This window comes from Orcinus orca, chromosome 5 (assembly GCF_937001465.1).
Source record: "Orcinus orca chromosome 5, mOrcOrc1.1, whole genome shotgun sequence".
NCBI classification, from domain to species: Eukaryota; Metazoa; Chordata; class Mammalia; order Artiodactyla; family Delphinidae; genus Orcinus; species Orcinus orca.
In genome coordinates, this window is record NC_064563.1 from 41,569,606 (window position 1) to 41,633,802 (window position 64,197).

The window sequence follows — 64,197 nt, forward strand, 5'->3', positions numbered from 1 at the left end:
CCATGATTAACAGGTTTTAGTGCTTTAAATAAAAAGCAACACCTTTTTGACCTCTCTGTCCTCCGAGGTGTTCCAAGTGTGTCACCTGCCCAGTGTGACTGCACAGGAACGAGACAGACTTCCAGGTCTGGCTTGCGAAGATAAGTCTCATCACTTTGTGGTCACAGCACATTGTTTCGGGGGATTATCAACTCCTAGGGAGGGAGTCAGGCAGGCAGACAGGCAGGCTAGTGACCCCGCAGGAATGCGAGCTCTGGTGAGTTTTACAATAAGCCAGCTTCCACCATGGGAAAGCCGTCCCTTCTAGAAGGCCCGGCAGGCACGCAGTGGGATCAGGTGCCTTGCAGCCTTCTTTGGGCCAGGTGTCTGACTGTATGTGTTCGTGAGGTGGGCAGGGCAAGAAAAAAACAAAACAACCAAAGCGAACACACCGCTGCCCTCACCTTGAGTCCCTGCACCCTCTCTTCATGGGTCCCAGATCCCCTGATTTCAAGGCCCCTGCAACACGTCCTTCCCGACACCCCAGGAGTTGTCCTCTGCCCTGGGTTCATAGAATGAGACCTAGATGATGCCGAATTATGATTTCTACTCTGAACAGTCAGCAGAGCTGAGTTCTGAACAGCGTTGTTTGTTTGTTTGGGGTACGGTCTCTCTTTACAGGTTGGTCTGTTTTCCATTCAGTGGTTAATTTTTTAATAAATAGACATTAGGAGCTGTGAGTTCTCACTGGGGGTATTAGTACATCAGACTGGTGATTCAAGAACTCTGAGCCTTAGAAACTAATGACAAGCGACACAGGTCACCTTGTAAACGTGCTCACGTCCCGGGGTCTGTCGTGAACAGCCTCACATTCTGGAATAACAGACCTTCTTCCCAGCACGCCGGGCCCAGGCTTCCAGTCTCATAGCGCTTTCTCTACCCCAAGGAGAAGCTGCTCTGACATAGTGTTCTGCATAAAACATGCAGTCCAGCTGGAGGGATGGGTAGACATGATCCCACTTTATAATTTTTCCAGTTATCGCACTTCCTGTGCTCAGAGCAGCGAGTCTCTCTGTGCTTTTTGGAAACACGTCTCAGTTGGAGTTAACGCTACAATGCCACCGACGGGGTTAACTATGGTCCAGGCAGTCAGCTTGTTTGTGGACATACCTTGTGGACTCAGGGGCTGGTCAAGATGATGAATTTTATACAGTCAAAAGGAGAGTCACTATGTTCATCTGTCATCAGGGTGCTGACATAACACTGGGTTTTTCTAGCGTGCTTTTTTCACCTTCCCAAAAAAGGTAGCATCGGCTCTCAGAATGTTTAAAAAATACCAAGCATAGGTTACCATAGGAATTGTTACATTTCTTATCATTGAAAAAATTGAACAAAATTACAAAAAGGCAAGGCAATATGTTGATCCTTATAGAAGCTAGGTAATACATACAGGGAGAGTTATTATACCATTTTCTATACTTTTATGTGTGTTTGAAAGCATTTAAATAATTTTTTAAAATAGACTCTGAACACCCATTTGAAACGATACAAGGACAGCTGACGTGCAAATTCTTACTCAAGAACTATTAAGAGCTGTCATTTAGGGAACACTCAGCCTTAGATCTGAGGATCTTCTATGTGCCAAGCCTTCACATGTGTGATTTCCAAACCTCACGACAACCCTGCAAAAACAGGATAATTAATCCAATTTATAGGTGAGACTCACAGAGGCTAAATGATTAGCTCAAGCCACTTGTCAAGTAACAGAGTCAGGACTGGAACACAGACTTGTGCCCTAAGAAGAACTTTCCACAACTCCACCCAAACTTCAGCTTTCTGTGGGTGCAGAGTGCAGGATTCCCTAGACCCGTGATTCCAAGGTCAGGAGTAAGGCAGGGGAAAGCCATGTTTACCTCCAGCTGATTCTCATGGAAACAGAATTTAGGGAATTCTCCAATTCTCCTTGATTTGAGGCTCTCGGATTCCCCCCCTCCCCCCGCCAAAAAAAGGGAAACTTGTTCCTCAAAGTGTCCCCTCTTCAGAGGCTGTCTTTTAAAAATGTATTGCTTCTGGGTGGCATAAAACATTTCAACACATTCCTAATTCTTTCCCTTTGAGTTAAGTTATTCCGCAGCTTCATTTTTTTTCCCTGTTGGGAGAGAATGTCCTAAGAGCAGGGACATCTGGGGCAGCGGAGTCACTAAGAGGTGATAGAAGGTACAAAAAAGGAAAGTGGGGAAATCCAGCGTCCTTTCCTTTGTGATTTCGCCTAAGCAGCAGCCAACACCACACCCTTATGGGTGTATATTTGGTCTTTATACACTGTAAAGTCTAAAAATAAAAGAACGGTCTTTGAAAGGGAACACTGTGCCCTCCGTTTTTGTGGAGGATTTGAATCCAGTAATTAATTCTATCTTTCAAAGGCCAATTTTGATATCTGGATTTTCTTCCCCGACGCCTCTTCCTTGCCCAAAGCAGCGAGTGTTTGTCGAATGGATGCAAGGGTCAATTCCAGGCCAGAAAGAACAATGGGCGCATTAGAATTGCCAAGGGTCAGAAACTGAAGCATTTCACATCATAGGTCTGAGTTCCAGGAAACCATGACATTCCTGAGCTCTTTGGAGATACTGGCATTCAGAGGCATGGATGATTTCAACTTAATTTCAGACCTCGGGGGACTACATCAGGTTGTGAAGATCTTCAAGAACTAACACCAAAAATAGATGGCTAGTGGGAAGCAGCCGCAAAGCACAGGGAGATCAGCTCGGTGCTTTGTGACCACCTAGAGGGGTGGGATAGGGAGGGTGGGAGGGACGCAAGAGGGAAGAGATATGGGAACATATGTATATGTATCGCTGATTCACTTTGTTATAAAGCAGAAACTAACACACCATTGTAAAGCAATTATACTCCAATAAAGATGTTAAAAATATTTATCCTTCCCAATACCATATCCACCCTCACTGTGAGGGATCCAGAAGGGCCTCATAATATGCCACTGTGAGAGAAGGAAACCAACACTGGATTTTTCCCCCACGTGCTTGCTTGCCAAGGCTAAGAAAACATTCAAGCCCATGGCTTCTTCTTTCAACCAGCTGAACCAAGGGTAGGGGAGCGAATGAGAGCGGGAGCCTCAGTAATTCCTACATCTGACCTCAAGTCCAAAGATGACATCCTCCTTCAAAGAAAGAATTCTTTGAATGTGTCCATGTAATCTTGAGACAGGGGGTGCAGGTGGCTGAGGCCTACAGGCACCCAGAGTAGCAGTGGCTCTCGTGTCCTTCCAGCCTAGGATGCCGGGTTGGCTGGACAAATGTAGCTGTAGGAATCGGACACACCACGGAGACACGGGGTGGATTAGTATCAGTCGCTCTGAGGAGAGACTGCATGGTCAGCTGCTGTCCCAGAATTCCCCTCTTGGGCCCTGACGGGGGACTCTGAAGGCATCCAACAGGGACACTGGCAGTGCCCCAAGACAACCTCCTCAGAACCATTTATAGAGTTCTATGACCTTAGAGGCCCAGGCCTCCGAGAATACAGACTCTCAGACCCAGAAGGCATCACAGGACCATCCTGTCATGCCCAGTCAGGGAATACGATAGAGCCTGTAACTGAACTTTCTTCTTATCCCTTTGAGCCCTACAAAATCTCTGGTAAGCCACTTTTGAAGGAAGCATTTCTAAATGATGTTATCTACTAACCTGTTTTATAAAACAGGTGTTAACGAACATACAACCTTTTCATAATAACTTGACATCACCCTTAAACTTCAGTTTTCCCATCTATAAAATGTAGAAAACAATAGCCCTGACTTAATAGGGGTATTGTCATGATTGAATGAGACATGACATATGGAGTGCCTAGTACAGCCCCTTACCCATTATCAGTGTTAAATAAATGACAGCAAGAATCGGGATACCACTCAGTCCTAGCAGCTCCAACCGTCAGATATCTCCTTGACTAGCAACACTGTGACTGTCCAGCAGCTCCCTGCCACACCCCTGCTAAGTCTGCTGTTTCTTATCTACTGTGGACTGGGAAACTAGAAAAATCAAACACGTCCAGAATTATATGTGTATATGCTCAATTAGAATCAATAAATCTCCAAATAGATCAGCTCGGTGCTTTGTGACCGCCTGGAGGGGTGGGATAGGGAGGGTGGGAGGGACGCAAGAGGGAAGAGATATGGGAACATATGTATATGTATAACTGATTCACTTTGTTATGAAGCAGAAACTAAGACACCATTGTAAAGCAATTATACCCCAATAAAGATGTTAAAAAATAAATAAATAAAAAATAAATCTCCAAATGAGTGGTTAAATGTATAGCTGTGTGAATGCTTTCCTCCACCCAGGAATACAGTTTGTGTTTTGAAGGGTTGAATATATCATATATCAGCTTTCCAGGGTCTAGATGAGTAAGCTGTTACTGTATTTATTATTCCCTACATATACAAGCACATATTTCTTTTTATAAAGTAGGTTTGTTTTTTTTTTTTTGGTTGCGTTGGGTCTTTATTGCTGTGTGGGCTTTCTCTAGTTGCGGCGAACGGGGGCTACTCTTCTTTGCGGTGCGTGGGCTTCTCATTGCAGTGGTTTCTTTTGTTGCGGAGCATGGGCTCCAGGCATGTGGGCTTCAGTAGTTGCAGCATGTGGACTCAGTAGTTGCAGCACTCAGGCCCTAGAGTGTGTGGGCTTCAGTAGTTGTGGCTCGAGGGCTCTAGAACGCACTCAGTAGTTGTGGTGCATGGGCTTAGTTGCTCTGCGGCATGTGGGATCTTCCCAGACCAGGGATCAAACCCATGTCCCCTGCATCGGCAGGCAGATTCCTAACCACTGCGCAACCAGGGATATCCCTATAAAGTAGTTTTAATCACATATCTTTAAGGTCTTGCTAAGAAGTTCCTCTTTTTCCACCTCCTGGCAAAGAGACACACCAGAGCACGCAGAAGTGATGTATCGTGATTAATGGAAACCAAAGCCATGGCTCCTCCAAGGACCATCCAGCTTTAGAGATATCAGATGCTTGTCAACCCAGGAGAAATCTCTAGTCTTGACTGTGCAAAACAAATCTCACAGAGGAATGTCCACCTCTGGCTCTGTAAGAAGGGGTAACGGAAAACAATGCTGTGTTTCTGGGTTGGCAGTTTGGCATTGTCTGTCTTCATCATAGGCAGGTGAGTGTAATCGTCTGTTATGAAATCAGACAGATACAGATGTGCTTTTGTAGTGAACTGTGGTTGATTTTACGAGCTCAGCACCATTCAGCCTTCTTTTGGTAACAGCACTTCAGTCCAGGGATGGGTATGGGACTTGGGTCTGGCCAACCAGAGCACCATATCTGAAAAGGATCCAGTGATTGGTTCTGAGATAAATATTTTAGCCGATGGAAGCCCCACTGGCATTTTTGTTGGTGCCAACTGGAAAGAGGCAGTTTCTTTCTTTTAAACTGGAGATGCAAGCCTGGAGCAATGGGTGGTCATCTTGCTACCACAAGAGGAAATCTTATCTGAGAAAGAGACAGACCTTGGGGACATCATTTAAGTACCTGTATTCAATCGTAGCAAGACTTTTCAGTTATATGTGCTAGTAGACACATTCTCTTTTATCATTTTTCCCCCCTTGGGACAATTTGAGTTGGATTTTGATCACTTGCAACTGAGGGAGTTCTGATCATGCATCCTGGTAATAGGCAGTTCTTGCCTCTGTGTGACTTCATGGTAGCCAGCCTCCAAGATGGCCACCAGTGAACTTCACTTCCTAGTAGTCACATCCTTGAGTAGTCTGAATTAGGGCTGGTCTGTGTGACTAGAGGATGCAGCAGAAGCAATGGTGTATGACTTCCAAGGCTAGGTCAGAAAAATGCATTGCAGCTTGTGCCTTGGCTATTTGAGTCTCTCATTCTGGGGGCAAACCAGCCACAGTGTTGGGAGAACACTCAGGAAGCTCATGTGAAGAAGTCCACACTAAGAGCACTTAGGCCTCCTGCAAAAAGCCAGCACCAGTTAGCCAGGCATGTGCACGAGACACCTTGGAAGTGGACCCTCCCGCCCCACTTAAGCCCAGCTGACATCTTAATGGCAACCTCATAAGAGATCCTGAGCTGCAACTACCCTACCAGCTTGATCCCAAATTCCTGACCCACTTTGGGAAACTGAGAGATAATAAATAATTATTGTTGTGTTAAGTCACTAAGTTTTGGACTAATTTAGAGTAACACAGCATTAGGTAACTACCAGACCTCTTCTGCTATTTCTCACGTCCTGACCGTGATGAGAAAAACAGGATACTGTAACACATACGTCCCAGGTTCTCATCCCTCAAAGTCTCACTCTGTTTCTGAGAGTTGGCAGAAGGGAAGTGATTATCATAGTGGAGTCCCTCCCACCATGGGCCCTCAAGTGCCACGCGCCACCATCACCTCTGCCAGGCAGCACCATCACTATCCCAGCGGTCGGTGTCTCTGCCAAGTGACCGGCCCTGAGGCCTCCTCTACGGCAGCCCTCAATTCCCCATAGAGGAACTCAGGCCTCCTGGACGTTTGTGAGCTCAGGGCTCACCGTGTCCCCTGCAGGAATGACATTGCCTCTTGTCCTCTCTCTATGTCACTTTAACCTTTGACTTGCCCATGAAGTTTGGAATGTGTAATTTTGTACACACCATACGATATCTCAGAGGTCCAGCTTGACCATTTTCTCTTCAGTCATTGGAACAAATAACTTTTTCTTTGAAGCAGAGTAGCCGAATAGAATTTTCTGTGAAGATGAAAATGTTCTATATCTTCACCACCCAATACAGTAACCACTAGGCACACGTCATCACCGATCCCTTGAAATGTGACTGAGTGGGATGATATGAGTGGGATTTTTGATTATATTAAAATAGTCACATACGATGAGTGGCTTCTGAATTGGACAGTACAGCTTTAGATGCAGTGGTTGTCAAACAAAAACTTTTCATCTTGAGCAGAGAGTCTGCACTAAGATCAATGTGACTTTAGAGAAATGCTTTAACTCCAATGTCTTAACCTAATTTTAATGGAAGTGGTTCCTTTGGGTTTTACTTTCAGAATTTCCTCCTGCCTTCCCCTCAGGACTCAGGAGCCCAGGACTGACTAACCCCTCTGTCCTCCAGACATGCCAACACACAACTGAATCCCAGTGATGGATGTGGCCCGCTTTCAAATGAATACCCTGCTACCATCAAATTTGGCATCTCGGGGTGGGAAAGGATCTGGAAGCTTATCTAGGCCACACTTCCATGGGCCCCTCACTGCTTATGATTGCATAACCTTTCACTGAGCAGTCCCAACTCTGTTGGGTCTAAACACGAAGTGTTTTTTTTTTTTTTGCAGTACACGGGCCTCTCACTGCTGTGGCCTCTCCCATTGCGGAGCACAGGCTCCCGACGTGCAGGCCCAGTGGCTATGGCTCACGGGCCCAGCTGCTCCGCGGCATGTGGGATCTTCCCGGACTGGGGCACGAACCCGTGTCCCCTGCATCGGCAGGTGGACTCTCAACCACTGCGCCACCAGGGAAGCCCACGAAGTGGTTTTAATTTTTCCAATGACTACCTTCAAATTTGATTTGCTCTGAACCAAACAAAACAAACTAACAAAAGAAAAACAAAAAGCTTTTCCCTTAGCACATCTTGGGCAGATTCCATTACTCTATTGTCACTTTCAGCCCATTAAAAATCCCCTTCTCATAATCTAATTCAGAATCCTATGCCAGCCTACTTCTCTGTTAGTTTTAAGATCCTCCAGCCTGTTGGAGTGGAAAGGGGTCAGGAAGAAGGGACCACATTGTTCCCTGATCTAGGACATCCGATCGATCGGTGAGGCCTCCTCGCCACCTCTCAGCTCTGCCCTGGGTGGCCGACCACAAAACCTCTTGCTGCTGGGTTTCTTTACCAGAGGGCAGCCCTCTGGAATGGATCCTGGCGAGAAAGCTCGAGACCAGCAATTTCTCTGGGTACTGACGCCCTGCCACCATCTCTAACTCAGGCAGGCAAAGGAGGAGATCTGCAAGTCCACAGCCCAAGCTGTTGTCCACCTGGGGAGGGAGATGCTCTCTCCCCTCTTTCAGCAGTGGTACCCTCCCATTTCTCTTGCCTGGGGCAGGGGTGGACTGGGGCATAGGGAGGGAATCACTTCCTATTGTGAACCCTGCCCACCGCTGTTGACTTAGATGCCTCCTGCTCTTTTCCATGTAAAAAGAAGTAGGAAGGTGGTAGGGTGGATGTTGACTATGGAAGCCTAATATGTAGCCTCTTAGAAAGGGCAAGGGGGAGGGGAAAGGGTTGTAGTGTGGCTTTTGGTTTCTACTAATTCCCTTTTTATTTTCCCAGGGTAGAGATAATATTTTATTTCATACATAAATGCACACAATATGACTAAACTATGAAGGGCTTGCTCTGGGGTAGTAGTCACATTCAATTCTCACAAGCCAGGCCAGTGGAAACAGTATGTTTTGGGGGCTTAGGGGTGGAGGGGCACCTGGCGCAATGAAATATATTAAAAAATATTCTTGTGGCGGCATTTTTGAGGGACTCCTCTGCTTAAACATGCTAAAAGCATATTGCTTAATTTATGCATTTATTCATAGTGTATTGACCCCTGAATCCATCCTCAGAGTGTGAAGCATTGAGCACCTTTTTTCAGGTGGGACTCTAAATGCCAGTTCCAGAGCCCCAGGAACACCCTCACTTCACCCTCCCCCTTCCTGATTTGGTTTGGTTTAAGTGGTCTTGAGCAGGAAGAGTGGATGTGCAGGGATCTTGGTGAGCCACTGGATGGTCTCAGGTGAGCTGCCGGCAGAAGGGCTGTAGACAGAGACTGGCCTGGATGCTCGGAGGCTGGACAGAGACCCCAGCATGAGGCAGCAGCTGTCCTGGTGTCCTCACAGTGGGCAGGGGCTGTCCTGCCCCATGAAAGGCCAGGCAGAAGGGCTCCCAGTATGCCGGCCCAGGCCAGAGGGTTAAGCTCTTTGCTAGAATCTGCTGACTCACAGATGCATAGTAGAAGTTCCAGCCTAAGTGACAGAAACCTCTGGGATCAATATGCCATTTATGGGGCATAGGGTGGCTTAGTGACCAGTGGTGGCTAAATTTCCCTGGAAGCAAACCCTGAAGGGCATGTCTAGGGGCAGAGGTGGAGGCTGGGCAGGATGGAGCTGGTCAGTTCACAGTGCTTCTTGGGAGTGGACGTTGCTCCAGCACTGGGGCGGCCTGCACTCGTTATCAGGGAGAGCCCAGCTATGGCCATTCTTAGTGACCTGCACATCGGTTCATGTACACAGACACCTGCAGAGGCCAGGAAGCTGGGAGTGATGGCTCAGGCCTGGCACCAGCATCGACCTGCCTCTTCCGTACCCAAACCACCATTGCGTCCCAGACACGTGAACCCTGCCCCCACCCCACCCAGGAGAAAACTCTCCTCTGCCTTTCTTTCCTTTTCTCTCTCTCCCTCTTCCTTCTTCCTTTCTGTTTTAAACCCAGCGTAAAAGGACAACTTACTCTATACCCACCATTCACAGGGAGGCTTGCTTCGTGGATTTCAAGGTGGTTTTCTGAGCTTATATTTTGAACTATCTGGCACTTCTCTCACTAAAGAAGAGAAAAGAGAAGAAAAAAAAAACCAAATTAAGTCTCCAGGACTTGGCTCCAACAGAGTACCTGCTCCCCATGCACATTTGAGTAAGAGAAAGGAAAAAACACCATCGCTCTTAAAGTATTCATCTCCAGCTGGCTTTTGGCAGTCTTTTCTCAGCCTGAATATGTCCCTGTTCTCAATACCATCTGTTCTCACACACCTGCAGCATTTAAATAGGCCAAATGTTCCTGTGACAGGTAATAGGAATGAATTCTATAAGCAACATACCCTGTAAAGGAAATGTGGTTTCTTTAAACTCACTGGGTTCTGAAATTTATTTAGAATATATAGGGAGACCATCCCAAATGAATTCTTAGTAAAAGATATAAAGCATGATTGTCTTGTCTCTTTATTAAAAAGAGGATATAGAGCTGAAAGCTGGGTCAGCCATTTTTTTTCTCTTACAACTGTTTTTTCCTTGTGGTTTGGCTAACTTTCGAAAGACTTTTTTTTTTCTAAAAACAATATTCTATTGATTCTTAAAAGATGAGAAGGTTTCACTCACTGCACTCAAGTTTACATTTTCATTAGAATTATGGTGGCATTGTTCATCGTTCGTTTTCTCACAACAGAGACACAACACAGGATGGTCCCATTTTATTTATGAGAACACTGAGGCATGGAAATTTTCTCCAAGGTTATAGAACAATTGACTGACCTAAGATTTTTAAGTCATCATGCTGTCCCCAATATTTAAGCAGTTGTGCCACTGTTGACTTTCTGACTGGCTGAGATATTTTCCTTTAGTTCTTGATGTCAACCCCTTGACCAATGTTATCAATTTAAATTCTCTTACAGTAGGTTCAGATTGATAAGTATATTAACTGGAAGTGTCTTGTCTTTTACAGACGCCTAAGGAAATAAGTAAGTAGATGTGGTCAGATTTTTGTCCCAATTTTAAATATATTGTATCAGCATGGATCTCACCGGCAAATCATATTTCTAATGCTTCTGTTTTAAATGAGAGGCCTTTCTAGCCTCCTGGAGTAAACATGAAAGGGAATAATCATTTCAAGTCGCTCCCCTTCTCGTTGCTTACCTTCTATATGAATGGATCTTCTTTGATGTTGTTTTTTCATGTGTATCATTAACATCTTGTCTGTGTGTTCCTGCGTTCTTTTCCTATTTGGTTGTCTTTGATTCTCCTAAAGCCACTCAGATTTTCCCTCTTTTTCTACAGATGCATAGCCAACTGGCCTTCTCTCCTTCTCTCTCCCTCTCTCTGTTTGCTTTTATTTTTTTTACTTTTCTTTTTCTTTAATCTGTAGTGTGTGCCCTATAACATGATCAGGAGATTTAGGAAACTGCATTTTTGGCCTTGGTCACATGGGCACCAACACAACACCTCCAGAGAGTAAAAGTTTGTGCACCCCGACTGCTCCAAGTCCTCAAATATTCAGGCCAGCAGTGTAGGTGTGAGCTGGTCATTCTTGGTCATAGCAGTAAGAAGCTAAGTCCTAGGTGCCTTTGCTGGGGATGGGGGGAGGGGATAGAGTGGGGTGAACAGCTCCAGGCAGCTCTCCTAGGCCATCTGCTCCCCTGGAAACTGGTAAGAATCTCTTCTTTCCAGAAACTTTTTGTGTGGCTACTACGTCGTGGCACCTGAGGAATGTGGGGCTTTGCCTCAGTTATTTGCCTAGTAGCTGTCCTTTGACCCAACCTGGGAATGTTCTGACCCAATCTTGACTTCTGTGAGCCTCCATTTCACTCTTTTAAATAAAAAAGATACTTTAAAAATCACCAAATTGCTCATCTCTTAATTTAGGCTGTGGAAGATTAAGACCACAGCCTGGCGAAATAAGGAGTGGCCTGAAGCCACGTGGACCACTTGGAAGGCACAGACACGATGGCAAATTAAGTGCAAGCTAGTGCGGGGTGAGGGGGAATACTCAGCACTTGGAGAGACAGAGAGAGAGAGAGAGAGAGAGAGAGAGGGAGAGAGAGAGAGAGAGAGAGAGAGAAAACACGTTAAGATTGAAAAGCATCTGCAACCCATCAAGTCCAGTAGTCCCAAAAGCTTATCTTAGCACAGGGGAGGACTTTGCTCTCTTAAAATGACCAATAGAAGGAGGTGCTGGAAAAGAAGACTTTGCAAAAAAATGTATTTCTGGTCTCCAGGTTTATGAGCCACTAGAAATTTCACCTTCTCCCAATCCCCCGTTTACAGGTGATGCCCAGGACAGGATGTGAGTTTTCCAATATCTATGATCATTTAGGGCAGAACTAGAATACAAATTCCCCCAGCTTATTGGTTCATTTCTCCTTCTAGTACAACACAGAAATAATGTACCAGGACTGTGCTTGGGGGTTTGAGAGTGAGGGAAGAAAGCATTCTGCCAACAAAATAATAAGAGCTAAAGTACTAAGCAAAATCCCACTGTGTACACACTACTAAATATAAAATCAATAACCAACAAAGACCTACTGTACAGCACAGGGAACTATACTCAATACTCTGTAATAACCCATAAGGGAAAAGAATCTGAAAAAGAATATATATATATAACTGAATCACTTTGCTGTACACATGAAACTAACACAACATTGAAAACCAACTATACTTCAATTTTTTAAAAAAAGATAAATATTTTTTTAAAACGCTCACTGTGAAAGGGGCAGTGGGAGATGAGGAGGTGAAGGCAGATTACCCAGAATACTGTTTGTTCCCAAACTCAAAAGCATTCAGAGGCCAGGCATGTCGCACAGATAAAACTAACTTGATCCAGATCTGGGAAATTATTGCCCCAAGTATGTTTATAGCCCCTCTTCCTCCTCCTTCCCTTTCAAGACTTGGGCTGGCTTTGATGCATGGAGGTTAGATGGATTCCCTGGGAAGATTTAGAGACCCAGAGCCCAGGAGATCACTACAGCTCTTGTGTTCCTAGCACAGAAGTGAGGGTAGGAATGTATGATGCAGCTGTCTTTTGTGTTTAAGGAAAAAAAAAAGGCCTGGGAAACCCTTAAAGAAAGAATATTTTAGGTCAAATATTAGGAAAAACTTGCTAAAACTCAGAGCCATTCCTCTGATGATCTGGGAGCTTCCTTCTCTGCCATATTCAGATCACTATTTTTTTTTTTACAGCAGTGCAGCAGCAAGGCAGAAACTACCATTCTGCCGAACAAATTCAGGTCTATCTTTCGGGTTGTCTGTCTTGTTTCTGCACTTTAAGAAATCCATTCAGTACATATAGCAGGCCAGTAGCATGACTGGCCCTTTCCCAGTTTGAGTCAGCCCCAAGCACCGCTGCTTATAAGGAACAGGATCCTTTTTTAACCCTTCAGATGGTGCCAGGGCAAATTCCTCAGTGTATTCATGAGTCAAGGGACAGTATATCTGGCATGGAGATGTCTAGCAGGCTGAAATTTCTGGGTGGCTTTTCCCACTGTAGGGATTCAAGCAAACCATTGTCATTCTTCCCTCTCTAACAAGGGAAAGGAAAATCCCAGCTCTTAGAGCATTAGTTCTGGCTCAAGAACATGGGTTTTCTTTCCTGGAAACAGGGTCTGGCTCAGTGCGATGCCCTCGGAGTTAATGCTTTGCGTTGCCAAGATGCCTGTTTCTGGCAAGCTACCGGGGAAAGAGCCTGCTTGAGAGAGAGGGTCTTGATGCCCCTCAGAATTACACAAAACCTCCATTATTTCATAGTTATTTAGCACGAAAGAACTTTTATCCCAAGAGAAAGCCTTAGACAACTTCACGAATAGGAATATTTTAAGAATTATAAACAGAAATCAGATCACGTTAAATAGTGGATTTCTAAGTAGAGTACCAGTTAAATTGCCTAGTGGGCTGAGTAGGGAAACAAAGAAGTTAGTTGTGGATTTGCAGTGTTGTGAGTGTGTCTATAACTGGCAGCACATGGACTGGGTAAGCCAATTTCCTGTGCCCTCCAGCCAAGGCCTCACAAACACCTCAGCACCTGGACACTCCTAAGACTCTTCTGTTAATGGCCCCATGTGATGCAGCCACTGGGTCAATAGTGAAGTTGACCCAGATGCAGGGGCCAGACTGTGATGTAACACAGAACTGAGTCTCTTCCAGGCCTTTGCAATAATCACTTTGTATCCAGAACTTTTCCTAAGAGGTTTCATTTACCAAATTATCACCCACTGTAGCAGTTCTCCAAGTGTGGTCTGCAGACCCCTGGGGAGTCCAAAACCATTTCAGGTGGCCCACAAAGTCAAAACTAGTTTCAGGATAATATTGGGTGGGCCAAAAAGTGCGTTCGGTTTTTTAAGTAAAAATAAAAGACACATTTTTCATTTTCACCAAGAACTTTATTGAACAACATATTCACCCTTTTTTTGCACTACCTCCTGCTATTTTTCAGGCAACTTCATAATTCCATCTTCCCAAAACTTTTTATCCTTTTGAGCAAAGAACTGCTCCAGATGCCTTTTATAGTCTTCCAGGGAATCGAATTTTTTTCCATTAAGAGAATTTTGTAAAGACCAAAATCAATGGAAATCCAAAGTTGCCATGTCTGGTGAATATGGCAGATGAATCAGAACTTCCCAGCCAAGCTGCGACAGTTTTTACCTGGTCATCAAAGAAACATGCGGTCTTGCGTTATCCTGATGGAAGATTATGCGTTTTCTGTTGACTAATTCTGAACACTTTTCATCGAGTGCCACTTTCAGTTGGTCTAATTGGGAGCAGTACTTGTTAGAATTAATCATTTGGTTTTCTGGAAGGAGCTCAAAATAGAGGACTCCTTTCCAATCCCACCTTATACACAACATCACCTTTGGATGAAGACCAGCCTTTGGTGTGGTCGGTGGTGGTTCATTTCGCTTGCCCCACGATCTCTTCCTTTCCACATTACTGTACTGTATCCACTTTTCATCACCCGTCACAATTTGTTTTAAAAATGGAATGTTTCATTATGTTTCAGTAGAGAATCGCGTGCGGAAATATGGTCAAGAAGGTTTTCTTCACTTATGTGGAACCCAAACATCAAAGTGATGAACAGAACCAAGCTGGTGCAAATGATTTTCAACACTTGGTTTGGATATTTTGAGTATGTCGGCTATCTCCCACGTGGTATAACGTTGATTGATCTCAATTAATGTCTCAGTTTGATTGTTGTCAACTTCAATTGGTCTACTCGACCGTGGAGGATCATCTAGCAAGAAATCTCCAGCACGAAACTTCGCAAACCACTTTTGACATGTTTGATCAGTCACAGCACCTTCTCCATACACTGCACAAATCTTTTTATGCATTTCAGTTGCGTTTTTACCTTTCTTGAAATAATAAACATAATATGCCGAAAATGATGCTTTTTTCTTCCATCTTCAATATTAAAATTAAAACACAAAAATTCACCAATTTAGATAGGTCTTTTTTTAAATGCACATTGATATGACAGCTGTCACATACAATCTAATGAAATTGTTTCAAATGAAGTTAAAGACAACTAGGTGGTACCAGTGCCATCTCACGGAAAAAAACTGAACAAACATTTTGGCCCACCCAATAAGATGCCATTTATCTTTTTCACCGTGTTGACATTTACACTGATGATACACAAGCCATGTTGGAGAAAACCACTGGCATTTTAGCTCAAGTCCAGGCAGTGGTACCAAACTATACTAGCAGTTATTGCATTCACTGCCACACACTCGAAGTGCCAAAAAAAAAACCCTACCGGTTTCATTTAAGAATGTCCTTAAAAAAAAAAAAAAAAGAATGTCCTTGACAAAGCCATTAACATTATTCATTGTATTAAATCTTGACCTTTAGGTTCACATCTTTTTAATATTCTATGTGAAGTGGGAAATAAAGAACAAGCATAAACAACAAATCTCTCTGAAGAAGAGAGATTTTTTTTTCCCCATTTTTGGCTTTCTCTTAGGAAACTGAAAACTTTTTCTAGATTGCTCCAGCCTACTTACTCTCATATTTCATTGACCTGAATCTAGTCTCATGTCCATTCCTGAACCCATCCCTGGCCAGAAGGATGGGCTGTGCCTTTGACCAATCATGTCCACTTCTCAGGTGGGGTCAAGCTTCCCTGAGGCACAGGCTTGACAGGTGAAGGGCTGATAACTGAACGAAATCAGGGCTTTGTTAGGAAGGGAAAAGGGAGAATAGAGGCAACCAGTAGGCCAGGGTTCACTACATTCAGTACATGGAAGTCTAGAACAGTGGGTCCCAATGCTGGCTGGCAGACTGGCTACGCAGAAATCACCTGGGAGCTTGTTTAAAAATATAGCTCAAACTGTGCTGTGCATATGAATTACCCTGGGATCTTATTAAAATGCAAATTCTACATTTGTAACAAGTGCTCAGATAATGTAGCCAACCACTGGTCAAAGAACCCCACTTTGATTGGCAAAAATATAGATTGCCCACTTCCAAATTATTTAGTCTCCAGGTGACCATGGTTAGAGAATTGGGTTCAATGTGATCAAACATCAACAATATCAAGATTGGCATTCATTCATTCACTCACTCACTCATTCATTCAATAAACATTCATAGAAATAGAAACCTCTACCCTGCCAAGTCCGGTGCTTATTATTGCAATTACAGTCCACATTCCGCTGCGGAGGGAGAGCGGGCAGATCTACAAGCAGATGCTGTTAATATAATGTGAGAAATGCTCTAATAAAGCTATGTACTGTGATCGAGGGACAAGGGACAAGGTGTGACTCACTGGTGAAGGTGAGGTGATAGGTAGGGAAGGTTGCACAGAGAAGGACATTTAGCTGGGCTTTCTTTGGTGCCCAGAGTGAGAAAATGTGGGTGCATAAAAGCATGGAAATATGAATGGACAAAGTACATTCGGGCACAGTGAGAAGGTCTCTCTGTGTCTCACGTACAGGCTGAGGCAGAGGTGGAGAAAGCAAAGAAAAGGTCAAAAAGTTTGGCTGGGGCCAGATTATGGAGAGGCCTCAAGTGCCATCCTAAATCACTCTATAGCTGTTCCCACGCTGGCTCCTTAGAATCACCTGGAGAGCTTTAAAAACTCCTGATGCCCAGGCCACACCTGAGGTCAGTTAAATCGTACCCTAGGAGTGGGGGAGGGTGGCAGGGAGGCAGCATCGGTACATTTCAGAGCAGGTGGTGCAACGTGCGGCCAAGTTGAGAGCCACGGCGCCTGCTCAACCTGTTTGCATAGAACACGCTCTTCAGCGTGGATGCAGCCCATCCTTCCTAAACGCACTTTTCATTTCAATTTGATATTCAAAATCAGAATTATTAAAAGGCTTTTATGCCACAGAGGCCATGTGATGGGCATTGGAATGACGCTCCCCCTGCACAGGGGCCTGTGGGGCGCGGGCAGATGAAGCCTGCCCTTTGTTCTCCTGCCTGCATCTGCGAAAGCTGATCCCTGCGAAGCTGCAGCCAGGCGGAGGGCACCCCTTTCTCTCACTAGCCTAGACCACGGGGATCTTTGGATGGGTGTGCAGAGCGTTTGCGGAATGAGAACACCTCCCCCGCTCCCTCGTATGAACTGAATACCTACTCGGGAATTGGGGCATATTTTTATTTGATGAGATGAAAAGATGAACTCTCCATATTGTGCAAGCTGACAGAAGAATCTTTTGGTAGGCGCTTCACAGTGTGAACTTGGAATGCCTGCCCTTGGTTTTGATCTCTGTATACAGCTGCTAAAATGTTTTCGTTAATGAAAGTTTTCCCTTCTCGTTTCTCACCGTTAAAGTCCCTGAAGTAATCTTGAAAGTGTCCAAATGTTGCTCTGAAACTTTTGTAGTGGTTGTCCCCTCAAGCTGCAGAATTTCTGGAATGTTTTGAATTAAAAAAAAATATTTAAAACTGTTCCATGTATAAAACATAAACACAATTCAAAAACAGCACTCCAAACTTGTTTACCATCCGGCTCAGGCCTTGTTTTTAGTCAATAAAATATTCAGGCATCTTTAATGGAATGGAACAAGTTCTTCCTGTGGGAGACAATGGAGACTGGAGACTGATGTATGCAAATAACACAGCCCAGCAGGTTCCTGGGAATGCACGCCTGGCTTTGGGCTGACTTCGGTTTGGCCTTAACGCCTATTTTGACTGTGTCCTGTTTTACAATTCCCCGCCCAGCACACGGGAGGTGAAGTGCTGCTTTATTTTCCGAATTAAACTGTCTTCCAACAAGCCTCCTGGGGTCCCCTCTGCTTTTCCTCAGAGAGGCCCCCAGATGAGGGAGGCACTCCATCCCTCCTCCACAGCGATGCGCAGGCCTTCGCTGCATACTTTTAAAATAATTCACCCAGCCTCTTCCCTTCGTGATAGCCCAGGCTTCCCCACAACCAAAGGATGTGTAATCACCTTGAAAAGAAAAATAAAACAAACACTTATCTGCAGCTCTGACTCAAAAGAACTGGATTCTATGGAAATTACAGGCTTTCACTCTGGCTGTGCAGATGTGACCAGGAATCCACGCCGTAGCTAATGCAGGAGGGGAGCTGGCCTCCATGTGCATAGAGTGCCAGTTTGTGGGTGGCCCGGGCCGGCGGGAGCAGCCAGCTCCGCCTGGATAGGCCTGGGATGGGTTGAGTCCCTGAGCAGGAAGCCCGGCTGATGCCTGACCACTTACAGGGAGAATATGTAATTAGTAAACAAAACCTCAACAGCCTCCACCTGGAGTCTGCATTGCCAGAGCCTCAGTGGTGCATGGCCTCCCATTCCTGTGGCTGCAGCTGCTCCGACCCAGCGCCTGGCTCTCCCAAGGCCCCGCTCGGATACAAACAAGCTGGCCTTTGATGACAGGAAGGGAGTGGAGTTTTAATCTTGGTTCGAGGAGATGTTACCTCCCTCTTTGTGGATCAGCGATTGCTTTCAAAATACCGGGAATCATTATTTTACCTTACAGTAAGGGTTATTCTGTGCCATGATTAATTTAGCTAAGGCTCTTAGAAAACAAAGCTGAGTGGCCTTATTAGTCCCCATTTTAAAAAGCACTTTAACATCCCTGGACAGCAGGTCTGATGAGAAGTTCTACTTATCGTGACACTCCTGCACCTTCCTTCTTCTGAGCTGATTCTCATGGGGCTTCTTAGTTGCTCTGATGAAAATGCACTGGTTCCAAATGAAATTTTTATCTTTAAAGAAGATCAATTTCTGTTTCTAATGAAGGAAAAAGAAGAATTCATTTCATGCTAACTAGGAGGGAGACATCTCGCATTTTGGAGAAAGGTGGAACAAGGGTTTGGGTTTAAAGTTTAATTAGAAAATGTCTACTGAAAAGAAAACCTCAATTTGAAGCTTGCTCACAGCCTGGGGCCCCAGATTCAAGCTATTCTCATCTCTTCTCACTGTCCCTTGCCCTTCCCTTCTTCATTCCCTCTCTCTCTCTCTCTCTCTCTCTTTCTCTCTCTCTGTCTCTCTCTCTGTCTCTCCCCCACCCCCAGTGAGGAATAGCACAGGGAAGGAATGAGTCTTTACAAAACACAGCAGGACATCTTGGGTGGTGCAGAAAGGCAGGGATTACAAACGCAGGGGATGGGTTGGCAGAGAGAGGCACCTCTCCCCAGCTCTGTGGATTCCACATTCTTCGCTGAGGGGAGCGGCCCCTTTGCCTGCAAACCTATACCACCAGCAGCCAGGGAGTCAGCAAGTGCCCTGAGAGCTGAGTTTCCAGAGTTTTCTGGAAACCGGTCCGAGCTGTACCTCTGTCACCAAGGATGTACCAGGATGTGTGAAACGCTTATTCCACTTGACAGTTTTGAAATTGCCATTTATATGTGCTTTTAACTTTTATTTAATAAAGGAACAATGCTTTATAATAAAGGCCCACTTGGTGATTAAAATCAGTTTATTGATGGCTAACAAACACAAGGAAAAGCTGATATAAATCTTTATGAGGCCCACAGCTGCTTGTCGACAATCACTCCGCTCCCAACCATGTTTCCTCTGAAGCATCGTGTCTCTCACTTTCCCCCAACTTTGTTTTGGCCTAGTAATTCTATCCTGTTGCACAATTGCTCATCCTTTATCCTCCTGTTTTTGATTACCAACTGTTCTTTATTTTAAATGTAGTTACTGGCTAATTAAATAGAAATTAACTACATTTAGAGACAGGGTTCCCAATTATTGGATTATTGCTTCTTCCTGTGGCAAATATTCATTCTTCTTTAGGCAGTTCTGACAGCAGAAATCCCAAAGGCAAAGTCCGACACCCTTTGTCAAGGCCCCTTAGGACAACTACCTGCTATACCCAGAGTTTCAGGAAGTAGGGATGGGATGCTCTCTTCACCCATTAGGACCTAAGCAAGCTGGGCTGTAACCAGAGCTGTTTCCTGTCGTGATTCGGTTAAACCATTTCCGATTTAAGACTCTCCTACCAGAAGGTCAGGTTTATTTCACTGAAGAAGGGGGAAAAAACCATCTTCTGATTTTCTTCATTTTTGGAGACAGCTGGAATGCATCTTCCTTTCCACCCAAACACTGAACACTGTTTGGTTGAGTGAAGCAGAGGCTGGCTCCCTTCCTGGGTTGGGTGGAGCATGCGGACTAAATCAGTCAGATTCAGGGAACAGCTGAGCTGAAGGCTTCCTACTTTCAGGTCAGATCCATTGTGCTAATCACCTAGATAATCTGATATGGATATCATTTATTCTAAAATGAGAACAAAAAACACATCGGTGACAGAATTCAATAGTCCAAGCCTTTTTCAATCTTAACATGTGCTTCTGTAGATTGCACAGCTGTATGTAAATTTTGCAGGGGTGTGTCTCCTCATTAACACTGCCTTCTCATCAGAGGTCTTCTCCTGTCTCTGACTATTGTTAAGCTACCCATCTATCAAGGTTCAGTTCAGGCCCATCTCCTCTTTCATGAAGACTTTCTCTAAGATACTGAGTCAAGTCCCAGCTCCATTAATTAACAGCTGTGTAGCCCTGAGTTAACCCTCTGAAGTTCTCTAGTTCTTATTTTCCTAATAAGGAAAATGGGGCATTATTGTTAAGATCAAAATGTTTAATAATTGTTAAGTTCTACACAGATGTGAGACACCATTATAATTCCATTATAACTCCTTATTATTGCATCCTAGAATGCTATTTTGGGCATTCATTTTATCATACCTTACATCCTTACTTAATTGTTCCTGATATGCCTATCTGTTCTCTCTTTAGGTTGTAAATGACTAGAAAGTAAATAATCAAAGATAGATTTACCTAGAAGGGGGACACAACCTTGTTTACAATAGCAAAAAAATGGAAAATTGCCTAAAAGTACAATATAAGGGACTGGGATTGGTTTTAAAAAGTAGGTTACATATTCATTTAATGGAATACAGTTTGGTCATTAAAATGAAAGGGAAGGATGTAGAGAGCTAGAAGGAGCATCGCTCTTACTCTTACAATGAGCGTAACTAGGTTATCTTCAAAATCACAACTTTTCTATGTTAATTTATCAAAGAGCTGAGGTTGCAAAGCAAACAACAGATCTAAATCCTAAGAAGGGATAATGTCTGCAGAGAGAAAGGGAATGCAAAGTACTCACTTGGGGTAGATGCCACCAGACACCAGTAAGTGAGTTCAAATAAAATAGCTGATAAGTTGGTGAAGATGGAATACAGGCTGACAGACAAGTGTGAAACCCCTAAGGGTCACAGAATTTATGGGATTCTATACTCCTTTCAGGCTCTTTCTCCACAACATTTACAGATGCTCACAGAAAAGATCAGAAAGAGCCCTAAGTTGGATCCATCATGTTGAAGACCTAGGAGAGTGGTAGAGCCATTTTGTGGGAGGGGCAAGAAATACTTGCTGCATCCATCTCTCCTACTTCCAACAAGGAAAAAAAAAGCCTTAATCTGCAGAAGGAAAGTGCACCAAGCACTGCTGCCCTTAGGGCATTGGAGAAAACTCATTGCGAATGGGTGAAAGGAGATAAAGGAAAAAATCAGGGAGGGATAGGATTACACACTGGGCCCACAAACACAGCCCGGGTAGGGTAGGAGAACTGAAAGGCCATATCCCATATGGTGCAGGCCTAAGACTAAGGCTTATTCAGAACACAGAGAATAGATTCCCACACCACACTTCCCCCACTGCAAGCTAGCAATAACAAGTTACTTGCCCTAATACCAAGGCCAAAACAACATCGCAAAAGAAGAAAACTACAGAGCAACATCCCTCATGAATACAGATGAAAAGTAATTCTTACCAAAATGTTAGCAAATTTAATGCAGAGAATATAAAAAAGATAATACATCATGGCCAAGTAGCGTTGCTCACAGGAATGTAACACTGGCTTGATATCTGAAAATCAGTCAATGTAAGGCACCGTAATAACAGACTAAAGAAGAAAATAGATGCAAGAAAAGCATTTGACAAAATTCTACCCCCATTCATGATTAAAACTCTCAGCAAACTAGTTAGAGAAACTTCTGAAACCTAATAAAAGACATCTACAAAAAGTCTTTGCCTAACATCATACTAAATAGTTAAAGACTCAATACTTTACCTCTAAGATAGAGAAAAAGGCAAAAGATATCCACTTTCACTACACCTATTTAACATCATACGGGGACTCCTAGCCATTACAATAAGACAAGACATGGAAATAAAAGGCATGTCATCTATTCATAGCCTACCACAACAAAGAATTATCCAGTTCAAAATGTCCATGTAGAAATTTCCAAATAATCTACACAAAAGCTCTTAGAACAACTAAATGAGTTTAATAAAGTCTACAGGATACAAAGTCAGTGAAAACAAAACCGTGGTATTTCTATACACTAGCACTGAACAACTGAAATTCAAAATTAAAATAACAATACCATTTACAATTGCGCCAAAAAACCCAACTTAGGTATAAATATAAAAAAATTATGTGGGTTCTGCATGATGCAAAGAACAAAATACTAAAGGAAAAAAAAGTAAGAAGACCCAAACTAATGGAGAAACAGATCATGTCCTTGGATTAGAAGATTTAGTATTATTAAGATGTTACATCTCCCCAATTCATTATATAGATTAAATGCAATTCCAATGAAAAAATCCAGCAGGCTTGTACATAGGTATTGACATGGTGGTTTTAAAGTTTATATGGAAAGGCAAAGGAACGAGAATTGCCAAAAAAATTTGAAAAGAATAACAAAGTTGGAAGACTCACACTATGTAATTCTGTGTTACTGTAATGCTATAGTAATCAATACAGTGGTTATGGAGAAAGGATAGACACATAGATCAATGGAACAGAAGAGAGAGACCAGAAATAAAACCACATAAATACAGTCAACTGAGTTTTGACAGTAAGGCAACTACAATTCAATAGAGAAGACAGTCTCTTGAAACAAATGGTTCTAGAACAACTGAATGTCCATATGCAAAGGGAAAAAAAACTCCTCAGCCTGTATCTCATACCTCACACAAAAATTAACTTAAAATGAATCATAGACCTAAAATATAAAACATAAAGCCAAAAGCCTTCTCAAAGAAAACACAGGAGAAAATGATGTGCATGGCCTTGGATTAGGCCAGTGATTCTGAACAAAGTCACCTTTATATGCCAGGGGACATTTGGCAATGTCTAGAACGTTTTTGATCATCATGAATAGGTGGCAGGTGTGGGGGAGGAGGGAGTTCTACAGGCATCTAATGGGTAGAGGCCAGGGATGCTGCTAAACATTCTACAGTGCACAGAACAGCCCCTCACAGCAAAGAATTATCCAGTCCAAAATGTTAATAGTGCCACCATTGAGGAAGCCTGAGTTAGGCAAAGAGTTTTTTTTTTTTTTTTATTTGCGGTACGCGGGCCTCTCACTGTTGTGGCCTCTCCCGTTGCAGAGCACATGCTCCGGACGCACCAGGGAAGCCCAGGCAAAGAGTTTTTAAGATACAACAACAGAGTCATGATCCATGAAAGAAAAAAAGTTAATAAACTGGATTGTATTAAAATAAAAAAATTTTCTCTGTAAAAACTTCTGCTTTTGATTAAGAGAATGAAAAGGTAAGTCAAACTGGGAGAAAATATTTTAAAATCATATTTGTAAAAGGACTTATATCCAGAATATATAAAGAACTCATAAATCGTAACAATCAGAAAACAACCCAATGTTTTAAAACAGGAAAAGAGCTGAACGTATACTTTACCTAAGAACATATTCAGATGAAAAACAAGCATAAGAAAAACCCTCACCATTATTAATCATTAGGGAAATATAAATTAAAACCACAATAAGGTACCACAATATGCCTGTTAGAATATTTAAAATGTAAAAAACCTGGCAATACCAAGTGCTGATGAGGATGCAACATGGCACAGCCACTTTGTGAAACAGTTTGGCTGTTTCTTATAAAGGTAAACATATACCTACCCCGTGACCCAGCAATCCCACTCCCAGCCATGCATCCAAAAGAAAAGAAAAGAAAACGTTCGTACCAAAACCTGTGAGTGAATATTCATAGCTGCTTTAAAATTGGAAACAACCTAGATGTTCTACAAACTGTGGTACATAATAGAATACTTTCAGCAATAGAATAGAATGAACTACTGACTCACAAAACAGCATGCACGAATCTTACCTGCATTTTACAAGGTGAAAGAAGCCAGACCCAGAATTGTTGGGTTCTATTCACATGGCACTCTGGAAGGGCAAGATCATAAGGAGGAAAACCAATGAGTAGCTGATGGATCAGGGGCTGTGGGAGTTGTCTCTACGGGAATAGCAGGAGAAACTTTGGGGTGATGCAATTGTGTATGGAATGATGGTTGATAATACTACTCTATGCATTTGCCAAACCTGATAGAAACATACAGCACAGAAAGTGAATTTTACTACAGGTTAAAAAAAAAAAAAAATCTACCAGGCTGTGGGAGAAAAGATGGAATGCAGATTGTGACAAATGCATTTAACTTATTTTAAATGGATCACATAAGCACACTGAAGGGGGATGGGGAGAAGAGGAGCCAACCTAAGTAACTTTAGATAAACAGTGTTTTGATTTGATGCAAGGCTAAAGTACACAAACACTGCACTTCAGTTGTTTCTCACAGGGGGATGGGCTAGGAATTCTGACACAACTTATTTTGTATAGTTGGATTAAACAAACAGCTAAATATATTGTAGATAATCAGAGTCAGGTCTCTCACTATTGGAGAAAGAAGTTAACACATAAGAAAACAGGGAAGGCTGTGATGACTCCTGTGGTGCTCAACTGGATTCAAAGGTATCAATATGCACCCATGTTTTAAATGTTAAATTTGCAAAAGTTTTAAATATATACAGATAAATTAGTACAGAAATATAGATATATGTGTATGCATGAGTTAATGTACACTTACACACACACACACACACACACACACACACACACACATTCTTGGCTCTATCTACTGAGAGGGGTTAGAAACAGCGAAACCTCAGTAAACAAGGTGAACACCTAACTCCTGATGGTATTGGTTTCTAAATACCACCCTCCAATATAAGAGATCAGGGATCTTTGGAGAACTGTTTGATTCCAGGGGCTGGGGTAGTTGATGATCCTGGAGCATCTGTGGTGTTTGAATGTAGGCAGTACAAAAAGTGCATAGGAACCAATCTGAAAGAGCTCCCAATAATCAAAGCTGGAACAATTTGAACAACAAAATAAAAAGCAATGGTACAATATTAGATTTTAACAAAGAGAATAAAATAAATGTTCATGAGTCCACATGGATATAAATGATTAAGTAAATATATGGGAGAGAAGGAACAGCTCTTCCTCAGAGAAGAATACCAATAAATAAATACAGAAGGGACATGAGGGAAATAGAAAATCACCATTAAAATACCACAGTAATCGTTGCTGATGGCAAGTTCCACCAAAGTATGCTAAAAAGAGTAGACAAATATTTAAGTAGAAATAGCTCTGCACTATTTTTATCATTCTTCTTTAGATCCGAAACTTTCAAAAAAAATTTTTTTAATAATAATGAAAAAAGAATATTTAGTAACATGGAAAGATGTTTATGATTTATTAAATTTTTAAAAGCAGTATGATTCTAATTTTGTGTACACCTACACACACACACACACAAACCAAAATAATTTAAACAAAAGTGTGAGAAATATCTACCTCTTGGTGGTGACAATATAGGTGATTTAGATTTCATTTTATTACTATTGTTATAATAATAATTATTACTATTGCTTATCAGTATTTTCTAAAATTTTCTACAATGACCATGCATTAATATTAGAATAATAAAAATATATTTAAAACACTCCTTGAAGGATGTGTTACATGTCTTCTGTACTTCAAATTGTGTTGAAAACAATAGTGGGTACTGTCAAAGTGAATTCTTGAATTGAAGCACTGCCTTGCTATTCCCCCCCCCCTTTTTTTTTTAACATCTTTATTGGAGTATAACTGCTTTACAATGGTGTGTTAGTTTCTGCTTTATAACAAAGTGAATCAGCTATACATATACATATATGCCCATATCTCCTCCCTCTTGCATCTCCCTCCAACCCTCCCTATCCCACCCCTCTAGGTGGTCACAAAGCACCGAGCTGACCTCCCTGTGCTATGCGGCTGCTTCCCACTAGCTAGCTATTTCACATTTGGTAGAGTATATAAGTCCATGCCACTCTCTCACTTCGTCCCAGCTTACCCTTCCCCCTCCCCGTGTCCTCAAGTCCATTGCTATTCCCTTTTGCAACACAAATAACTATCCCCCTAATTTATATTCATATACAGCACTTATCTTAGTGCTCTGCACAAAATACTCAGTAATAATAGAATTATAAATATAGATTCTGCTGTATTTAAATTAGTATAAAGTGAAATACACCTGAAAAAATAAGTAACATATCTATATCACCTGATAAATAGAAATAATGGAAAACATTTAGAGCTAAGTATGTAGTAGCATACTGTATACTAGGCACTATTCTAAGCACTTTATATGTATTAACTTATGTAATCCTCACCACAACTCAGGGGTTTATCCCCATTTCATAGATGACAAAATCTAGGCATAGAGATTAAGTAATTTGCACGAAGTCACACAGCTAGCAAGTAGCAGGCAGCAATATAAAGCACTTCTATATTCATTATCATTTTACCTCTCACAGCAATTCATTGAGTTAAGTATCATTGCCCGAATTATCAGATTTATAACCTGAAGCGCAGAGAAATAGGTGACTAGCCTAGCTGAAAGTGACAGGAGTGGGACACCTGACCTCAAAACACATGATTTTTCAGCTATATCATGCTGCCTCATGCATTAACATGAAGTGGGCAAACCAAAACAGGAAACCACCAGAGAACTGTCAAAACACATCTCCAGTGGAGAATTCTAAACATGGATTAGTTCTTTCCCAAGTCTGCTTAAATTTCACACCATCCACCTGCATGTTTTTTTCTTCTCTACCAGCTGAGAAGGTGACATTTCCTGTTCTCTGGTTTAAATCAGAGAAGCTTGCAGTACTATAATCACCAATGAAACTACATATTAGCTTACAGAGATTTTTTTTCTCCTTTAAATTAAAGAGGCAGTGAAAGGTACAATCTTGCTTCTGTTCCCAGACCTCTGAGAAAGTCATTGTGGGCATTCTCCGGCAAAAAGAAAGTAACTTCGTTTGTAGAGAATAATGCCCTGTTGACAAGTTGGCAGGGCTGCCTTGTTTAGAAAAGAATGTGCAGAGAACCTGAAAGATAATTAACGTGTGGTGACCTAACAGCATGCATCAGGGCCGTAGTACGCCTGGCAGAGGCAGATGTGGCCACACAGTTCATTAACACTGTATAGTTTGTTTAATTCCAGTTGGACAATTAGAGAATGGTCTAGAACCTAGATAGAACCCCAAATAGACTCTCTGATCTCAGCTGCAGTGGGATGGTTCTAAGCCACCACCTTGGGCCCCAGGAGATTAGACCAGAATTCCTCAAAAACCTATTTGCTTTTCTTTAACAATCATCTCTACATTGCCCATCATGATGGAGGAGAGCCATTGCATAGATGGTCAAAACAAAGGAGAATTTTACAACTGACCTTACGGTGTACTACACAATGATTCCAGTATTAAGCTTACGTTTTAACTTACATTTTGTGTCAATTAAAATCACAGGTGCTTCCAATTTTACAGAATGAATAAATTTTAGTAAAATTGTTTATGAAGTGATTTTCTATTAATGTAATTCTGTTCTGCTTATGATTTAAGAAGACTGAAGATACGTTTCACTGGAGGAAAAAATTAGCTAGGTAGCACTGATTTTTTTTCTATTTTGAAATGCTTTATAACCATATGAGAACGTTCATTACTCTCCTGAGATTTCTCCTATCCCCACCTGTTTTTTTTCTCCCTTCCCTTTCTCAGACCATGAAAATCCTCACTTGGGCCCAAAGATGTTCTGTCTCCCCCCCTTGCAACTCTTGAAATTCAGAGATCTCTTTCTGCCTCTGTGTATTTAGTGCCCAACAGAGCTAGAATGGACTATCACATACAGTCAATAGGTGCTGCTCTAAAATATGAGGGACCCCAACCTGATATACCCACTTACGAATTCTCTCATGCAAACAGGTGCTGCATTCAATAAGTTCACTGACCTTGAAAGTCTATCAGACGAATCTGTTTACAATGCTACACTTGCAGTGTGTTTTCTCTGAGCCTGGAAACTGATGGTGAGGGAAGCAATCCAGCATTATGCTGAGAAAACAGGGAAAGCTAAGCTGCCGCTAAATATTTTCCAAAAGTCATCCTCTGTGAGGTTAATCTGCCAACAGATAAACAAGTGTCTTTGAGTCATTTTCAAAAATTAAATAAGGACAGAATTTTTTTCTAGGCCACATATACAGCCTGTCAGAGCAACACGAACTACTTGCCAAATGCCTGGACCACCCCCGCCCCGCCTGCCTTTAGCTGAAGAAAGAGAACATGTGCAGATTGTGTTTATAGCTGTGGGTCAGTGTGGGGTGTCACTGATCTGATCAATGCCACCGTGTGCCCTGGGCAGAACTCCAGCCTCCCCAGCAAAGGATTGCTAGATCTCGCCAGGATTTCTGTTGAGCCATTATGTTCTCTTTCTCTCTTTCTACCTGCCTTTTCCTGACTGCTGGGAAGGAGTAAGGTGGCTTTGGCAACTCCTTTACACTCCCACATCTATTTTTCTATGGAGTAAGGTAAAAAAACATTGTGAGACCTCACTCTCACCCCTTCCAAGGAGAGGGGACCAGGATCTCCAACATAAAGCTTACTGCTGGTACTATGCCCAGCATGGCTTCTTGCGCCTAGTGAGCCTGAGCAGCTCAGTGAGAACGAGACTTTACCCAAAGCTAGCTCCATTCGGCAAATGGCGTAGGCTTCCTGGCTTTATTTCCTCAGCTCTGGAGCTCATCATGCCATAAACCACAGGGACTTTGTAGGCATGTTATTGTATTAGCACCATATGGAGAATACTCATGGAACTCACATGCAGAATGTGTGATGTCAGACCAGTTTACATGAGTCCAAATTTTGTGCAGCTGTTACAATCAGATGTTTCATTTCATTTTTTATGTCAGCACCAGCCCAATAAATCCACTAATTCTGAGACTGAAAAGTAAAGAGAGTTCTGTGTGCTCGCACGTGTTTCGGAGCTGGGAAGCTCTGTACCACATCTGTGCGGACCTGCTCTCGCTACCAGGGGTCACATCAGAGCCTTGGCTCCTGTACTCCTCACAGAAGGGCAAGAATGATTTCTATGGAAATCAGTAGAAAAAGCAAATACGAAAGACAGCAACTTTCATACAAATGAGAAACTATTACCTAAGATTGAATGTGCTCTTAGAAATAGGCTCTTGCAAAGAAAAAATTCAGGAAAGACATTGCAGTTTCTTTAGAAGGTATTTGATAAAAACCACACATCAAAAATAATTAGCCTCTGACAAGTTAGAAAAGTGTTTGCTAACAAGTGTCGCTGACTCTACCGCTTAAAGAATCATCAAGCCTGTCTTGGGTTTGCCTTAGTGAGGGCAAGATGAATCACTGTCTTTCACTAGTAAAGTAAAACCCCAAAGGTTGCCACCAAAATAATGCTGATCTTCAAAAATAAATAACTCTTAACATTTCCTTGGAATTAAGGATAGAAGGCTACACATTTTTTTAATGTCTGAATTTTTAGATTTATATATGCAATTTATGACTCTCCATAATATGACAACACACGTTATTTAAAAATAAATGCTGATAGCACAGGGAGATCAGCTCGGTGCTTTGTGACCACCTGGAGGGGTGGGGTAGGGAGGCTGGGAGGGAGGGAGACGCAAGAGGGAAGAGATATGGGAACATATGTATATATGTAACTGATTCACTTTGTTATAAAGCAGAAACTAACACACCATTGTAAAGCAATTATACTCCAATAAAGATGTAAAAAAAAAATGCTGAGAACCATGGATCTTCTGTGATTCATTTGGGAAAGATTGTGGTTCTTTGTGGTTTGGTTAAGAAAAAAAAAACACAGAAATTTAGAGGTAAAAAAAAAAAAAGATGGCATTCTCTGCTGTTCTGGACTGGTGCAGGCACAGTTTCTGGGCCTAAGTTAAGACGTGATAAAAGGTTATTTCCTCTCTGCCCCATTCTCATCACTCTACTTCAGGGATTTTCACAGGCTCATCTCCATGCCTTGTGATGCAGCAGAGTAAATCTCTGCAAACACAACAGCCTGTCAGAAAGTGGCTCCCACATAAGAAGCATTATGGAATTGCTTGCCTGACTTGTCTCCCCTCCCTGTATGGATTTTTGAAATTCAAAGAAAACAAATCAAAACTTCTGAAGAAGAGAGTTTATCTTCTGAAGAAGAGAGAAAACATTCGGCTGCAGCATGCTGTGAACATTTCAGGGCCTGCTTCTCCTTCCAGATGCATGGCGTGCCTTGTTACTTAAGACAGAAAATCCCCTGCCTTGTTCCATAAGCAGGCACATAGAGCAGATTTCATGAGCTCCTGGGCACAGTTTAGACTCTGGTTCTTAATGCTCAGTCATTAAAATTGCTATAGGAGATGTAACTCTGTTGGGTGTTATTTGGGAAGATTCCCCCCCGAACGGCATCTTTCCAGATATGGTGGGGAGAAGGAATGGAGCTCAATTTAGCAACAAGGAAAGGGTGCACTTGGAATGAGGCTTAATCAGCTTGCTTTGGAAGATGCTGCCCTTTGAACAGAAAGCTTTGCTCCACTGCACCATCAACTTCAAAGATTCCTGAAACTCTCTGGACCTGAGGAAGGATGCTAACAGGCTTAACAGTCCTTTCTGAGTATGCTGCTGAGATGTTGTATATAATTCAGACTAGATAAGTCATGTAGCAGTACATGACTGACAAGCAACTGCTGGCAATTCTCATTTAGGAATATCAGAAGATTTGCATGAGGGCCTGGTGGCAATTGTAGCAATTATACAAATCGCTAAAGTGTGAAAGTTAAATCTTGTGAAAGATTCAGCTCTTGGTGAATGAAACCCTTCTGGGTGTTTTTTACTCTTCTGTTTTTCATGACTCATCCTACTGAAGACTAAGCTTTCATCATTCTCTTAACAGTCATATTGTTTTCCCTGTGACAAATGTATATCCATTTAATGAGGACATGTAAGAATTTGCAGCTTAAAATAAGTCTTATAGTAAAAATATTTTGTACTGTAAGCCTGATTTCTGGAGGTGGTTTTATTCTTACATTATTGCTGTTTTTTGTATCTCTTACTCTCAACCCCTCATCCCTTAAGAGATACGCACTTTTGAGTTGAATTAACTCTCACTGCAGAAAATCCTCTGGGTTGTTCCTTCCAAGGGAATGCGAGACTTAATGTCAGATATTCAAACACATGTGATGCGAACACATCAAACCAACCTCCTTTCAAAAGCCACCATTGACTAAATGTGCAGCTTATGTGTCTGATAATCTAACTTATCAGGACAATACTCACTTCGAATATTTGATATATATATTTTTAATTACACTCACTTCATATTTTGTTTATATTGGTTAAAAATGCACTGTGGAACCAAGAGGGGACACTTAAGATAGAAAAACAGTTGACTGATTTTGCCATTCAAGACACATAAGAAGCCATGGCTGGGTTTGCTAAAATGGAGAACAAAACAAAACTCTTCCCCAAGGGTAGAATGTGTGAAATCAAGTGGGTCTTCTTGAGAGGCAATATCCAAAGATGAGTCCCAAGTCCAGCAGACAGATTGACTTTTATGAGTTCAGGAAGAAGTACACCAGAATAAATCAAAGACGAAGAGGTGGCCCAGGTTCAGATTGTTCACTGGCAAGTCCTAGCAAGCCTTCAAGATACAGATAATTTCTCTATTATTTGATCTGTTTGAGAGTATACAAAAAGATAGAAAGCCTTGCAGGATGATTGACCAAATACCCTACCCAAAATCTCATTGAAATAACACAAGAAGTATAAAAAGTCAGAATAATCAACAACAGAGCTAAGAAACCAGAAGGGGTACCGTTAGCAGGCCCAGAACAGTGAGAAAGTCTTGAAAATTACACAAGAAAAAATTGGTATAAGTATATGTAAGTATATCAGTTCCCCAGAGACTGTTTCCTCAAGGAGCAGATAATTCCTTAGTTATTTAAATTGTTATAGAGCAAACACAAAGAGAGAAAACATCCCATGTAATGAATAAGGACAATGTAACCCTGATACTTAAGCTTAGTACAAAACACATACAAGTTAAAAAAAAAAAGAAAGAAAGATACAGTGAAGTATCACCTCACACAGGTCAGAATGCCCATCATCAAAAAGTCTACAAATAATAAATGCCAAAGAGGGTGTGGAGAAAAAGGAACGCTCCTACACTCTTGGTGGGAATGTAAATTGGTACAGCCACTATGGAGAACAGTATGGAGGTTTCTTAAAAATTTAAAATAAACCTACCATATGATCCAGCAATCCCACTCCTAGGCATCTAGGAATAACCATAATTCAAAAAGACACATGCACCCCAATGTTCATTGCAGCACTATTTACAATAACCAAGACACAGAAGCAGCCTAAATGTCCATTGACAGAGGAATGGATAAAGAAGATGTGGTACATATATACAATGGAATATTACTCAGCCATAAGAAAGAATGAAATAATGTCATTTTCAGCAACACGGATGGACCTAGAGATGATCATACTAAGTGAAGTCAGACAGAGAGAGGCAAATGTCACATGATATCGCTTATATGTGGAATCTAAAAAAAAAAAAAAATGAACTTATATATAAAACAGAAATAGACCCACAGACATAGAAAACAAACTAATGGTTACCAAAGAGGAAGGCAGGGGAGGGATAAATTAGGAATTTGGGATTAACATATATACACTACTATATATAAAATATATAACCAACAAGGACCTACTGTATAGCACAGAGAACTATACTCAGTATTTTGTAATAACCTATAAGGGAAAAGAATCTGAAAAATTTTATATATATATATATATATATATATAATAACTGAATCACTTTCCTGTACACCTGAAAGTGACACAACATTGTAAATCAACTATACTTCAGTTTAAAAAAGTAACTTAAAAAAGGAAAGAAAGAAGAAAAAAAAATGACTACATCAATACAACTCATGAATCAGATATTTAAGAAGTCTTAAATAAAATAATAGCAAACCAAAATGCATTAGAAGAATAAAATACTGTAACCAACTAGTGTTTACATAAGAATGCAAGAATGGTTTAAACATGTTAGGAAATCTGTTAAAGTAATCCATTACATGTATAGATTAAAAGAAAAAATCCACATGATCATCTTAATAGATGCTTCAAAGCATATTAAAAATGAATGCTTGTATCTTTTGAACATTATTAGCAAGCTAAGACTAGAAGGAAAAGTTTCTTATCAGAAACTGCAATAAATATTATTCATAATAGTGAAATACTAAAAGCAATCCTATTAATTTTTTTAAAAAGATGTGCATAATTATCATTACTAGTTAATAATGTGTTGGGTAAATGTAATAAGGCAGGAAAAAGATATTAGATGTAAATCATAGAAATAAATAGAAAAGTTATCATTTGTGGTTATTGTAAAAATCTACTTAGGAAACCCAAGACAATTAATTGGAAAAAAACTTAGAACTAATAAGAGTTAAAATTTACTAATGTGACCAGATATTATATCAATATACAAAAAACAAAAAGCTTTACTATAATTAGAAGAATTACAATTACAATAGCAACAAAACAACAGATTATCTGTTATAGAAAGAATAAACCTAAAAGAAGTACACAAGACCCATATGAAGAAAACTATAAAACCTTACCCAAGAGGATATAAAGGAAGAGCTAACTAATGGCAAAAAAGCCTGTGTTATTGGATGGAGAGACTGAAGGTTATAAAGCTGTTGATTTTTTCCTAAATTAATATCTAAATTTAATCAACTCCAATCAAAACCCCATTAGCATTTAAAAAAATAAAATTTGACTTGCTCATTCTAAATGGAAAATGGGTAAAAATAACAAAGATAGAGTTGAAAAAGCAGAACAAGAAAAATGACCTACCTCACCAAATAGAGCATTTAAACATAATATAAAGCTATAGTAATTATAAAAAGCGATTTTTAGCACAGAAATAAATCAATAGTTCACTAAAGTGGAATTGAAGGTCCAAAAATAGTTTGTTGTAAATAGGTAGATGAAGGATAGGATTTTCAACATGTATCTTTCAATAATAAAGGTGGCATTTTAATGGAGGGAAAAGTAGACTATTTGCTAATTGGTATTAGAAAATTGTTATTAATTAGAAAATAGTAAAGTATATCTTTACCTCATAACATACACAATAATGAATTCCATATACATTAAAGAGCTATATGTTGAATATAAAAAAGTATTCAAAGAAAAAAAGAATCTTTTTAGAATTTGGGGAAGTTAAAGATCATCTCTAAGCAAATAAAAACCAGAAATTAAGAAAGAAAAAGAAGGGACTTCCCTGGTGGTGCAGTGGTTAAGAATCTGCCTGCCAGTGCAGGGGACATGGGTTCGAGCCCTGGTCTGGGAAGATTCCACATGCCGCAGAGCAACTAAGCTTGTGTGCCACAACTACTGAGCCTGTGCTCTAGAGTCCGCGAGCCACAACTACTGAACACACATGCTGCAACTACTGAAGCCCGCTCACCTAGAGCCTGTGCTCAGCAACAAGAAAAGACACTGCAATGAGAAGGCTGTGCACCACAACAAAGAGTAGCCCCCGCTCACTGCAACTAGGGACAGCCCACGCGCATCAATGAAGACCCAACCAGCCAAAACTAAATAATAAATAAAAATAATTTTAAAATAAATAGCTAAATAAACAGAAATTATTTTTTAAAAAAGAAAAAGATTGACAAAATTGATCAAAAATATATTTTTTTTAAAAATTAAAAATATTTTAAATATTTGAGTATAGTTAAAGGCTCCACAGACAAAGTTATGGGAGAAAATACCTGCCATGTACATAACAGACAAAGGATTACTACACGTAATATATAAAATATTCCTGTAAATCTATAAGAAAAATAGTCAAACAATATGAACAGTTAATTTAGAGAAAAAATACAAATTGCCAGGATTCCAAGCTTCACTGGTATAAAAGAGGTGGGAAATAAAATGCCTAGGTTTTGATTTTTCTTTTTTCTTTTTTATCTTGCTTGGTGTCTGTGGGGGTTTGTTGTCTATAACTGATTTTGGAAAATTCTGACATTATTATTTCAAATCTTGTTTATGCCCTGTTCCCTTCTCCTTCCAGTATTCCAATCACACACGTTAGCCCTTTTGATATTGTCCCACGGTTTTTTATTTTTTGCGGTACGCGGGCCTCTCCCGTTGCGGAGCACAGGCTCCAGATGCGCAGGCTCAGCGGCCATGGCTCACGGGTGTCCCACAGTTTTTGAATGTTCTGTTTTTTAAAATTGTTTTTTCTCTTTGAGTTTCAATTTGGGAAGTTTCTATTGGGCTACTTCAAATTCACTGTTTCTTTCCTCACCTTGTCCAGTAGATGAGCCCACTGAAAACATTCTTCATCTCCATTACAGTTTTTCATTTCTAGTATTTCCTTCTGATTCTCATAGTTTCCATCTTTCTGCTGACATTACTGAATTGGTTTTACATGCTGTTTATCTTTGTATTAGTGCTTTTTGTTTTAATGTGTGGGGTGTTTATTTATTTATTTTTGGCTGCGTTGGGTCTTTGTTGCTGCGCATGGGCTTTCTCTAGTTGGGGCGAGCAGGGGCTACTCTTTGCTGTGGTTCACAGGCTTCTCATTGCAGTGGCTTCTCTTGTTGCAGAGCATGGGCTCTAGGCACATGGGCTTCAGTAGTTGTGGCATGAGGGCTCAGTAGTTGTGGCACATGGGCTTAGTTGCTCTGCGGCATGTGGAATCTTCCCAGACCAGGGCTCGAACCTGTGTCCCCTGCGTTGGCAGCTGTATTCTTAACCACTGTGCCACCAGGCAAGTCCTGTATTAGTGCTTTAAAACATATTAATCATAGTTATTTTGAATTCATTGTCTGATAATTCCAACATCTGTATTATATCTGAATCTGGTTCTGATGCTTGCTTTGTGTCTTCAGACTGTGTTTTTTCTTGTCTTTTAGCATGCCTTGTAATTTTTTGGTTGAAAGCCAGATATGTTGTATCAGTAATAGGTAGTGAGGTAAATAGACCTTTAGTGTAAGGAGTTATGTTAATCTGGCTTGGAGTCAGGCTATGTTTAATGTTTGTTGTAGTTATAAGTTCCACAGCCTTCAAATTCCTCTGGTGTCCTTACTTTTGTATCCTCTCTTGGCTTTAGGCTTCCCTTTGTACTCCCACTCAGAGAGCCTTGGGCTTTTCAGATCTTACAGATGTAATCCATTGGAAGCTTATTGGAATGGCAGTAACGTGTGGGGAAGGGAAGTGTTCTATAATCTGATTAAGTCCATCTTTGGTGGGCCTGTGTCTTAAAAGTGTTTCTCTCCCTCCTCACTAAGTATATAAGACAATCCCCCCACGCCATACTCCATTCCCAATGTCCTGTTAACTGCATTCTGGGGTTTTTTTAGTTGAGACCGGAAGGCTAGGGGCTGGAGTAGGGTGGAAATCCCTGCCTCCAAGTGGGATAAGGATTCAGTGTGGTCCCTGGAGAGTGGGCCTTCATTATGGAGAAGAATCCAGGAGGGTTATACCTTTGCTACTCTTCCCATCTCCACCCCCCCCGCCCCTACCCCAGGGTGAGGAGGGGATTTTTCTCAGATCCTCACCATGAGAACCTAGTGGGGTTCCTGGGGGAAAAAGACCTCGAAACTGTGGGGCCCTCCTATGATTGGGGCCCCAGGTGTTTCTCACTCACACTAATCCACACTCAGCCTCCAGCAATTCGTCACAATTATTAGTTAAATTAAGTGGTCCCACCCTTACTGCTCCAGTGGCTTCTGTTGTATCTCTCTGAATGCACCTGTCTCTCCAGATTTCAGTGTGTGGTTTACCTTGAAACTTCAATTCTGTGATGTATCTAAGAAAAGTCATTGATTTTCAGTTTGTCCAGCTTTTTCTTGTAAGTATGGGAATGGTGTTTTCCAAGCTTTTTACGTGTCAGAGTGGAAACCAGAAGTTTGCAAACTAAAATGAAATTCCATTTTTCCTATCAGACTGGCAAATTTAAGAATGATAATATTCAGAGAGGGAGGAAGTGAGTATTCTCATATAGTGTTGACAGGAAACTAAATTGGGTGTCATCTTTCTTGAAGGCAATTTCACATTATCAAAGTTTAAAATGCACAAGCCCTTTGACTGAGCAATTCCACTTAGAGGAATTCTAGTCTATAGATAAGCACACACAAATGAGAAAATATGTATGTACAAGCACATTTACTAAATAATTGTCTCTAATATCAATAAATTGGAAACAAAGTTCTATTGGTAGAAGAATGGTTAAAAAAACAATAACCATGACTGAGTAATTCCATGACTATTGTGTAGCATGCTAAAAGCGCAGGTGGATTAATATGCTGAAATGATATGTCCATGACATACTGCTAAGTGAAAAAAAATCAAGTTACAGAACAGTATGATATTATCTTTGTATAAGCAAAACATTGTGTGTCTATGGGACATGGGGGTGGGTATGCACAGATATGCATTTGTATCTGCTTAGAAGAAACGTCTGGGAAGTGTAGACACCAAATTTTAGCAGTTAATAGCTTCTCTTCTGGCAAGGAAGAGAAGCTTCCCATTTTAGGGGCGATTAACACATTTTAAAGCAAGCATGTGTTATTTTTATAATTAAAAATACACACGCAAAGGAAGCAGATCCTATTCCTCAATTAAAGAGAAAGCTGTCTGGGAAAAGATGGCAATCACCTTTAGTTCATATTTCCAAACAATTCCAGGAACTTTAAACAAGTTGCATTTTCGTCTAAGTAGATGACCTCTTAGGAATGGAGCAGAGGAGAAAAGCCACTTCTCTGCCAGTGGAGCAGGTTGGTTAACGTTGGCCTGTGCAAGAGTAAGTTCAGGGACTGTGTCCATCCTGCTTATCATGGTCACTCCCGTGTCTACATTGTGTTGGGCACAATGTGTTGGGCACCTAGTAGGGCCTCCCTATATACTGGTTGAATTAACAAATGAAATGAGAAAAAAATGGCAGTGGTTCTGCCACAGATTTATTGAACTGTGTACAATAGGGAAATCTGGCAAGCAATTGATCGGAAGTTTCTCTGTTCTTACTGAGTTTAGATACTAGACTCAAACTCTAGAATTTAAATAGGAAGTTACGAGCACCGTACCAATGCTGAGGTAATTACCCAGACCGAGAAAGAATGCTGCTCACTGACTGAGAATCTTTCTCATACTGAAATAGCAGTAGAAGTTGCCTAGGCAATTTTCCCTCTGCCAGCTCACAAAAAGGATCACTGATTCAGGAAGTGACCTATAACTATAACATTTTAGTTTTAATTTTTACATTCAAAAAGTAACATAGTGAATGGGGCCAGAATCAGAATTACCCGGGGTTTTAGTGGGTTACAGTGTGTTACTGGGATGAAAAGAGAGAGAAGAGACTAAGATTTATTGAGCATCTCCTAACGACTCATTGAGGCACTGGCTTAGTCACTCAGCACATGGTATCTCATTCAAGCTCATCACAAGCTTGTGAAGTATTGTCATCATTTATAAATGAGGAAACTGAGACTTGAAGAGCTTGGGTAACTCGTCTCAGGACATATAGCCAGAAAGTGGCAGAGCTGGCTTATCATACTAACATGAGAGCAGTCCCTGTAGAAGACTTCTATGGGCTTGGTTCCTAAGAACTGACTAGACTGAACCATCACTTCTGTAGAACTAATCCAGAGATTGTACACATAGACATAAGATTCCCACCCCATCTTTGGGGAAATGACTCAGTATTAACAAACAGGACTCTCCAAATCTTGAATAAGCAAAGGTGTGCTGTATATCCCCCCAAACTCATCCCAGAGCACCCCTATGCTTAGACAAATCATAGCACCTGAAGAACTGCTTATGAGGGCAGCAGTGATGTGGAGACAGTCATGTGTTATAAATACCCTCATGGAATAAAGATCTTCATTTATTTTTCCATGGTATTTGCTAACTCAGACGAAATGGTTTTCATCTTTATTTTCACCACAGCAGAAAGTTAACATAGCAGAGTGCTACAGCTTTCAGCATGTTTATGTCATCTTTGATTCCTCCTCTAATGCATTTCATACCCAGGCCATTTTCATACTGTAAATGGCCTCCATTTACAGTATATTAAGTACTAGGACAATTTCCTTGTCACGCTATCCTGAACCTCTAATGTTAGAGCGCCTTGTGGCCCGGTCCTGGGCTTCCCACTTTTCTCTCCTGCCATAGCTTTACGTTATCTTTTACAAACCAATTTCACCTACTTTTATTTCTCCACTCTTCGGATCTCCAGTCAGGTGTCCAACAGAAATCTCCCATGTAACAGAGCTGCAAAGGATTCTCTATTCTTACCTTCACCTCAAACCTTTTCCTCCCCTCCACCCTGAATTCCACTCTCCATCTCATGACACTGTCATTCACCTTTTTGAACAAAAAGGTTGTTCAAACCTTAACCTTTTCCCTGGTTTCCTACATTTCCCTCACCTTTGTATCTAATTCTTCAGCAAGTTTGGAGGTTCTTGCTTCTAAAACATCTCAAATCCATCCACTTTACTTCCTGTCTCTGCCAATATTAAGCTACTAATCGCTTACCTCAATTACTCTAAGCTAGACTTCTTGCTTCCATCTGTCTCCCATAAAGCAGCCAGAATGATAACTTTAAAACATAAATAATACTGATAGCCTGCAGTCTTTCAGTGTTTTCCAGTTGCACTTTACTGTGGTCTACAGAACTTGCATTATCTAGCCCCTTCCTACCTCTACAACCTCATCTCCCAGATCTCTTTTAACTCACAGCGTGCAGGCACCTTGTCCTTCTTCCTATTCCTTGACCACGACAAGGTTATCCCCTTTGGGCTTTCCCTGGATGCTCCCTAGGTTCTTCCTCCAGATTTTCCATGGCTGGGGCCTTCCTCATTATTCAGGTCTAAGATCATATGTTACCTCCTGAATGATTCTTCCATAACCACCTTAGAGCAGTTATCCCTTTCTTTGCCAGTCAGTCTCTATCAAAACTTCCTGTTTTAGTTTTTTAATTGTAGCACTTATAATCATCTATAATTATTTTTCAATTATTTATTTACCTATTTATTTATTGTCTGCTTCCCCCTGGAGAAAGACACCTCCTCATGGGCAGGGAACTTTTCTTTCTTGTTCAGGGCTGTATCTTCAAACTTAAGACTCATCTCTCACTGAAATAGTAGTAGAAGTTGCCTGGGCAATTTTCTCTCTGCCAGCCTACAGAATAATAGGAAAAGACCTTAAAGTATAACATTTTCGTTTTAATTTTTGCATTAAAAATAATGTAGTGAATGAGACCAGAATTAAGGTTCTAAATCAGAATTAGACTAGCACACAGTAGGTGTTTAAGAAAAGTTTTGTCGACTATTTGAATGCACAATTGCTTGATAATGAAGACAAAGAAGTGAAATGCTGCCTTTTACTAAACTGAGGCTATTATTATTATTATTATTATTATTTTTGGCCGTGCCATGAGGCATGCAGGATCGTAGTTCCCCGACCAGGGATCGAACCCATGCCCCTGCATTGGGAGCATGGAGTCTTAACCACTGGACTGCCAGGGAAGTCCCAAGACTATAATTATGATAAAAGAACATTGTTCTCGTTTTAAGCAACATTCTAATTAAATAACAAATTCTGGCTTGTATTTAAAATATACATTGCATTGCGTCATGACTTACTGGATTATTTATCATATCATTCGGACTTTGTGAAACGTTCACTGCTTGAATTCAAACAAAGAAGAATAGTACAGGGGAAATCTGCTTTCCTAATAGTGACCAACTGCCCTTACTGAACATTCCTATTTGATTTTCATCACTTTCCGTGTCTAACATCACTTCAGAACGCTGAGACAGCTAAATACGGGCTGCCCTGATTAATGACCTCCATCTCCCCTTGAAAACAATCCCTCCCAGTTAGTTAAACTGGATCATGGCAGTCCTGGCTCCCAGCCCAATGAGCCAGCAGTAAAGAGGGCTGGTTGCCTTTGAACGCCACCTTTCCTAAGCAGAGGTCCATGGTGCGGACACTGAGCTCTCTTGGTAGGGGTGGCAGCATTGATTTTTCTCCTTACAAATAGGAATATATTTTTTATTCTCAGCCTCACTCGCAAAACGTTATCTGAAAGAAGCCTAAGATTTCCTTTTGCCTCCTAAGGAGGACTTCTAAATAGAAGCATTTTATAAACAGCTGCATGTGCTTTTGGAGAGGAAATTGAAGGAACTGGCTGGCTGAATCAAATGAAACATGGAGCTGTATGAATGCCTTTTCTTCTGATAAATTGTGGGTAAACCTGAAGGAGCAAGAGGAGACAGCAGTCCTTTCGTTATCTGCAAACTAAGCCCAGGGCATGTGGCATGGCCCAGAGTGACTTCTCCAAATTGAAGTGAATATTCTTGAACTCTGGGCTAAAAACAACAATAACAACAGCAATATAAAATCCAAAACAATCTTGATAAATTGCAAGGAAGAGCCATTTATTTCCATTAGATTTCTCCTGATTAGGTTCAGCTAAAGTGGGCAACAATGTCTTTTGCAGCTTTTAAGGGATTTATTTCAGGATTCTCTGTCAACAAAGAATGTAAAATGAGTTCAAGTCAGACTCCACATAGATCGGGAAGAAGAAGAACATACAAATCATAATGAATGAAGTAGACAAAGATTTCCTGAGAAGTCACAGCAGTTAATTCTTTGGTCTTTTTTGTTTTTAATCTGGAAAGGGGATGTAAGATGACTTACACCTCCAAGGGAGTTAGGCTGCACTATTAGTTCTTAAAACTCAGGGAAGCCAAAAGATAATTTGAGCTTCGTTGAGGTCTCTGCACATATCAGGACTAAAATATCTGAGGTCATGGAAATTCAGAGTTAGGAAGGGCTTTGGGGACCTTCTACTCAATTCATGGATGAGGCCACAGGTCCAGGAAGGTTTCTGTCCCAAAGCTAGAAGTCAAGTCAGTTTCAGGCTTGTACCACTTTCCTGTCTATCTACCTCTCTCTTCTTCTTTAATTTGGAAATTCTAAACCTGTTTGAAACTATAGTGGTCAGAAAACAGCTTAGGAAAGGATGCCGGCTGGACTTCATGTCATGTTGGAAACACATCTCCAATTACAAAATGAAAACCAGGAAAACAAATTTCAATAGAGGGGACTTCTATTTAGACAAATTTGCATGAGTGTTTCTGTTTTGTGTATTAAGGAATTCCTTTATTTTTTGGAGGTTTCTAAATAAAGAGTGAAAACGAAATTTGGTATGATTTGAAGATAGTGGTTTCAGTTGATTTTAATTTCTATTGACCAGCTAATTATATTCAGTATATTATCCTTTTCCTCAAACTCCAACCACCCCATCTCCAAGGTCTGCCTCTGTGTACTCCAGAGAAGATGGAGACAATGAGGATTCAGGCATGTACATATACTTGGTCTAGAATACTTGGACATTGGCAACTTGAAAATACTAGGAAAATATTTCAACTTCTGAAACAAAGTATTTCACTGGTCTTCTAGACATAATGACCCCCAAAACATCCTCTAGCCTACCATCAATGGTCTATCACCATTGATACCAACTGAGAAAAATGAAACTCCTTTTTTTTTACCAAATCATACTCTACCCTTCTCTTAAGAAAAAGAAAAAAATAATAACTCTCTTTATGAGAAAACAAGCTCTTTGCACAAAAAGGTACTCTACTGCATTGATTATAATAGTGGACCTGGAAACTATCTTAATATTCAATACTAAAGTAGTGATTAAGTAAATTGTGGCACATAACCTGCATAAAGTATTGCACAAGTATCAAAATTATGATGGAAACTGCAGCAGTATGGAAATGCTTATTTAATAATTATACACTGAGTATCTACTGTATCCCAGGACTCTCCTAGGCAGTGGAAATAAAGGAATAGCACAAATAGCTTGCAGGATAGTAAGGGAGTCAGACATGAACCAAGCATTTTAGGAAGAAAGTGAGACAGGAAGGGGGCAGGGCACAAGTAGTAAAAGAATGACACAACCATTAAGAAGAACAGAATACAGCAAAAACCAGTTAGGACCTACTAGGCCCAAGATGGTGGAAGACCTGACTCCCAGCAGACCTTGAACCTCATTATGCACTCATTGTAATACATTAGCATATGCTAAATGACACGCCCACAGGTGCCATGACAATTCCAAGACTGACCATGAAAGGCCAAAAAGTGGGCGGTGCTCCAATTCCTGGAAATCTCCACCCCTTCTCCAAAAATAGTTGGAATATTCCTCCCTCTCTTTTGCCTATGAGATTATCTAGCCCATAAAGACTAATCACCCCCACACCTCTGGGCTCTCTCACCTTTTGAGACAGGCTGCATTCTGTCTATGGAATGTGTATCCCCCAGCGCTACTCTCAGAGCCTTCTGAGATGGCCCACATTCTGTCCCTGGAGTGTGTATCTCTCTCAATAAACCTGCTTTCACTTTACTATGGCTTGTTTTTGAATTCTTTCCTCTGCGAAGCCAAGGACCCTCACTTGGCAGCCTATCCCAGGGACTCACCTGAGACCTGGGACATGACCATCCTCTCACGCCCCATTTTTCCGACAACAAAAGGACAGTGAGGTCAGAGGCCTAGAGGTGTGTTCTGGGAGCTGAGAGCCATTCAGTATGGCTAAAATAACAGGGGTGGGAAGGAGATAAAGCCGGAGAGGAAAGGGCCAGATCAAGGGAGGCCTTGCGATTTATTCTGTAGATAAAGAGATGTCATTGTAGTTTTAGCAGGATAAAATACATAACTACTGTAGTATTCAGGCAATCATTTGATTGTTCATTTGTTAATTCAAGGATCAGTTATTGAGTGTATATTTATTGTGACAGGTACAGGTACCATAAAGATGAATAAGACAAAATCTCTACTTCTGAGAGGTTAACAACACAGTGGTGGGACACTCATATAAGAAAGTCATTATAACACACTGTGATAAGCTCTTCAAAGGAGCCATCTAAAAGGTACTTGGGGGCTTCCCTGGTGGCGCAGTGGTTGAGAGTCCGCCTGCCGATGCAGGGGACGGGTTCGTGCCCCAGTCCGGGAATATCAGAGCGGCTAGGCCCGTGAGCCATGGCCGCTGGGCCTGCGCGTCTGGAGCCTGTGCTCCGCAACGGGAGAGGCCACAACAGTGACAGGCCTGCGTACCGCAAAAAAAAAAAAAAAAAAAAAGGTACTTGGGAAGCACAAAAACAAACACTTTGATGGGGAGGGAATGCATAAATGGTCCAGGTAGTCCTACGTAGGGAAGGAAAATCTTTTCCCTTTACTCATCTTAGGTTTATTGGCTGGGGCTCTGCAAATAAGACTGATAAAAGACAGATTAACAAGAGAAAAACAAACAAAAGTCTATTAGTGCATGCACTGCACACATACATGGGAGCAGTCAGTGATGAGTAACTCAAAGAGGTGGTTAGAACTTGTGCTTCATAGCATGTTAACAAAAATATAACAGATATTTTAGAGAAGTGACAAGACAAAGGAAAAAGACTTTGAATTTCCAGGGCAGCAAATAGTGGGAAGGTAAATATATGGGGGAATTAATGGAAGATAAGGACTAGTTAGTAAAGTCTGTTATGTAGCTATCTCTGGGGTAACTAACTTCTGTTCTTCCTGGTAGAGAAGGGAGGGGAGAACACCTTTACAAATTTATGTCTTACATTTAGGCAAATAGGGGAGGGCAGAGAGCTTTTCTTGTATCTGTTTCTTCTCAATTGCCTTCAGCTCTAAATAATCCTTACGTCAAAATGGCATATTTTGGGGTGACATATTCTGCTACCTTTCACTTAACAGAGGACAAGTATCAGTCAGGAAAACAAAAGCACATTAAGCATTTCAACAGAGAAAATTTAACATAAGAAATTAGTTAGTCAGGTCTTGGAGAATTGAAAACGCAAAAAGGGAACCCTGAGATTTCACAGAGACAGCAACTTCAGGAAGCAACTACCACCTCTAGGTCTGAGCAAACCAAGGGAAGAGATTGGGGTTATCAGAATTTAGAAGCTGAATGAAGTACTGTGCAGAGATGGGACCCAGACCCAGACCTTGGAGGAGATAGGGCTGGCTGGTGCTGGTGTTTCTGAGGAAGGTAAGATGAAGCTGGTTCTTCTAGGGATGGAAACAACTGCTGTTGTCAGGATGAAGGGTCGCTGCTGGGTGACTTTACAGGAACTGCAAGCAAATAGGAAGGAACAAGTCCCTTCAACTTCCTCAGGCCTTCTGGTCTCCCAGTCTTCCTTTAGTGCCCCCTATTGACAGAAACCAAAAGGAATTCTGCTGTCTAAAAAGAAAGCTGGTTTGCATAGCCCCAGCCCCAGAGAAATGTGGGTTTGGCACTGACGGAAAATAGCTTAATCTCCAGTTTAGGAGTTTACCTTATAAAATGAGGAGGCAGACTTAAAAGGAGGGTATTTCAGGCAAAAGGAAACTGCACGTGCAAAGGCATGATGCCATCAAAGTGCTCTGTGCTCTTGGGAGGTACAAGTATGAAATCCGTTGTAGCTGGAATGCAAAATGCATTGGGAAAGTATCCGGCAGAGCAATTGGAATGACAGAAAGGGACCCTTTGGTCTGAAGGGCAGGGAATCCCATGCTAAGGAGCAGAGGAAAATATTATTTTTTAATATCTCTTGCATTTTTCAGTAGTTCAGGTTTTTTTTACCCTCATTGCCATTAAGAGTATACCTTGAATCTAAGGCCTAAGAAAGGAGGAGTATTTGATACAGCATAGAACAAAGAGGTCATTGCCTAGATTTTTGAATTTCAAAATAGTTTTTTAATTACCTAGGGAAACAAAATATCCTGAGAGTAAGCCCTTTTGATTTGCAAAAATTTGGCTTTTTGAAATAGAAAAAGATTGACTCAAAAGTACAAAAGCCTTATGAAGATCCAATAAACCATAGTTTATTCTAGGGAGCCGCAGACAAGGAATACACAGGATAGGATATAAAGCAAGTTCCTGTTCCACAGAATGAAAAAGGCTTCTGCAGCTGAGAGGAAGAACCAACCACAAATTCAGATTCAGATTCCAGGGTTCTGTGTTCCCCCCTTACCCCACACCTCTGGGTCAGACCTGCGCAGGGCAGGGAGTGGATGGGCGTGTGTGTGTGTGTGTGTGTGTGTGTGTGTGAACTTCCTGGAGACATTCAGTGAGAAATCACAGAACAAAAAGTTTATTCCTCAATTCCTCAGCTGCAACCTGTTCAAACTGCCTGTTCCTCAGAGAAGCCCTGTGTTGATATGGGGCTGCAATGATACCTTAGGATGGGTCTTTGATAGTGTATCACCAAACAATATGATGTATGTTTTTTTGTTTTTGTTTTTGAGTGTTGCAAAAATGGTATCATACTCTATGTATGGAACTTGATTTTTCCATATTGTTTCATGTAGGTGCAGTTCATTCTTAAATGTAAAGCATTTATGCTTAAATGTAATGCATTATGAGAATGTTCTATAATTTATTAATCCATTTTCTGGTCAATGGATGTTTGTGTTGTTTCTCATTTGTACTGTTATGAACAGTGAGGCAATGAACAAGGTATCCATTTCATTAGGGTATTATCAGGGATGGAATTGTTGGGCTATGTGATTATTCAATTTTATAAAATAATGCTAATAGTTTTTCAAGTTGGTTTTAACCCATTTGAATTCTCAGCAGTATTCTCTTTTTTTTTCAGCAGTATTTTTAAGAGTTTCTGTTGATTGTATCCTTTCCAATACCTGGTATTGCTTGACCTCTTAATTTTGTCAATCTATCAGATGTAAAATGTTATCTCATTATCATCTTAATTTCCATCTTTTTTAATTATTAAAAAGGCTGGACATCTTCCCATATGTCTATTTGCCATTAAGGATTTCCCTACTATGAAATTTCTTTGTATGTTCTTTGCTTTTTCTGTAAAGTCACTTGTCTTTTGATATTGATTGGTAGGAGATCTTGAGATATCCTGGCTTCTAATCCTTTGTTGGTTGTAGTTGTTGCAAACATCTCGTATTCTACTATAGTTTGTGATTTGAGTTTTCACTTTCTAAATGGTGTCTTTTGAGAAGCAAATGTTCTTAATTTTAATGTAGTCAGATTTGTCATTCTTTTTTTTAATGGTTAGAACTTTGTGTATCTTAATTTAAGAAATTCTTCTCTACCCTGAGGTTATAAAATTTTAAAAAAATTTCTCCTAAAAGTTAAAAAAAATGTTGACCTTCACTTTACATTCCCAATCCACCTGTAATTGATATATCAGGATGATGTGAGGTAGGGATTCAATTTTACTCTTTCCATATGGATAACCAGTCATTCCATTTACTGAATAATCTGCCATGCATTGCCATGCATGTCCATATATCAATGTTCTGTAACTATTTTAGATTTTTAACAAGTCTTGATATCTAATATGAAAAATTCCCCATTGTTAAGAGTAATTTGGCTATTCTAGGCCCTTTGCTTTTCTATATGCATTTTAGAATTAATTTGTCAATTTTTAAGAAATATTCTATTTGGATTTTTACTGGAATTGCATTAAATCCATTCAATCTCAACCCACTCCATTCTAGCATCAATCCCTAGGACTTCACTAAAATTGATCTTGTCAAAAATCACCAAAAATCTCCATATTGCCAAATCAAATGGATTTTTCTTCATTCTCACTTTACTTGACCTGTTAACAGCATTCATAAGAACTCTCCTTTTTCACACAATTTATGCTCTGGACTTCAAGAAACATCACATTGTCCTGATTTTCTTCCTAAACCACTGAACTAGTCTCAATTTTTATAGCTGGCTCTTTCTCCTCTGCCTGAAATCTGAAAGTTGGACTGTTGAAGGGCCTAGTTTTCAATTCTCTCTCCTTAATTTTCTTCTGGTCCTATGGCTTTAAAGGTTACTATGTGCTCATGTCTCCCAGCTATGTAACTGACCTAAGCTTCAGACTCATGTATCTAATTGCACAACTAACATTTCCAGTTGAATTCCAAATAGGTGTTACAAACTTAATGTACAAAAAAAAGAACTCTTCAATTCTGCCCTAAATATGTTTCTCTCTCAGTCTAAGTAAATACCCCCATCATATACGCAGTTGCTTAACCCCAAAAAACTGAGATCTCAGTCATTCTAGATTCTTCCCTTTTCCTCATTCTCTGTATCTAATCCATTGACAAGTTTGTAGGTGCTACTTCCAAAATATATCTTGAATCCCTCTACTTTACTCCATTTCCACTGCCATCATCTGAGTCTAAGCCATCATCCTCTCTTGCTTTGACTACTGCAATAATCTGCTAATGGGTCTGTCTCCTGTTCTTGCCTCCCCATAATTCACTCTCCACTAAGCAAGCAGAATAACCTAAGAGCAAGGACAGAACATGTGCTGCCTCTGGTTAAAACCTTCCAAAGCCTTCTTGTTGCACTTAGAATAAAATCTTAAACTCCTCACCACGACCTACAGGCCCTACGAAGCTGACTCCTGCCTACCTCTTGGGTTTCTGCTCACTAATTCCATTCCCATTGGCCTCCTTCCGCTTCCTCAAATATGCTAAGCTGTTTCCCGTGTCGGGGCTTTTGCATGTGTTCCTCCAGATGCCTTCAGCTCACTGGATGGCTTATAACTCCTTATCATTCTTCTATCAGTTCATATATCCTCAGAGGGGACTTCGCTGACCCCAAAAGGTCTGGAATTATTTTATTTATTTATTGGTTTACATATTTATTCCCAACTAGAATTAAGTTCTTGGAGGACTGGGGCCTTAGGCTGTCTTGTTCATCATTATATCCCAGCACCTGGAACAGTGCTTGGCACACAGGAAGTGTTCAATAAATATTTACTGAGTGGATAAAAACTTCTCCCAGAGGGATAAGAAAAGAGGATAAGTAAAGAGGACAGATGACTGAGGCTTATTAAGCATCTTACTTTTTTTTTCAACCACTATGCAAATAGACTTGATATAGAAATAAACAAAGAAAAATTAAAACAACTGATGTGTTAGGGTATGAGTGCTAATGGTATTTCCTTCCTTCTAATATTGTTGTTATGCTATTTGGGTAATAAATTCAAATTAGTAGAGCAAATTAACTTCTTTGAATTTATATATTCTCATAATGAAATGGGCCACAGTCAGCTTAGGAAAACAATTTACACTTTTGACTTTGGAAGAAGAAGTGAAACCTATAAGAGGGTGTTCACCTAGGTGTTCTTTTCACTTTGTCTGACAATCCAATTTAGGTCTAAAATACTGAACTTACACATTTGTTTTAAAATCTTAAGTAGTACTTTATCACTAAGAGTGTGGTTCTTTAACCCATATTTTTTGTGTCTAATCTATTTTAGAGAAGGAGAGGTTTAAACAACTCTCAATATGTTATTTTTCTTTAATTATTGTCTTAGTAAAATATTAGTTGGATGTGTAACTGAAAGTATACTGTGGCTAATACAACATTCTGTTTAAGAGATAAAATATGCTGGAATAGTCAGTAAATGATAACAAATAGGTACTTGTATGTTTTACTTATTTAACACATCCATACAAAATGCTTAGTATGTGTTAGGCACTGTTCTAAGTACTTTAAAATATGAACGTTTAATTCAATTCTTATAAAAACCCTACGATATAGGTACTATTATCATCCATATTTTATATATGTGGAAAATGATATGCAGAGAGGTTAAGTAGCATTCCCAAAGCTCACATAACTGGTAGGAGATGCCAAAGCTGAGATTAAAATCCAGGCTATACTTGGTACTGGATAGTCACTACAACTGAATGTGATAGCGACTGAAAAGTTGGTTAAGTAAATGAAAATATGTCTTCTTTGTCAAATTGAAATAATTTTGTGACGTGCTTGTTATTTTGAATAGTTGCTTGTTCTGAAATACAAGAAGAGCTAGTAAGACAAGCAGACTGCTGAAGTATCATTTACCACACATGGTATTCCGAAAGATATCACTAATATTTCTATGGGCACGGTCACTATGGACTATTTTGTGACTTGTGCAGTGTACAACTCCAGAAGGCACCACCCACATAGGTTCTATGTGAATGGCACCCCTTAGACTTGTTTAGGGTATAACCATCTGTAGTGGCCCTGCCAATGGCCTAAAGATTTATTGGCAGTCTCTGCATGACTTCCAAGCAGGAGACCCTTCTCTCTACATAATCCATTTTTAGTTTTACACCCATCGAAATTTATTACTATGAGAATATATTAAATGCCACTTTGTGTACTGGATAATTGTCAAGTCTCTTCCATTTTAAGCTTACTAGAAAGAAAAAAATGCTTAAAGGTCTCCATAAATGGTGCACTATAGAAACCCTTTTTCTTTTTCTCTATGAAACGTTATGATTTTAAATGCCTTTCTTGGTACTTTTAGAGATGGCAACAAATCTAAGCCAAGATTTCATGAAAGGCCAAATCCATTTCATAGTCCACTTGCCTTTAGATAGTTCTGAGAACATCTTATTAAATTCTCCATTTAACTAGCAGGCAGTCAGCTGGTTTGGTACTCCTGGTCCACTGAACTTAACTCCAAAAGGTGGGTGTTGTCATTGCCAGAATGGGCAGAGCTAGAGAAGTCATGGTTACATGGGGCCTGAGTTGTCATCTAGCCTAATTTTTCCTTAGACAGGTGAAGAACCTGAGGCCTGGGAAGCTGATAGCAGTCCAACTGTACACAGCTGGTTGGTGGCAGGAGTGAGACTTGGATCTGAGATTCTAAACTCTTACTTTTTGGCCTTTATCTGTTATACCTCACTATATTCTGTTCCCCTGTGGAAAACACAACCGTTATCTTGTGTAAATACTTCAAACCACTATGTCCCAACTTTGTTATTTGCCCTTGTCCACATTCACTGGTACAATCAGTACAGTCCTTTGAGCATTAAATGTGATCCACCCCATTTATAAGGAAGGAAAAATCCATTACTAGCTCAGAAATATAGACTTGTGGTATATTGGTCATCATTCAGGAGTCAGGGCTCCACCCGCCATTGTGTGAATTTCATTAAGTGGTCAGTTAACTGCTATGGGCTTTCCCCAATTATGAAATGAGAGGGCTGGACAAGTGGCCTGCCATGTATTCTCCAGCTCTTGTATTTCATGTTTCTGTGAACTACCATTGTGATTCTCAATTATCTTGTCCTTAAGGTACATTTGGAACATATAACATTCTTTTTAGGTCTTATTTAAATTAGATCATGATTTTTAGTAGCCTAGTACTTTGCTGCCTTATTTTTCACATGTTGCTTTCGATACTTAGTACCCTAACCCTCTAATAGTCTGTTCTTTTCTTCCAAATTGCCACTATATATATGGTGACGTGTCATTCTGCTCTGGCTAGTCTAGTCTTACTTTTTTGTTTTGATTTGTTTGGGAAAGGATTGTTGCTAAAACGAGCAGAGAAAGAAATCTTCCAGGTGGATTCTTCAGAGTCCCAGGGACCTGCCAAGGATTGCCATGCTTAGGAGCACATGACTGGTTAAACCAGGGGTTGTTGCCTGGTCCACAGGGAACTCATGGGGGGCCTGGATTGAGAACTTAGTCCAAAATAGATGCTCAGAACTAGACAGTAACCAATGGACCCAAACAGATCCTCTCTTGGAGCCTTTGAATGGAGGCAAAAAGTGGGCTATAAGCAGGAGAGAACAACAAAGACCTAGAGACATGCCGTTCAAAGTCTCAAAACAGAAGCATTGAGGTAGTAGAATCCATGAGGTGGGGGAAAGTTAGTCAGAAAGAAAGGAAAATAAATGAAGATAGAGAGTAGCTGAGTCACAGTAATTGAGTCTAGTGGACTCACTAGAGCAAGGATAAATAAGCCTGAGGCAATGACCAGATGACCAGAGCTCTTGTTTCATGAGGGTGTCAGAAGCTCTTGCTGCATACTGTACTATGTTCTAGTTCTCTGTGAGCCAGCTAAAAGCTGCTTTTTATAGCTCCATAGTTCCCCATCTATCTTTCTAGTAATTTCCATCTCCTGAAGTATCCCAAATAGGCCTCTGTACCTTGCCACTTGAAAAAGCCTAAATAACATGGTGTCTTAGTTGAATCCACACACCAGGCTCTTAGAGTGCCTGCATGCTGCATTGTGCCATCATATAAGAAGCTCTCAGTAGTGTTTGCCGAATGAAGCTTTGAGATGTACAGAACTACTTTGGGAGAAATCGAGTCCAAGTTAGGCTGGTGAAAGAGTAGTTCTGTACAAGGATCAAAGTGTATCCAAAGTTATCTGATAAGTCATGGGCTGGAGCAGAGTGGAGCCTTGTGAGTAGGTGAAGAAAAAAGTGATTTATGTAGCAAGACTACCAGCAAGGGCACCTACCCCAAATATTCTGCCTCCAATTTGCCACACTGCCTGAAATTCATACTGAGAGACTGACTTCTTCAATGGAAGTCAAAATCTCCCCAAATGTCCACTTATAAAGTACTTATGTTCAGAGATAGGAGTAACACTTAAACTTGTTACCAGTATTTCACACCAAAGTGTGCATTCATTCAGCAAGAGCATTCCTTGCAGTTTGTTCTCTTAAGGGACTGAGGAAATAAGAGTTTTGATGGTGTCGGGTCATGGGAGGTAGAGAGGGGATACTTTCAGAGTGCGAAGCACTACTGAAGGAAATTATGGTGACCAAGTGGACAAAATAAACTCTGGCTAATGTCAGTGATGGCAAGAGCAAAGGAAACAGTAGGGATGAAGCCAGATGTGAAATACCTCCAGGCATCATTCTAGATGATCCAATTACCAAATATAATACAAAAAGGACAACCTTCAAGGATGATGTATGTTTAAGAAGATCTGAGCTCTATGTCCACTCTCTACTGCTTGTTTATTATACATATAACTTGGAGTCTCTGGACCTCAGTTTCTCCATCTATAAAATGGGACATAATAATAATATATAATTCTTCAGAGGGAGGTGGTAGGGACCAACTAAGAGGAAGGAGGTCAAATGACGTTGAAATTGCAAACTGCATGTGTTGCTAAGTAGTTTGATCCAGGAGCTGATGGAGAGGGCCTTACCCCCAGGGTAGAGCCTTTTTGCTGCTAAACCCTCACCACCCCCACCCCCACCCCCCCCCACGCCTGGGCCCAGGGAGGGATACATGGATTGACTTGTGTCCCACCCAACATTGCTATGGTGGCTACTCATCGTTGTGAGACATTTTTTCCTCAACCTGTTCTCAGTAGCAATCACTCTTCTTTTCCTTATTGGTCTTGCTCTTTTATACTTAGTTATGAAATTAACCTTAAAAGTAGCCCATTAGATTCTCTCTTTATCCTTTTCCCTTTCTTTTATAAATATTTTCAAACAGATAGAAGCTTTGGTTGCAAATTACAGAAAAATTGAATCAAGCTAGTATAAACAACATGGGGGTTTAATGGTTTATATTGTTAAATGGTCTAGAGATAGATCTTCAGGTCAAGCTTACTCCAGCAGTAAAATGATGACATCTGGGACCCAGTTTAATTCAGTTTCTCTGTTCTGCCCTCCATCATATTTGCTTTATTTCAAGGCTAGTCCCCATTATGACCCTAAGATGACTGCCAATTGCTTCAGTGTTCTTGTCTACCAGGAAAAAGAGAATGACTCTTTCCCAGAAAATGCCTCAAGATTCACTTTGATTGGATGAGCTTAGGTCACATGCCTCCTTTGAACAAATCTCTGTGGCTGGGGGACAGAATGCATTGAATAGTTTAACCTGAGTCACATCCTCTATTCCTGGGGCTGGAAGAAGATGAAGTTTTTCCAGAGCCTCATGAATCCCCACACATTTTCTGGGCTGATAAGGAACTGAATAGGGAGCAATGGATGCTGAGGAGGCCACTAACCAAGGACCACTGCAAAAGGTTAGAAAGAGATACTATCCCTACATGAAAAGCTGCAGTGAGTGGCCAAATGCTTAAAGATTTTCCATTTGAAAACTAGAGCACATGCTGTTTAAACCAAATCTGATGTGTCTAACGTGATACAAATTGACTTTCATCAGCAGGCATGAAGAACAATCATTAACCTTTCAATTTTGTGATTTTATAAGGCATTGAATTCTATACTTCAGTGCTCTCATGAGGGAAGCTTTTTTGTTTATGCATTTTAGCCATCTTCAACATGCCCTAAATTGAAACAGAGAATGTGTGGGGTTTTTTCCTTCTAGTGTAAAATCGAATAAGCAACAGCACACTGCAGGAAGTCAGTCTAGCCACAGCAAATCTGTACTTGTTTTTGTGAGAGAGGATGGGAGAATGAATATTTGCCCTGTGGCATCAATTTCCTGTTTAATGTTCTCCAAGAGGCATTTGGAAAATGCCCAGCAACACAGATGTACATAAATACCTCACATAACTTGTTTTCGTGAGTGGAAAGAGGAGTCTGTAAAATTATGACAAGACTGATTTAGCCTCATCGCCTGGTAGTTGGTGAGTCACTCTACCTTTCACTTAATAATTTGGAGGATGGATCATTCCAGAGTGTGGCATTGGAAGGACAAGAAGTATAGGAATATCATGGCATTTGCCTTCTTAGCCCAAGTTCTTATTCATTTAGGGCCACTTACATTCCAAAGTTTGCTTGTGCCTGCTGGAAGCTGCCTTCAGACTGCCTGTAAGAGATATATATCTATATCTGTATACATATATATATAAAATGACAGTTTTCTAAAAAAAACAAACAAAGAAAATAACACGCCCCAAACAGAAACCCATCTGTAAGATTTGCAGACACAAATTTGTTTGTTTTCAAACCACAGAAAAACATATGCACATACCACATAGTATCTCTCAAGGTGTGGGAAGATGTGTTCTCAGTTCTGTACAGTCATATTACCCCAGAACACTCACACACCATTTTTGGACAACTTATTTGAAAGGTCATGGCTTGGTTGCAGAACCAAACTCTTATTTTCGTTTCAGAAACTAACCTCTAGGGCTACTATATAACTTAAGAACTTGACATAGAAAGGAAGATTCAGACTTAAAGAATCCATCTTCTAACTTACTCTTTTGAGCCACTTCCTCACATAAGGAAAGATGAGAAATAATAGTTATGATCTGTTAAGTATCTACTCGGGTGCTTAAGAAGGACTATGCAAGGAAGGCCTTTATATATCTCAATCTCAATGTTAATCCTTCTCATACCCCACTATTTGTTTCAAGCCTCCCCATCTTATAGATGAGGAAACTAGGACTTACAGAAGATAAATTACAGCCCAAGGTCACCTCAATAACTAGTGGAACCAGTAGTCAAGCCCAGATCTGTCTGGCCCTGAAGCCCATGCTCTGTTCTCAAATTTAGAAATTATTAATTTAGGATTCATGGATGGGCTTCAGAAGATTCACAAGAGCCTAAAATTAAATGTGTATATATATATATATATATGCTTTTTTTTCTGGGGAGAGTGTCTAGAATTTTCCTCAGACTTTTCAGCTGTAATTCCAGAGCCTGACATAATCTTGGATACAGTAGGCACATGATAAATACTTGTTCAATTAACAATATGGGTCCAAGACACAAAAAAGGATTAGTACCACTGCTTGTCCCATTATCTGACCTACAGCTTAATAGATTTGAATTTCCAGTACAACTGGCTTTGTTTTGGATACATAAATTCATTCCTTTAAAGAGTTAAAAATGCTGAATTTAGTTGATATTCCATTTGAAACTATTTGATATTTATATAAAAAGATTAAACATTTTTAGAGGCTATTGTCTAAGGACATTTTTTTTTCTTAAATAGAGCTTGCTAAAGCAAAGGAATGGAAAGTATTTAGACCACTATAGAATAGAAATATAATGTGAGCCAAAAAGGCAAGCCCCATTTGTAATTTTTAACTTTCTAGTAGCCACATTCAAAAATAGGAGAAAGAAACAGCTAAAGCTAATTTTAATCATGTTTTATTTAAGTCAATACGTCCAAATTATTCTCATTTCAACCTGAAAGCACTATGAAAAATTATTAATGAGATATTTTACTTTTTTTCATACTAAGTCTTGGAAATCCAGTTTGTATTTTACACCTACTTCAGACTGGCTTCATTACTTATGCTCAGTGGCCATGCTGGCTCGTGGCTGCTGTATTGGGCTGTGCACATGGAGACCCGGGTGGTTGAAAGAAGTGGGCAGTGTTGATGAAGCACAGAGGAAAGCAGGGAGAGAATGAGGCAGGTTTGGGCACGTGGGGACACGCTCTGACAATCCAAGATACAGTGACGTTAGGTTAGGTTGCCAGCTCGTTTTGCCGAAATTGTAGCTCTGCAGGTGATTATTAAGACAGGTTCTAGAAAACAGTGTAAAATCCAGCATCTCAGCAGAAGTCTTTTCCTATTCCTGCCGTCACCTTCTTTTCTTGGTAACAGACGTGCAGATCCAGGGTGCACATTTAGGGGAAGATTTGATGTAGAGTGACTAAAGTTACACCTAGTAATTATAATAATTTTGTTCTTTTAACCACCCCTAGAGCAAAGGATCTGAGTTTTATAGTGCATAGCTCAGGCTGTCTCCACCTCCTGGAGTTGCATTCCTCCATTTGACAGACCCAGGAAGGAGTCTGCAGAGCCCTGAGGTCATAGACTACAAGAACAGACAGGGCCATAAAAGAGCCCAGGAAATTTTGTTCTGCACCCTGCCCAAGCTTCACTCGTGTTCTTTTATGTGCTTTTTGAGGCTGTCCTAAGGCTTTTTCACAGGGTGTGGCCCTAGTCTACGCTTCTGTCTGCCTCTTCTAAGGCTGAGATCGAGCTCATTATAACACATTTTGCTCCTAGGTGTGCAGCTTATGATCTAGAAACACATCTAGAAATACTTTGTTGATATAAAGTATCTTTTGGAGTTTCTTCTAAATAGTTCAGTTACTCAGCATGACAAGCATAATATTGTATTTCTCCATAAAATACTTAGAATCCATTTGGGGGTTGACGGTCTGGTTAGCACAGGTACCATACCTAGAATTCCCAGGAATTGAGAAGTTACCTGAATCCATATGACGTGGTTTCATTTTACCCCTGGCTTTATGTTAAATGCATTTACTTTAGGCAAGTGGTAAAAAGATATTTTAAAGGAAAAGCATATAACCAAACATATGAAGACCTATGCCACTTGAGGAAAATAGAGATACTGTATATTTGGGAACTTTCCATTTTAACGTCATACACTCCTGATAAACTATGAAACATTGACAAGATAAGTTCAAATTTATCAAAGTAAAATGAATTCCTACATCCATACAAATATTTGCTGGGTGAGGTGACCGATGTAGTTGAACGGATTCTTTCCACCATCACCACAGTGGTTACCACCACAGTGGTAACCACCACTGTTACCACCACCACAAACATGCCTCTCCTTCCATTAACCTACTTCAGGTAGTCGGGAAAAAGAATCTAGGGAAACAATACTTCATGGAGAGTCGCCTCTGTACTCAGGGCCATGTCCTCCAGCAGGTTACTGGGTCATGGAGTGGTATGAATTGGAAAATGCAGCTTTTCTAAACCAATCTGCAATCCAGACACTATCTTGTTCCTCTATAATGATGCAAAGTTATTTGCTGAGGTAGACATCAACTAGCGTAATAGAAGAGTCTAAGAAAGCAATTAACTAGGAGGGTGAAAATACAAGTCAGAGATGACTGTGGCTGAAAACCCTTGGGGAGTAATGAGATAGGAATTTCTTAGGATTCAATTCATAATGGAGAGCGTCAGAGTGTGGAGGAGTGGATGGGTAGGTGATGATTCATATCGCCTGCACAGGGTACGACCTCAAAATACTGAGGTTGCTCCTACAAAGCATATATGAAAACCAGTCTCAGAACTGCAGCCACTACTCACCATTGACCATTGACTCTGTGCTGGTTAATTTCTAAGATTGCTTTTATAGCAAAATAGTGCTTTGTTCACAGCTAGTTTACAAGCAGAAGCCATTAGGAGGATGTTCTTCAACATGTGTGATCTGTTTCTTAATTCTCTGAGTCTCAGTGGCTTTATCTGTAGAATGGGAATAATGCAGTATAAATTAGAAGATGCAAATAAAATAAAATTCAAAAAAAAGAAGATGCATAATTTATTACACAGGATCTTCAACATATATTAGGAATGATCATGATACCATGGACCTTATTTACTAAGAGAATGCTTGCCTTATCTCTATTAACCTCTTAATATCTCTAGGAAATAGATACTATTATCACCCCCATTTTATAAGCAAGGAAACTAAGGCTCAGCAAGGTTAAAATCACACAGCTTGCAGAAAGATTTCTTCTACTCTACTTTTCACTGTTGGTGCAACTAGATTTCTTTAATTTGCAATGCTTTAGACATCAATGGAAGATGAAAATTATCCAAACCCAAATATAAATACATATAGAAAAACTCACTAATCTGGATCAACTGGGCCATTTTGAAGGAAATGCAGCTTTATTACTTTCAAGTACATACAGTAACCAGAAAGATGACTAACAAGTGCTGGCAGTTCAGACCTAGATTTAGTTAATAGATAAAAATGATTATTGTATCCAAGAAGTTCTGGTCTTGCCTACACTTTGAATAGAATGTTTTATAAGTAAAAGAAATCTCAAGTGTTAGAAGACAAATTCTTTTCTTTGATAAGTAAATGCTTTCTTTCAGATATTATTTATACTGTCATTATTTACTAAGCCATTTTTTCATAGATAGTATAAAAGAACAGACCAGCTCAGTCCCTGCACACATGATAAAAAAGTTAGAAGTTAAAACTGTCCAAATTAAGTGCTGACATTTTTAACTAGCTTAACTTATTTGTCTTTTAATTCTTTAGAATATAATGTTCCAAATAAATGTAAATTTCTAAAATGTTTTTCAAATATTACGGTTATTCAAACTTTATAGAAAATATTTATTCTGGTATTAATATGAAAGGCATAGTATCAACTATGTCCTTTGTTACCATAGACAGTTTTTGAGGAATGTAGTCTTTTCTCAAATGAAATATTTATGTTATCTATGAGTACTCTTTATAGTAGAAAATGGAAAAATGGAGAAGGAAGTGTTCAGACTATAGTCTTTGACAACCCTGGTGCTAAATCTGCTCTCAGTTACAGACCTGAGACTTCCATTCACCTCAGTGTACCAAGTATGGCCCAACTTCGGTGCGGAATCTTTTAGCTGTTGCTGTTAATCCATGGAAAATGTTTTAGTGTGATGTGTTCCCATCAAAAGTTAACGAATTGTTGCAGAAAGAATAAAGGGATTTATTAAATATGGTGGTCTTGTACCATGCCAAATATTTTGTGGTTTTGTGGGAATACACAAAGGTAATAATTGGCATTATAATAAATGAGGGTCTCAGCAAGTCCCAGCTGTTGAACACATGATTGTTACTTGGGAGGGCAAATAGCAATATTTTTCCATCTCTTAAGTATAGTCTGCTCTTGATACGTCCGCATAACTACAATGAAACATTAGTGGGAGTTACATACAGAGAAAGGAGGCTGAGGGACTACATTTCTTTTCTCCTGCCTAAATGAAACTTCATCTGGTTGGTATCTGTCCAGAGTTAAGTTTTCCATATCACACAAACTCTGTGTCAGTATTATAATTGCATTTGATAGGATGTCTTTCTTTATAAAAGCCAAACAAACATTTGTAGTAAATTTTTCATTAGGTAGTATCTGTTTTTTTTATTGCATATTTGTGTATATAACTAAATTTAATGTTCCACAAACAACTTATTTTTTTTTTTTTTGCCCACACCGCACAGCATGTGGGATCTTAGTTCCCCAGCCATGGATTGAACCCATGGCCCCTGCATTGGGAGCATGGAGTCTTAACCACTGGACTGCCAGGGAAGTCCCTCAACAAAAAACTTTTAGGCATCTGCTTTATGCCCAGCACTATAACCTGCATAAGCAAAGAAAAAGAACCAGGCACTGTCCTTCAAGAACTTTAAGTCTGGGTAGAGAGATAAGACATATTTATCCAACATCATAGAGTTAGAAGGGACCCCAGAGGTGATACAGTCTTTGGGTTATATATTCAAACTCTAATGGAGAGTTAGCATAAACAAGTGAAGTGCCCAGGTCACTAGGGTACCATGTCACATCAGAGAGTTCCTGCCCTGTGTTAAGGGACAGTTACTTTGCTTCTCAATGGATTTGCTGCCATGCAGAAATATAGGCTTCTTGTTGCCCGATCTGTTGATTTTTTTTTCAGAGAGGGTAGAATTCCAAGCTTTCCAAAAACTTCCCAATTTTTAAGCATTGCCAACTATTTTGAATTTTCCTAAGGCCAGATGAAACACATCTGTGGGCCTTATTCAACCTGTGGGCTGCCATTTTGCAACCTCTGGTCTAGATTAACTCTTCCATTTTACAGATGTGGGAAATGGCCTGTTCAAAGTCTGGAATTGTTCTCCAGGACTCCCAGTCCAAAACTTCCATCACTTAACCACACCTTCTCTCAGTAAGCAAACAATTTTAGATGACTTCAAAAAGAAAAAAAAATTATAGTTATAAAGCAACACTGATTTTTTTTTTAAAGCACAAGATAATATCATGAAAACGATGTGGTGAATCTGTGGGGGAGAAGTAATAGAATGCTCATGGCAGGAAGAATTTGAGAAGGGTTTTGCAAGTGTTTTGCATTTGTGCTAAATCTTGAAAGAAGTGATTAATACAAATTCATAAGGAGGAACAGTAAGGCGAATTCAGTAGAGTGGAATAGAATAAAGAAAACACATGATTAATAATTTGTTAATGTACATGCAATACAGCACAGAGTATGGCTTGACTTAATCAGGGAGTAAAAATCATGTCACTATCATTCACTCAAAAAATATTCCTTGAGCTCTAACTGTGTGCTAGGCACTTGTCTAGGCCCTGTAGATACAGCAGCAAACAAGAGAGCCAAGGTTTGGTTTCTTGTGGACTGTTTTGTCCAGTGGCACAGACAGGTTATAAACAAGTAAAAAATAATATAAAGTACTATGAATAAAATAAAACTAAGAGATGTGACAGTAGCAGCTATGAATGCACATGAGAGAGGATGGTCAGGGAAGACTTCTCTGAGGAGATAGCAGCTGCACTGAGTCCCAAATGATGAGAAGAAGCCAGTCATGCAATGACCTGGGAAGAGAGCTTTCAAGTCAGAGGGGAAAGCTAGTGCAAAGGGCTTTGGGCAGGAAGGAGCGAGTGAACTAAAGCAGAGTGAGCTGTGGCAAGTGCGGTAGGAAACAAGGTCAGAAAGATAGGCAGACACTTATTAGGCCTTGATAAGGAGTCTGGAGTGAAATGAGGTTTCCCACAGGGAAGCAACATAATTTGATTATAAATTCTCAGTTCTTAACAAGAAAGTAGCATAATTTGATAAGAAAAGGAGGTAAATAATGGAAGTTCTTAAATGGAAGCTGATAAAATACAGTTAATTTTAGGGAATTGCTATAGATTCCAATGGGCAGAACAAAGATGAAAAGGGTGGCTGAGAGTCTACTCTGCCTGCCGAATGCAGAATGGATTGGGGTCAGGAGCTCTGGGTGGAGGCTGTGGACAATCCAGGGATAAAGGGGATTAGGATTCAGTCAGCAGTGGTGGAAATGAAGGAAAGTAAGCATCACAAAGAGAACAGAATGGATTGATGCAAATTAGAACAACCAGAGGAGAAAAACTGTCGTGAGGAACTCTCAAGTTTCAGAGTTGGAGGCCATTTTGGGAGTGGCCTTGGTGACTAAGATGGGAGAAAATTCTATCAAGATACTAACTCTTAGGGGATCATGAGACATATAAACAACTAGATATAAAATTAAAGAGGCTTTGGGGGTAACAGGGTAGGACAGGAGAGAGGTTTGGAACTACTCTTTGTAACAATAGAAACTGAGGCTAATAGAGAAGCAGAACTCCCAGGAGGTAATGTATTTGTTTTGTTGTTTGTTTGTTTGTTTGTTATTTGGCCACAGCAGTGAAAGCCCAGAATCCTAATCATTAGGCCACCAGGGAATTCCCCAGGAGGTAATGTAAAGAAGAGAAACAGGTCAAAAAACTCAACCCTGATTATATCCATAGCAAGGCTGAGAGTACAGTGTAACTAGGTGTTTGTTCTTTTTTTCTTTTTTTAATTGATCTGTTCAATCAAGGAAAAAAGCACAAAGCCCATTTGTCAACTAGGGTTTGGGCAAAAATAGCTTGTTAGAAGCATGCAGCTATTCTACATCAGTGTAATAAACACTAATATGTTTTACTATAAGAAAGTGTTATTTGAAGCAAAATTTAAAGGAATACAAAACTTAGACTTGGATGGCTTCTCTCTCATTTTCACTTACTATTGATGATTACTTAATATTTGAATGTAAACCTGAGTGTTTTCCTAGAATCTGCAGCCTCTCTGTATAGTCTAGGAAGGCTGATAGTCCTGAACTTGAAAGCTCTGAGTTTGAAAACAAAACAAACCAAAATTTCAGGCAGACTTTTAAACTAGCTCTTTACTCTTAACATAGCAAAGCATTAATTTTATATTTTAAGAAAAAAATTAAAAAAATTTTATACCCACAAATGTTTATTCAGTGCCTATGTGCAAGAATGAAGAAGATATGGTTGTAAGTGCCCATGGAGCTTACAATTTCATCAACAACAAAAAAATTGTTCTTCAAAGTAGAGGAATTACTTTTAGCAGAGCAGAGAGTGAGGGTTAATTTAAAGAATAAGGAGTTGATTGTTTTATAGGAAGACCCATGGCTATTGTCAGTTCCTTTTAAGAATAATCAAGCTCATAAAATGAGTGGAGAGGAAAAGATCAAGGACCTATTTTCCCACTCAAAATGCCAAATTGTGCCTTCCTCAGAAAAATTCTGAGGAAATTTGCTTGGTCAATTAGGAAAATTCTAAAAGATTTCCTTCAATTATTTTATTTATTTATTTAGTTAGTTTTTTATTTATTTAGTTTTTTTTATTTAGTTAGTTTTTGGCCACACCCTGCAGCATGTGGGACCTTAGCTCCTCGACCAGGGTTCAAACCTGCACCTCCTACATTGGAAGGAGGGGGAAGTCCCTCCTTCAATTATTTTTAAAATGCTTTCAAATTTTATTGTTTTGATTTTGAGGAAAATCACTGCTGCTTTCATAAACATTAACATGTTCATCAATGCTTGTCATGAAGAATTCAAACAATGAACACAGTACAAATATGAACATGAAAAAAATCATCTCACTTCCCACTACTTCATAATGAGATCATCATTATTATGAGCAGAAAAACATCATCTGGGTGCTTATACTCAGATAGAAGGATAGATTAGAAGGGTAAAAAAGGAGACAGGAGATAGAGACATATTTTTATACAAATTAGGTTCTGTGTTGCTATTGTTAATAAAATATATTACATTTAATTGTATCTGAGCTTCACTGGAAGAAAAGAAAAACAAAAAGGCAAAAATAGAAGGGAAAGAAAGATGGAATAGAGTGTGAGAAACACCAGAAGCCACTGAACTCTGGCCTCTAGTGCCATACTGCTCCGTACTAGGTGTACTAATCTGTGATTTAGTAGAGGTTTTTATTAGCTTTATTTATGTTATGTTAAGGTACATGTTTAACACTTCACTTTGATGTATTGCCCTTATTATCCATGTTTAATCCAGTTCAGTTATAACATATGAGATAGCTTTCTATCATGAGCACATATTTTTCCATTAATATATGCTAAAAACTAACAAAGATGATGTAGAATAGGCAGTCCTCTACATGGTTCTGACATGCGTGAGTTTCAGTACCACACTTTAATTACATAACACCAGGGACCCAATAACACAGTTCATTTTAGTTAGCGTGCTACATGGTATATTAACTGTGAGTAACTGCATAAAGTACAAACTTCGCTCCTAGCACTTCAGCACACAAATCACTATGTAAATAACAGATGCACATCATGATCCATGACTAATCACATCACTTCCTCCAAAGTCTGTATGGTCACCTCACATCTGTTATTCAGTTCACCCAGATCTGTTTGCTATCACACAGATAGCAAAGTGTGCAGTTGCACT

The 64,197-nt window shown here is 40.2% G+C and overlaps 1 long non-coding RNA gene across 2 annotated transcripts; it reads right to left on the reverse strand.

The window, feature by feature from the left end:
• Positions 1–24,072: 24,072 nt before the first annotated feature.
• Positions 24,073–58,211, reverse strand: LOC117197482 (uncharacterized). Of its 2 annotated transcripts, XR_007477367.1 has the most exons (4): positions 58,023–58,211; positions 54,758–54,802; positions 40,268–40,421; positions 24,073–24,191 (listed from the first exon to the last, which is right to left on the reverse strand). It is a non-coding gene; the product is annotated as an uncharacterized LOC117197482 (long non-coding RNA). The 2 variants fall into 2 exon arrangements; XR_004478128.2 differs by lacking the exons at positions 54,758–54,802; positions 58,023–58,211 and adding an exon at positions 45,267–45,419.
• Positions 58,212–64,197: the final 5,986 nt, after the last annotated feature.